A 72089-nucleotide genomic window follows, 5' to 3' on the forward strand; every position below is an offset into this window, starting at 1 on the left:
CAAGTCTCAAGTCTTTGCGCTCAAGTCCGAGTCAAGTCTCAAGTCTTTGCGCTCAAGTCCGAGTCAAGTCTCAAGTCAGGATGGGAAAGTTCAAGTCAAGTCCAAGTCCTAAACTTTGACAAAACGAGTCTTAAACAAGTCCTTATGTGCTTTTCAACAAATGTAATGACATCGATCAACAGAATAATACTTAATGATCAAACTGCTCTTTATTAGTCACATTAATAATTTAATAATCAATTTTCTCTCTGCTGGTAAAGTAACGTGTTTTTCTTCTATTGTAAGAGGGATCAGTAAGGTAAGGCTACCGTGACGGTTTGATTCAGAAGGAGTTTAATGTACAAGATCCCTGATGTTAAGGTAACCAGAATGTTTATTTCCACTGTGTACAGCATGTTATAAGGGACCCACGATCTATCTTTATGCAAGGGATAATGTGCAGCGAGGCGTCTCTATGGGGAAAAGAACACCTGAATCTAGATCCCTCTGCAGGTGGTACTTTAAGTATATTTTGATGCTAATACTTTTGTACTTTTACTTGTAACATTTTGAATGCAGGATCTTTTATTGTAACCGAGTATTCCTACACTCTGGCACTGTTACTCAAGTACAAGATCTGAACTTCTCCCACCTCTGGCAATAAATCCTGAGTGGTTACCAAAAAAAAAACCCTGCTCTGAAGGTTATTTTCATTTTACAAATCCTGCACTCAGCTTTGCTTTCTCCAATATCATTGAAATGCAGCCAGATGCTGCTTCTTTTTTTGGTTTTCGCAAATGTCTTGACTTTTTCCGACGCGCTTGCATTTAAATCGGGCTCCCCGTCTCCCCGTCGCTCTGTGTAGCTGGCCTGTACCACTACACCTGCTGTCTTTGGAGCGTCTGCCCCCCACCCTTCTTTCACATAATGGTATGATCCTAGTGTGTCCTCGCATATGATTGGCCGCATGGTGGCTCAGCAAAATAAAGTCCCGCCCCTGCCTGCATGGATTCTCAGCAAGAGTTGCAGCGGCTGAAGATTCTGCTCTCCCCGACGGGAGTCTGCTCTTCTAGCGGCATCTCGCGATCGGCGTGTTGGAGACCCCTGAATTAAATTATCAAGTCACCTCAAGTCAGAAGGCTCAAGTCCAAGTCAAGTCCCGAGTCATTGGTGTTCAAGTCCAAGTCGAGTCGCAAGTGTGATTTTGTCAAGTCGAGTCCAAAGTCATCAAATTGGTGACTCGAGTCTGACTCGAGTCCAAGTCATGTGACTCGAGTCCACACCTCTGCAAGGAATAGACGATAGGGTTAGAATTTAGGAGCTGTTTTTTTGGAGTATTCGACCGCAACCCAGATGTATCCTTCAAATTGGGGAAAAGAAGGCTGCATTCGTGGGCCGCATTCGGAGGAGTCTCGTCTTTTTTTTTAATTGGGACAGCCTTCTTTCGGCGGAAGTGACGTATGCGGTCTACGAATGCACCCTTCGAAGGATGAAACCCCTGAATTGAGACACGGCCACTGGCTTTTGGCAAAGCAGAAAAAGAACCGAGAGAGATTATTGTTATTACAACGTGACTTCACTATTATTTAACAACTCTTTTTATTGGGTTCTTTTATTTGGGGTTAAATACATTGTCAGAATAAGTGAGACATGGATTTAACTTCTGTTAGACAGCTATCATACTGAATAAATATTTACTGTGAATGCATGCAAAAATGTATGGCATAGAGCTGTCTAACAGAAGTTAATTGATTGATTTGAAACTCATATGGAGCATTTTATAAATTATCAATATCAAAAGTGACCACCAGGCTCACTGGATTATTATTTGAATTTAGAAACGTCTAAACACTGACTAGAATTATAACACAAACGTTACAATAATGGCTATTAAAGTCCCTTCATTTTAATTTGTATAGGAAAAGCTGATCGTACAAACTTCTGCAAACTTGTCAACCGTCTATTCCGTCAAGTACTTCCGGTCTCTCACTGTGCTCTTGGTAAAGTCTCCTGTATGCTGCCACCTACAGGTCAGGAAACCAAAAATCCTCATTTAGCGTCAGGAAAAGCTTAACAATAGAGTGGCAAAGTCACGCCCATCTACTTCCGCCCCATGGGACCTTATTTCGGAAAAATAATGTATTGAAGTCAATGGAGAGAGAAAACTTATCTTTCGATCCCGTTTGAATTGTGCCATGAATTACACATATGATGTTTGTCAATCTTAAAAAATCATTTCCATGTCAAAAAAGTCACAGTTTGTCGTAAAACTGTTGAAATATAAGACTATGAAAAATACGCAACTAGAAAGACTACAAATCCCAGAGTCGCGTAAGTGATGTCACAATTGTTTTCCTCCACTAAGAGATAGCTAAGATCAGCGCCATATAGATATAATCTATCTATATGGCGCTGGCTAACCTGTTAAGCCCGAGAGACCCCGGTACCGTGGCACTGCCGCAACATCTTGCAGGAAACAGTGTATGAGGGCATGTTCATTTAATAAACTATGAATGTTTTATATCCATGTAACGGGAAGAAACTCAGCTAACTGATCTTTTTAATTTTTTTTTCCAAAAAAAAACCCACAATGCTAACACTCAGCCTCTGAATTAGCCACGAGCGGAAAAAATGTAACCTATCTCTGCAACTAAACTCACAATAACTCCCTTATTACTTATCCTAGATACACAGCCAACCACTCGTTTTGGGTGTCCTGGAGACACAGAATCGTTTGGTGCCCACCACAACACTCAGTGATAAACATTTGCGACGCTATAAACGAAAGCGTACATCATAACATGTGGAGCTAGGTAGCTAGAAACGCTAACATGGCTTACCTTGGTCAAAACTGGTCTTCAATGGCATTAAAACGATAAAAAAACGATGCTGCAGTTAATCCATAGGTTAATACAATGTGTCTGTGTACTCTTTGAAATTATTTCTGATAATCCATAAGCAATAAAACTGCTTTTTCGTTTCCAAATGTCAGAGGGAGAGATCGGTCCACTCTGCTGCACATTTACATGCGCGCAGCCCCCACCTTTGCTCTTCACAACGTGTGTGTGTGTGGGGGCCTCCCCCTTCGATTCTATTGGCTCTAACGGTCAGAAAGAGGTGTCAACCATCCAAATTGCGCAAGGGGGACCAGAGATATGGAAAAAAAAACATTTTCATCCAAATCACCTCAGAGGAGGGGTGGTTTTGGCTAAACCTCTCTAAAAATGTCAAATGTCACTTGTTTTGCATCAATCTTGATACAGGGTACTTATTATATGTTGTACTTTGGATTCCTAAAGCTTTTAGTCTACTAACCCATCATCCAGGGGTAGTTTTCACTATCTGTAAAAAAGAATTTTTGGACGGACACTATAATTTACAGTTTTTTACTATGTAAAATCTGAATTTTCTTTAAAATAAAAAACATCTATATTGATTCTGACTTTTCTACATCCAACTCACAGGTTTAATTTAACCCTTTTAGAAGGGAAGATATGGTCATTTGTTCTGGGAATGTCATTTTCGAGCCTGAGACCTGAAAAACAGGCTCAGGGCTTAACAGGCTAAGATAAGATAACTTTAACAAGATGCCTGTGGGCTTAGTACCAGGTTGTTATCATACCAGCAATGGGTCTTGCTCGTTCTTTCGCTTCCCGTCTGAGGAAAGGACCAGGAGTGTCTGGATCAAGCTAGCTAGTAGCTAGCACGTTAGTTAGCATTACAGCCTTGTCATTTGTATTAGCCTTAACATGAAGTAACATTAAGTAACCCAAAATGTTAAACAGTAAGATTAGTAGTCATATTTCGTGAACCCTTTGAAGAGTACTGTCACACCGGTGTGACCATTCTATAATACACAATTTAAGCCCGGGGGAGAAATGCTAACGCTAACGCTAGCAATCTTCTCTACTTCATGCTATCTGCACAAATGGTTGACATTAAACATTACAAAGACCAGGCAGTTCAGAGAGGAAGGCAGGCAGGCAGCTTTACATGACTTTCTTCAGGACGTGTTTCATTGTGGTGATAGATAGTGAGGGTCGTCAATCGCTTTGTTGACAAGACAGTAGTGACGGCCATCTTGGTGACGTGTGTTGTTCTGTGAGACCAGAGATGTAGTTCATTGAGCGTTTCACACAAACAAATGTGTTACTTCACAGTTTTACGACACATTTTTTTTTTTTTTACTTGCAAAATTATCTTTTAAATTGACAAACATCATATGTGTAATTCGTGGCACAATTCAAACGGGATCGAAAGATAATCTTTCTCTCTCCATTGACTTCAATACATAATTTTTCCGAAATAAGGTCCCATGGAGGTCCACCGGAAGGGGAGGGACTTCGCCACTCCATAGAGAGGCGAAGTCCCTCCCTTTTTAACATTAAGTGCGTGATGTCACAGTTAGAGGGTAGGAAATCGTGAAATGTGCCTTCATATTCTTTTTTAAAACTGCCATAATTCCCAAACCCTACATTCCTGTGACATAATTTTTCATGACAAATATAGGAAAACATCTCTTGCTTGAAAAATGACAAATAATTAAGCAAAAATAATTAAACAAAATGCCTCTTGAGGGCATGAAGTGACAAAAACTTTCAACATGTCTCCATTAAAACCCATTGTAATTTCAGGCTGATATTTCCTCACAGCAGCAGCCGCACACCTTTAGTTAAACTGCCAAAAAGGCCACATTATTAACCCGAAAGTACACAAAAATTACACTTCAGATACTCAACTTCCTTGACATGCTTCACATTTTGAAATTTCACAGATATCTGTTATGGTTCTTCCACAAAACGTTCACATGTAAGAGGTTTATCTCTCATTCAGAACAATGCAAACCTTTGATCTCTACAGAGCTCGTTAGCTCAACTATAAACACCTGTGTCATGGAACACGATGATGTCATCACTCCAACTGACATGCTCAGGGGCCTCATTGATAACGCCTTGCGTAGGATTCATGTGGGAAGGTTGCTTACGTAGTACAAAGCAAAAAAATAGGTACAGAAATTTTCCGACATTTTCCGATTCACAAAACATTGCGTACCGGCAAGGGAAGTGCGTACAGCACTTCCTACGCCTGTTTCCCTTTATAAATCACAATCGACTCGAAATGCGGTGCAGCTTTTGTGGGCTTCACGTAACGCCCATATTTGCCTATAAATAGTCAAAGAAACGCCCATTCATTCATTCATTTTGACTGACTGCATGAAGTAGATCGCAGGAAATGACGACAGAACAGCTAAAAAACAAAATCTCACACCGTGTCAGATTTTGGTTATTTTGGGGAGGTCGAGATAAATCATATTGTTTGGTGGATGCAGTTTGAACCAGAGTAGCAGCATGGAGGTCGGATCGTCACCAAAATAAATAAATAAGTGGTCCGAAAAAGGTTAATGACAAAAAAAATACACATAACCTTCCTCAGGCAGTGTGTCAGTGTGTTTGTGCCGGGGACAGGAGACCCCCCCTTGATGAGAAACTCTAAGAAATGATCGGGGAATCCCTCCGGAGTGGAGTCATGACGACTGGATCTGAATTACTTTTTTGTATTTGGTGGTTTGTGTTCCAGCTTTCGATCAGCAACTATATATCCATAATCCACCAGTTAAAGGAAATACAACTAATGTGTTGTGTTAGTATATTAGCTGTACAATTTACCACATATGGTGTTCTTAGTTTCCATACCTCCTATGTTTTACGAGCGACTTATCAAGTCTTGGCAAACGGCATAAAACACGATTATACATGATAGTATATAAAACCATGCTCGTATCTACAACCTATAGAAATGCAAAACGGCGTCAGTTTGACGTAATTCTGTCCTCCTGCTTACCGCATCATTTATGAGAAAACATTTCATAACATTAACACAACATAGGTGGTTTTAAATAACATATCCGTATTTATTTATTTCTCCAAGTTATGTTTTTGTGAGCATCTTAAAATGATTAAACAAACGCCTGTTTGCTTAATCATTTTAAGATTGGCTTTAATCAATGTTTGAAAATGAATTATATGATAAACTAGAGAATGCAATTCCTGAAGAAATTGCTAGTGGGAATGCTTTATGCTGAAAAGCTGACGCTAAACTGCTATGCTGAAATGTAATGTGTAAGAAGAAAGTGAAGAATTTAGATTGAAATGATACATGAACACTGGGGGCTTGAATGTGTGATGAGTGAAGAAAAGAAAGTAAAAAGGCTTGGAAAAGCAGCAGAATATTTGAACTGCAAACTTTTGAACTAACTTGATGGTGAATGATCTGTCGCCATGGCAACGGTATTTGAAGAAACCCCATAATTGACGTAGAACTGTTGAGGGCTGGACCGGTGATATACAAGCGAAGTTTAGGGGACGATCGGACCGTTTCCATTGGACTTACAGCGACATCGTGCTTCATGGCGAGTGGTCTGTCGCCATGGCAACGGCATTTGATGACACCCCATAATACACTTAGATGCGTTGATGGCTGCATCGTTACCAAACCTGTGAAGTTTTGGGCCGTTTGGAACATTTTCACTGAAGTTATGAGAAAACCGTGTTTCATGGCGAGCATTGTGTTGCCTTGGCAACGGCATTTGAAGAAACCCCATAATTGACGTAGAGCTGTTGAGGGCTGGACCGGTGATATACAAGCGAAGTTTGGGGGACGATCGGACCGTTTCCATTGCACTTACAGCGACATCGTGCTTCATGGCGAGTGGTCTGTCGCCATGGCAACGGCATTTGGTGACACCCCATAATACACTTAGATGCGTTGATGGCTGCATCGTTACCAAACCTGTGAAGTGTTGGGCCGTTTGAAGCATTTTCACTGAAGTTATGAGAAAACCGTGTTTCATGGCGAGCATTGTGTTGCCATGGCAACGGCATTTGAAGAAATCTCAAAACTGTCTCGTAGATGTCTTCACGGCTGAACTGTTAGCACACATGTGAATTTTGAGCACTTTTTGAATATTTTCATAGCGCAAATGCGGCGCACCTACAGTGTACACGCGCCACACTGTAGGTGTAGGTGCTCGCGACACAGAGGGCCTCATCATATAACTTTGCGTGGGGGCCACAAGTTGGCCAGGGGCGGCCCTGGTTAACATAAACCCATCGTGGCAGCCTGCTGCAGGGTGGTGACATTCTGCTCATTTAAAGCTCCCATGTCATGCTTTTCTGGTTATTACCCGTCCCCTTGTGTGTTATGAAGGTTTTTATGCATGTAAACGGTGTGCAGAGTCAAAACCCTCAAAGTACACCCCTGTAGCGAGTAAAACTCTAACACAGAAAATACCTCCCCAAAACGCCTCGTTGGAGATACGTCACTGCCCATTTCAGTCTTCCATTTAGTTCCGGGTACGGCATGATGTCATGCGGTACCCGGAATGAAATGGACCAATCCCGAAGAGCTATGGCCACACCCAGCGGCGCTGACCGCACCCTCTGCCAGCCTAACATTTACTGTTGGTAGCTCTGGTTCAGTTCACAATCGATCCAGTCATGCCAATGCCAAGGACCTGTTTCCTGAAAGGTGAGGAGAAATCTGAGCTGTTTGTCCTACCGACGGAAGAACCACGACGAAGTCAGTGGTTGAAATTTATTTTCCTTCAGAGGTTCGAAGAACCGGCATTTCACAGACGAAAGCTTCCAAAACATTGCCCAGGTTGAGGCCGGATATGCACAGCATTTGAAACTGAAGGACGATGCTATTCCTAGTTTGTTTGGACCGTTTGGAGCAGGGGAAGATTCGGGTACACAACCTGTAAGTTTGCATTGTTATTTGTGTATCTACCACGACTGTTTAAATGTGTAAACATGTTTCGGACTGCTAAGCCAGTGCTAACTGTGCTAACTAAGTTGCTAGCGTTTCCATATCAACTCTAATATCAGCAGATGGCCTTACATACATGTATCTCATAGCAGGAGAATGTCTGCATTCACACATGAAATACTCATAGACAGTATACTCCGGGTGATTTGCCGTACGGTCAGTCGCGAAACGTAATTACATTATAGCTGGCGTAGCGTGTATGCTACCGAGCTAAACAACAAGGCTACTAAGAGCTAGACATGAGTTTGCTCGGAAAAACATTTTTTTTATGCCAGCTACAATGAATGTAGCAGACTACCCATATAAGATTGCAATTGTAAACATGTGCTTGATAGCCTAATATGAACCACTATCTGTTGTTCATAGTATAGTATAGTATAGCATATTGAACAACTGAACAACTAGCAAACGTAGATTAGCATTGTAATCCAGCTGGCAAGCTGACGAACATCAAACAACTAAGTTTATTTCACACTTCCAGCAGAGACAACGGGGAAATCCCCTCTCTTTGCCCGCTCACAGACCCCCAAAGGACTGTACATTACAGTTAGCTTTCCTCCGACGCTGATAGCATGTATAGCTAACGAGGCTAGCTATACATGCTAGCGGGAAACATTGTATGACCGAACATAGCAGACTACCCGTATAAGATTGCAATTATAAACACGTTATTGCTAGCCTAATATGAACCACTAGCTTTTGTTCATAGTAGTTTTATTACACTCCATTATAGTTGCCGTTCCTCCGAGCTAACGTTCATATCGTGTTTGCTATCAAGGTAAACAAGAAAGCTAGGTTAGCATATTAGCTGGCAAGCTTCCTGTGTTGATTATATAGAAACATTGTATGACCGAACGTAGCAGACTACCCGTATAAGATTGCAATTATAAACACGTTATTGCTAGCCTAATATGAACCACTAGCTTTTGTTCATAGTAGTTTTATTACACTCCATTATAGTTGCCGTTCCTCCGAGCTAGCGTTCATATCCTGTTAGCTACCAAAGTAAACAAAGCTAGGTTAGCATATTAGCTGGCAAGCTTACTCCACACTCCTACCACAACTACTACTAACGAATCTAAACTAAACTAAGTTTCTCTAATATTTTGTGATTTGCATTTGATTTCGTCCAGCCAGATCCTGCCGGACAATACATGACGGGACTACCACACTGATGCATCGTCCTAAAAAGCCCCAGCTGCGAAAGGCAAGATGCCGACAACGGGGAGGAATTGATGATATACCGTGTATATATGTATATTTATGTTCATTTTGTACATTTCTAAAAATAAAGTTTAATGGAAATACTTAGTAGGCCTATCCTTTCTTCCCTGAATTATTTGCTCCTATAACATATCATTCATATATAGCAAACCATGATTTGATTTCTCATCAAACAGTAGTAGTTTATTACAGGTAAACATAACTTACTCTTTGTTATGACCGGCTCGTAGGCCATAACGGAAAGATAAGGAGACATACACGAGTTTACAAAACCACGGCACATTTATTGTGGTAAATGCAGAGATAGGTGGTCGAGGGGAGAGGATCGCCGAGTTCGTCCTTCTGCAGCCGCTTTGGAGAGAGGCAGGGGCCGCCGTGTGACTCCGGGCAGCTGGGCTTAATAGCACCTCGGCTCCGGCCAGGTGTCCGTGATCGCGCTGATTAGCCTCTTCAGCTCCACCCCATCGTAAGACCTGCAACACACCTGCACAAAGGCCCTGGGGCCGTCACACTCTTCTATAACAACAGTTGTAGGTACAGTTCAGTTAGTTAGCGTATAAAATATACGGCTGTACCGACGCCATTATAAGACTGATGTTCTGAGAGCGAGCCGAAAAAAGCACTGTTAGACATGGGCGGAGCCTCTCTGGTGGTTGACTAATCAGAACAGAGTGGCCGAGCTGACCAATCGGAGCACACTAGGCTCACAGGGAGGGGGGGGCAAGAGCTCCAACGAGTCGTTTAGTGGAGAGAGTGAATACTGCTGAATACACATACTTTACAGAGATGCTGTATGCGAAACCAATGTGAGTTTGGAAAATTGCACAGTATAAATCTATTTTAGTATACCTCAACAATGTAATTATGATCAGTGGAAATGGCCATGACATGGGCCCTTTAAGTAAACAGTATGTTTGGGCCGACAGTTTTTAAATTCCTCTAGCTCACACACGCTTTAATTTCCTTACACCTTTTTCTTCAGAAGGTTTCTTTTCTCCATTGCAAAGTCGACAAAGGTCTGGCCAGGTGCTTTCTAGAGCCCATGAAAGAAACACTGTCGTAGGCCTCAGGCCCTAACCCATATGCCTTTAGGATAGCACCTTAAACCTTGTCATACACAAGAGTATCTTAAACAGGAAGAGAAGAGCAATCCGTCTGAGCCTCCCAGACTAATTTACACTGTTAAAGTATGGCCCACACATCTTCCAGCCAGCAAAGCAACAGCAATGTGTTCAAACACACTAAAGTAGGACTCAACTTCAATCTTGGGAAAGATTGGAACCAGCAGAATGTTAATACTCACATCAAAGCAGCAGCAGCAGAACGTCACAACGGTTGTGTACCAGAAGAGGTAACATCTAAACTTGTCTGCAGCTCTAGCTGACACATTTGGATAGCATGTGTCTGCCTCCAACTTTTGAATTTCCAGCTCCCTGGACCTGAAAATCCTCGCTCCTCCTGCTCCAACTGGAGACGAGCTAACCGCAGCTTGGCATCTAATTTAGAGCCAGTATGAGAGGAGTCACTCAACACAATGGAGGTCATATTTGTTACGTTCCTTTATAATCTAGGAGTAAAAGGGAAGTAACAGATAAAATAACCGGGAGGAAATGAAAAAGAGGAAACTGATTTGCAAACCAATAGATAATGTATTAATGAAATTGAATTAAAACAAAGAGGGCTCACCCAATTTACAAAACAAACTCAAGAGAAAATAAGTAACTTTCTTACAAAAGAAAGGGATAAAGGTAAACAATGTCAAAAGATACAATGGAGCACATCTCCAAGCACTAAAAAAACACAATAACATGTCTCACACTGTGTAGGACTACACATACTGTATAACTGGACTGACATTTTAACTTCCATCCAAACAATACACAAGAATATTTGGAAAACAAAACAATACAGTATCAATTCATAAAAAAAAAAAGAGTTGCCTGATTTCTCTGCACAATGTTGTATACCTTTTTCTATTTATATACATCTCAGTGTCACTTAAATCATATCCTAAAAACTACATTACAAGTAAAAGTCCTGAATTCAAAATGTAATTATGTAAAAGTACAAAAGTATTTAAATTAAAATGTACTTAAAGTACAATAAGAAAAGGTTCTCATTCTGCTCTCTGGCCCATTGCAGAGTAATATAAAGTAAATAAATAAATTAAATCAGCTTAATGTACTACTGTTAAGTAGCGAAAGTACAATTACTAGTTAAGCACAATGGCCTATATTCGAATATTTTATTATTCTAGAATATTATATTATATTTGTATTGCCAACAAATACGTGTCATATCATTTTGGTGTTGTAGTTTCTCAGTGTGGAGCTTTTTTAGAGACTTCAGAAGATATTGGGGACATTTGTATACAGTAGTTGATCCTATCATATATTTTTTATATGTAAAAAGTAAATACTAACTGTGGAGTTAACTCAGAGAGTTAAGAGAGATGGACACGCCACCATCGCCATCAATGGGACTACGGTGGAGAGAGTCAGCAGCTTCAGGTTCCTCGGTGTCCACATCACTGAGGACCTGACATGGACTCATCACACTAACACCATCACCAAAAGAGTTCGACAGCGGCTCTTCTTCCTCCGCAGGCTGAGGAGGTTCAACATGGACTCCAGGATACTCTGCAACTTCTACAGGTGCACCATAGAGAGCATCCTGACCTTCTACAGGTGCACCATAGAGAGGATCCTGACCACCATAGAGAGTATCCTGACCTTCTACAGGTGCACCATAGAGAGGATCCTGACCTTCTACAGGTGCACCATAGAGAGGATCCTGACCTTCTACAGGTGCACCATAGAGAGGATCCTGACCGGCTGCATCACGGCCTGGTACAGCAGTTGCACCACCCTCAACCATAAGACTCTACAGAGTAGGGCTGTGCAATTAATCGTATTTTAATCGCAATTACGATTTTGGCCTGCCACAATTACGAAAACAACATAATCGAAAAAAAACAATTATTTAGCTTTGCTATGTTGTGACAGTGCACTACAACATATTTGATCTAATTAATTTTGGTCTCATTTATTTGTATTTATCATATTTATATATGTTTAGTAGCTTGGGGAAGTGCGCTCCAAAATATTTGTTGATCTTGTTTATTGGTATTTATTATTTTGATATTATGTATATGTATATATATATATATATGTAAATGTATCATTTATTTTATTTATTTTTGTATTGGTTTTTCAGTTGAATTATACGTTCAGGGTAATCAACAGTTAAAAAGATACTGTTCAAATTATTATTTGTATTTGTTTTAAAGTTCAATAAATGGATTTTTTCAAAGTCAATGAATAATCGTATTTAATAATCGTGATATCAATTATTGACCAAAATAATCGTGATTATGATTTATGCCATAATTGCACAGCCCTACTACAGAGGCTGGTGAAAACTGCACAGCACATCACCAGGACGGAGCTGCCATCCATGGAGGACCTCTACACCCAGCGGCTGCCGTCTGACAAGCGGTACCACAGCATCAGGACAAAGACCACCAGACTCAGGGACAGTTTTGTCCCACAGGCCATAATACTGCTTAATTCCTAAGCTTGCACTTGTATTGGTTTATTTTAAATGTGTTTTATGTCTTTTATATATTTATGTTGGATTGTCTGAGGAAGCTGTTGACCCAAGTTTTTTCCTTACACTGTACAGTGTACATGTAGCTGTGTATATGACATCATAACCTTTGAACCTTTGAAAAGTAAGCATTTAACTGTACATTAATACTGTTGATACTTAAAGTACTTTTTGCTAATACTACTAACATACTATGAAGTAGGCTAGTATTAAAAGCAGGTATTTTACATTTCAGTGCAGTAACAGTTTTTTCTCTGTGTTATGCGCCCTATTATACATTTTTAGGGACCTGCATTGATCAATCTCCTTTTTGGAATTTTGTTTTGTTTGCCCCATCTAGATCCCCTGATCTTTACATAGCCCTTTACTGTTTTAGGTCCAATAAGAATGGTTAGTTTTTATTTTCATGCCATGTAATTTGGTAGCAATATCCTAATGTTAATCAAAAACATAATCTCTGGATTTTGTATAGGTGAAGAGTTGTTCATGTGTAGCCCAGGCTTACTAATATTTTGGATCATAGAAATATCAACCATCAAAATAGACTCCTAAAGTTCACCTTTAAGTAGGATGAAGGAACTGGATAGTGCGTTTACATCAAGATCAACCTTACTGAATAGCTTGTCCTGCTGAGTGGAAGCAGTACCTGGAGGCTTCACTGGCCATCCAAAAAGTAAAGAGGGAAATAAAAAAAGAAAACAGCGGATCACATGACCGCCTCCGTTATTTCCTGCAGCAGCAGCCACTTCTCCGCTACTCGCTCCTGCACAGCAGTGGTGTGGCCGCTCTGAACGCACTCTGACGGGAAGAAGAAAACACTCAAAGTGAAGGCCTCTAACGTGTTCACAGCGACGAAGGATATAACACTCATATAACTGTTTTCTAGTCTTAGTTCCAGTTTTTTGTATTTGATAGCCTTGTTCAGAAACAAGAAGGCTCATAATGGCGACAGCTGCGGTGTCTGCCCCTGCTGGCCCCAGCCCCGGGTCGGGGACGGAGCTAGTCCGCGGACAGGCCTTCGACGTCGGGCCTCGGTACAGCAACCTCTCCTACATCGGAGAGGGAGCCTACGGGATGGTGTGGTGAGTGTTTCTCTGTTTACCTTCCTAGCTTTGTTTGCTCTTTTATTTTTACATTATGTAGTTTATGGACGTTTCTCTTTTAGCCCGACTGAACGTTCGCTAACTTACATCTTTTACGTTAAAAACATGACATTTAACTAGCTTTAATATTGTTTGAGCTAGCAGGCAACAGTTTGAAACCGATGTTAGTTTTATAAAGGCAGCGTCTGTCTGGGAGAAAAAACGGGTTAATTCACGGCTGAATTGGCTTGACTTTTTGTCAGTGGTATGATGATTGACTAGAAGTCAATGCAACTTTGGTAAACGTCGAATTCTATATTTTTGGCGTTGGTTAAAAACGAATTATAGATGTTTCTCCATGAAATATAGCGTTTTCCTGGATGTCTTGCATCCTCTACGTGCAGTTTATAAAATGTACACGTTGTCAATAAAATGTACACATGTCAATAATAAATAACAACAGGCATCCAACTCCAATTTAAATTTACAGTCACTTTAATTGACTTTACGGTGGTTTCTCTCTCCCAAATCAGCAATTTTAATACAAAACCACTGAGTAGGCTATACAGGTTTCAGTTGCAATCAATACAGAATATGTACTAGTACTACTCTGACACTGCTATCTAACATTTTCTTAAATTGATTTTCACAATTAAAGAATAACAATCAAAACAAACTAGGCTATATGCATTGCAGAAAGAGGCAGGAAACCCACTGGGCTTATTTGAGGCTCAATAAACCCTGAGCAATGGTTATGACACTGAGAGTGAAACAAATACAAAACTAAAATATGAATACAAGGACAACAATAAATGGGGAAAAGCTGTTAGAAAAAAAAGAAGCATAAATGGTCATTTTACTTCACTTTATAGAAGAAGATTTGTTGGTGATTGGGGAAAGCCACTTTATACTTTGATACCCCTCAATCTGAAGGACCTTTGCAAGTGATTAATATAGTAGCAGGAACATCTGAAGATTGACCTGATAGCTTTACACTTTGTTTAATGCTTTGGGATGGTTTTGTCTATCCCCCAAACTAGCTCTTGTAATACCTTACTTTGGAATGAACAGGTTATCATTCGTAATCAATACAGAATTTATACAAATTCTGACGCTACTAGATGCTATTTCTGTCCATTATATAATAATCACCGTACAATGTCAATTTGGTCTCAACCACAGTATGTTTACATTTACAGCGATTTCAATTGACTTTCTGATGAGTTTCCAATTCATAGTTCAATACTCCGCTATGGTAATTTCCACATGTTCTCTCTGATTTTTGGTGCACATTGTGTTTTGAATTAATTGGTCATATTTGCTTAAAATGTACTAGGGTTTTTTTCTTGTACATCTGTTCCAGTATCTGATGCTGATGGCTGGTTACAAATTAATAGGCAAGACCTAATCTAAAATCAATATTTCCTGCCTAAATGATATTGTACCAGGGGTGTAGTGGAGGAAAAACTCATCAAAACTACATTTATGGACACTTTCTTATTAGATTTTACCCCATTGGTGTAAAAGTCATTGTGTAAATAGTAGTATTCATTCTGTAAAAACTAACATAAATTATGTTAATTTAATTTGAATGGCATTACAGATTGTATTAAGTCAAATTCTACTCTCGTCTTTTAAAAAATACTTGGTGTTTCTTTAGCCTGTGGTAATGTAGTTGACCTCAAATATGCCACTGTACTGTATTACATAATATGTTGTCATTGTGTCAAACAATAGCAGTGTAGTTCTTTCTTTCTTGTGCTGAGAGGAGCGGGGTTTGTTTTATTATCTAGTCAGCCTACACTAGTAGAGCTACAGCAGCATCTTTCTGTTCGCCTAATGGAACAGACCCACCAAAAGCGCTCATCCAGGTTTCTCAGTGTGTTACCCGATCAACAAATCAATGCTACATGTAGCTCAACGCAAGCAGACCATATACAATACAGTTAGCCACTAAAGCCCCTGTGTTGGAATGATTTAGATTTTTGTGTGAAGCTGTAAGCCCCATGCCCCCGGGGGCATGACGCAACATCTTGCAAGAAACAGCGTTTGAGGGCTTCTTAACATTTAATAAACTATGAATGTGTCATAACCACTTAACGGGAAGAAACTCGGCTACAGTATCAGACAATATTAACCATTTTTAGCAAAACGAAACATAAGGGTAATAACAAAGGCTCTGAATTAGCCCTGAGCGAAAAAATGCTAACGCAGTCAGCACAGAACTCAAGGTAAAATACCCTTATTACTTATCAGATCTGCACAAATAAGATATCGATTGGCAAGCTGAGATTCCACAGATTCCAGACATAAGTATCATCACTGGGCGATCAGAACTCGCGACAGGGGAAGCAAACACAGACATCACAACACGTAGCTTCACAGAGGAAACACAGAGATATTCTTACCTTAGCTGTTGTTCTGATCAAAAGTTGTGTTCAATGGCATCAAAACGATAAAAACGCTGCTGAAGGTTAATCCAATGTGTCTGTGTCACTTTGAAATGATTACCGATAATCCATCTTCATATTTACTAGTTTGAGCCTAGGTTTCAGTTTTCAGAGCGTAACCTTTCGACTGCGTGCGCATCACACTCACTCCTCAATGGTAACGTGTGTGTGTATGTGGAACTTCCCCTTCAATTCTATTGGCTCTAACGGTTCAAAAGAGATGTCAATCACCAAAATCGACCAATGGGTTCCAGAGAACCGGCAAATCCACCCAAATGACCCCAAAGGTGGTTTTTCTTTTGCTAAACCTCTCTAAAAATGTCACTTGTTTTGCATCAATCTTGATACAGGGTACTTATTAGGGCTGTGCGATTATGGCAAAAATCATAATCACGATTATTTTGGTCAATAATTGATATCACGATTATTAAATACGATTATTCATTGACTTTGAAAACATCCATTTATTGAACTTTAAAACAAATACAAATAATAATTTGAACAGTATCTTTTTAACTGTTGATTACCCTGAACGTATAATTCAACTGAAAAAAAAAAAAAAGATACATTTATATTTACATTTAAATAAATAATATCAAAAATAATAAATACCAATAAACAAGATCAACAAATATTTTGGAGCGCACTTCAACAAGCTACTAAACATATGTAAATATGATAAATACAAATAAATTAGACTAAAATAAATTAGATCAAATATGTTGTAGTGCACTGTCACAACCAAGCAAAGCAAAATAATTGTTTTTTTCGATTATGTTGTTTTCGTAATTGTGGCAGGCCAAAATCGTAATTGCGATTAAAATACGATTAATTGCACAGCCCTAGTACTTATTATATGTTATAGTTTGGATTCCTAAAGCTTTTAGTCTACTATCCCATCATTCAAGGGTGGTTTTCACTATAAGTAATGTTTTTCTTTTGGACACTATAATTTACATTTTTTTTTACTATGTTTAATCTGAATTTACTTTAAAGTGGACCTATCATGCTATATTTAAATGATATATGGCCATACCTATATAAGGTATATTTATACGTTTCTGTTTTCAAAATACCAAACAGATCATGCATTTTAGCCATGCCTCATTTCGCTCTATTTGCTGTTCTCCAGCCCTGTTTTTGCAGGGGGCTCATTCTGTGAGCTGCAGCTGACCACGCCCCCCTGCAGGAGAGGGGAGCCGCTCTGATCAAGTCAGAAGAGGGGGAGAAAAATAGATCTCCGTCCTCCGTGTTTTATTATAGCCTATTATTATATAGAGTCGTTATTAATTTGTTTTAAAGCTCAATAAATAACAAAGAAGACCTTTGACCGGCACTTTTCTAATTTTGTCCGGAAGATTTAAACTTTAACGGACATCTTGACCAGCGAAACAAACTGAAACTGATGGCCGGCCGTGGCCCAACCCCACATTCCCCTGATAGGTGGAGAGTTGGCCCAATAGCCGTAGCGCCACTTCTGTGACGACATAGAAGTGTTCAAATCTGGATCAGTCTGTATCAGATCCGTTGCAGCCCCTTTTTTTAGAGATTTGGGTATGGAGGAAAATAGAGAGGGTTGTGTTTTCTGACACTTGGTGAGTTCCCTGGAACACCGGGGACACATATTCATGTATAAAAGACGTACAAAAGTGCATTTTGCATGATAGGTCCCCTTTAAAATAAAAAAATTCTATATTGATTCTGACTTTTCTACATCCAACTCACAGGTGTATCATTGCTTTGAGAAAAAAGATTATTAATTTACCCCTTTTAGAAATGAAGTTATGGTCATTTGTTCTGGGAATGTCATTTTCGAGCCTGAGGCCTGAAAAACAGGCTCAGGGCTTAACTGGTTTAAAAGAGACAATAACACATTAGAGTAACTGTCTCTAAACTAGAAGCTGGATGACATACATACCTGTAATTTAGAAAACTGCATTCTCTAACATGTACTTTTGATAAATGCTTAAACACTTATCAAACATTCTGAAGTTGTGGCAGTTGCTTAATCATTTAAGTTACTGTAAAAATGCCTTTTCTCTACATTTAGCAGGACAAAATCTATATTTTTAAGACATCATTTAACTCCATGGTTATCTTTGCACTTGCCAAAGTATTAAAAACGAAATAAAGCAACAACAACAAAAGACCGTATGGAAACGGCAACTGTGATCACCCATTTAGACCATCAGTGCCTATTATTGCAAGTAAATATGGGATGAGACAAAAATGTGTCATCACTGCAATACTTGATGCTGTCTTGAAAAAAAAATGGCTTTAGTCTGTATTCTTTCCAAGGAAACAGCAATTCGGTATATTAGGAATGAGGATCTCAACAAACTACAGGAAACACCCCAAAAACACAATGAATACTGAGTATGAATAAGATGGCTCCTTTTATTATTTTCAAGCATACAAAAACAGGCACGGACAGTTTCGTCAGGCTAGACAAAGGTTTCAAGGAAGTATATTTGACTCTCAATGATACCATATCAGTTACAATAACTTTATGCCCATTTATCTTTTGTGTTCTTAAAAGCCTTCCTTGCTTGTCACGTCGTTGTTGAGACATAATATGCAAAAGCCATTTAATTTAAACAATAATTGTGATCAGATTTACTTTGAGTTTCCAAGGAAGAAACTACATTTGAGTAATGACTTAAATTACCTTTTAAATTGTTACCCTGACCATGACTAAACATTTCACAATATGCAACTGCTGTATAAACAGTTGAGCCTATTGTTCACTCATGTCTCCCAGTTTTTTACTTTGGTGTTTCTATGTTTTTGGTATTGAGTGGGTGATGTGTTAGACTCCACATCTGCTCCTCCAGCAGAGATCAAAGTCATGTTAAGTGGATGGTTTATGATGGTGACTAGTTGGAGCTACTGTGTGTTACACGCCACTGCAGGATTCTACTCGAATTTGGCGGTTGCTAGGTAACATTGGTAAGGACACACAATTAATAAGATGTAAAGTACATGTATCCTGTAAATATAATGTATGATGTCCTTTATTGTTTTATGTTTCATGTGGAACCTATATGCTGCAGGTCTCCCTTGAAAAAGAGATCTATGATCTCAATAGGACCAATCTGGTTAAATAAAGGTTTGAAATGAAATTGTGACTTTAACGACTTACTTTTTACGTTCAGGTTGATAGTAACCAGAATGCAAGCTTTTATTTTGAAATGCGGAAACCACGTTATCAGCAGGCCATCGTGTGCTATCCGAAAATGGCGAAAGTATATTTTCGTTTGGACCTGCAGAACATTTTTGTCAAAACTCTATGTGTGTGTAAAATGCAAATCCACAAACATAGAATAGAGATCCATTTTACATTTGCAAAATATTTTTAATTTTTGTTGAGTTCACAAATGTGTTTTTGCGTTTGTGGAAGGTTCTTTACATTTACAGATTACCCATTAAAACATGCATTGTCATACTATTGAAACAAATACTATTGAAACAAATATACCTCTATTTTGTAGACATACCATGGTTTACTTGCATCCAAAGTGACCTTAAATCAGGAAGTTGTTCTTCATCATGCCTTTTTAATCGCATGTTATTAAGGGCTCCCCGGGAACGCATTTGATAGGCAGTATGAGGCACATGAAAAGTTAGTGAGGCGTTAAAGTTCAAAAACTGTGTGAAAATGGATTAACCAAGCTTTGGTAATTATGCTTCTGAAGATAGGACGTTAAGCGCTACAGATCTGAAAACTCGTTATGTTATAACTTCCTTTGTCAAAAAATGCTGAGTATTTTTGTCAAATTCCCAAAAGGTGTTCCACTGTTCACCAAGCTTTTTGATTAACTATGTTGATTGTTTAGGTAAGGGGTAATCAAGATCCCTCCGCTGCACGTCAGGCTCCATGATCACCCTGTTGGGTGTTCTTTTTTCATTAATGACCGTTACCCGCTTAGTACACACCACATACTAAATAAACAAAAGACTTGACTCCCAATATGAATTTAATCAGAATTGAGTATTCAACTAAGCCGTATAATAATAACATTTCATCTTTTTTTATTTAAAAAGTGACAGTGTACATTAGCTAACATTCAAGCACATGTAAATGTACTCTAGTTTGCCAGTTGGCTAATTTCCATGAGAAGTCCCTTTGCTTGATGTTGTCAGGCTTTTCTGTTTATTTTTCTGAGAAGCTGAAGGGAGAGTGTTCAGTTAGTACAAGTTGTCCAAAGAAAGGTCTGCTTATCAGTATGTTTTGAGTTTGTCAGTATATATGCTGTATTACAAAATCTGGTTGTGTTTGTAATAAGAGAGTGTTCGACTGTGAGGCATGTCGTTTTTTAGAGAAGACCTATTTCTGTTTTCAATAGCCTCTTGTCGACTGTGAGGCTGTTGCTTGTCAGGGCTTTCCAGTGGATGAGGGCTGCAGATTGACGGTGTACAGAGCCTCTTCACACCAGCTTCAGTTTGTGCTTACACAAACTTCACATACTGTATCACCTTCTGTGATGTTGTTCAGAAGCTTAGAATGCTCTGCTTTTTCAACACACCCACATAAACAGTTAGATCATGGGGGAATGCTGTTCAAGTGGCTCCTGTTTTATATATAAGCGCTGGTTGTAGTTGGTCATGTTTGGTCAGTTTAGCAAAATCAGATACCTTATTTATCCCCAAGGGGAAATTCAAGTTTATGCCAATATGTAAGATATTTAACAATGGGATGGCATCTCATTGCTTCTTCCTAGAAATCTTGATTTCTTTGCTCAAAAATTCATGTAAACGCTTATCGCAGTTTGCCCAAAGCCCAATGGGACATGTTCAGATAACTTGTTTTGGCCAACCAACATTCCAAAACCCAAATATTTACAATTTGAAATGATAAAACGGAGAAAACCAGCTGTGTTATGTCCAGTAATAGCTCACCGTGACATTTTAAGGGTATTCATTCTTTGTTTTTGTTGCATTTTATACATAGTTGTTAACAGTATACCTTTTCAGCACAAAAATAAAAAATGTAAAACAAATATTGTTTTGGCCAACATTGACGCACATTTCATGTGTACTTAATATATTTCTAGTAAACATTGAATCATATTTAACTTAAACACTTTTTTTCCCCTCCTGGATCTCAACTCCTTGACCCGCTTGATTCTTGCTGTTGCTGATGCTCTGCTTCATTACACCATGAGCCGTCCTCTTGAAATACCACTGCGGCCGTCTCCATGGCAACCCCTCTGCCTCTGACATCAGTACCACCACTCAATAGCCAATGGGAGAGGAGGGGAGAGAATGAGAGCCTTGACACTCTGAGATCTTGTTGTGCGATTCAGAAGGAGATGTAATTTGGTTGATTACGCCTGCCAAGACGAGCACAGTGACTTCTGGTTCAACAGCGTGTAAAACATTCCACACATTGAAGCTGAGATCCTCGTTCATCATCAGGGCCTGGCAGACACAGTTTGTTACTCTGCTGTTGCATCAACATATTTTGTAGGAAATTGTCTGACTCAAATGAGCACAAACTTGTCTTGCTTGGGGTACAGTATTACGATTTGATTTCTGTGTTGTGGCCTGGGGGGGAGGAAATGAAGGTTATTTTATGCAAAGTCAAATTTGCAGAAGTGGTCAGACAGCTCTGATGTTATCTGTTGGTCTCATTTTTACATCAGAGTACGCTTGCAGAAATTGAAGTTGCATGGAAATCAGCACAGATGACACACAGTATGGGTTTTAAAGTACAGTGAAGCTTTGTAAGCAGCACAGAGCTGAAGGATTACATCGCTGCTCCTAAACTTTGTGCAATGTTAAAGTGCAGGAAATATGTACAACACTTTGCATGTAAAACAAATGTTTTGCATTTTGTACCATGGATCTCAACAAATGCTTTTTAATGGGGAATCAGCAGAGATGTGGTGGATTTTTCTTCAAGGTTGTGAAGAATGTGCATATACATTAATAGTTGTTGCAGTCCTCTCTGGATCTTTTGTTAGTGTCAAGGCTACAAACTTACAATTAGTTTCGGAACTGATTGATTTGGGGATTTTCTTAGTGGTTTTTTGTATTAAATGTAAGGCTTTGTCTGTAATGTGTGATTCATTTGTTTGTTGTATTATTATAATGTTATGATTACGTTTCTGTTGACATTCAGTGTAAGTCAATAAATTGCACTGGGCGTATATGAGGTCTAACACATTAATGTATATCCTTATTCCTAAAATGTTTGTTTTCCTTAACCAGTTGGTCCCATTGCTGCATTTCCTTGCACACTTTTGCCATTTGTCTGTCATTTGCAGCAAAATGTATCGCATGCGTTCGCAAGTCCAACATTTGAAAAATTCACTCAAACTCAATTTGCTGTATGAAAAGACACCTAGCTATTACTTTATTTTGGTTAATGATTCATTTTTTTATAAAGTATATGACACATTTTATGATGTCCATCACCAAGTGTTTCTTTGCGTCACTTGTATTAAACAGGATCTTACAAAAATGTACATTTTCCAGAAGGCAAGGCCATCCTTTTTATCTACAAACAGCCAAGGCCAAATTGTGTGAACTCCTGCAGGCATTCGTCAGTGTAGCCCGCACAACCTCTCAAAACAATGATATCAGTTCTAAGAAAGACTAAACTAAATTGATCTCTGTGCCCAAACCAAATGTACTCTGATTGGTTTAGTTTTTTTTTACTAACAATTCAATGATTTATAGTAAAAAGAGTTTTAATGTCTTCAAATGTCTTGTTTTGTCTAGCAAAGAGTCCAAAACCCCCAAAATGTACTGTACAGTTATAACATTGGTCAAATTTCAAACACATGTTTTTTCTGCACTTTTGCTTGAAATTAGTTACAATGAACTATCAAAAGTATTGCCAATCATCTGATACTGATTATTTTAGTCGTGAGGGAAACGGATACAAACAGTTGTGGTTAATGCACTGGCACTAGCCTTGACACATTACATCATATTAAAATCAAAAGAGAAAGTACATATCTGAGAGGATATTACTGAACACTTGTCATCAATGTAACAAATTGAACAATCTAGATTAATATATGTAGATCTGGACTCTAAAGGCCCTCTATTCCTACAGTCCCAGTCCTTAATGCACCATCAACCTGTTGGTCTGAAGCTCTTTGCTGCAATCTGTCACGATGCCTTTAAAGCCTTTGCATATCGTTGGACTCTGCGAAATCTGTCTGCCTTGTGCATGGCGCATTCATATCTGCACTTCTTGGCTCACGTCACCCTTAAGCATTGTGAGCTTTTCGCCTTCTTCCTTTAACCCCTTGAATGTCGTCATGGTAACAGCCCAATTGCATAACACAGCGGCTGCAGTATAAAGCCTTGTATTCTCATCTCCTTGGAAACAGAGTCCGCCCCCCCCCCTCTCTGCTCCTTCCTGGGCACTAAGCATGCTCAGAGACCCATACAGAAGCAGAGGAAATAGGAAAGGCTCAGAACAGATTCTCATTGCTGTTATATGAATGCAGTCCATTTACTGTTACAGTATATTTACTGGTGCATACAAGACACTGCTGCTCTTATTGTCAACAGAGCATCTTCTATTAAGCCCGCGTCACACTGTCCCGAAATTGACACCAGATGTACACACGATAAAGGAAATGTTCAAATTCGGCTCTGATCGTAACAACATCGGGCCATTCGTGAGGGCATGCTCATGTACTGTGAACTCGCCGGAGCCTCGCAGTGGGGCTACTGCGTGCGGAGCGCATAAAGCAGACTCTACACGCTAACGAAGGATCACTTCTTCAGGGCTGGGAAGGCTACGCAGTACGCAGGCTACTGTCCCGCAGCTGCTGCCTCTCTGTTGGACTCCGGTACTGCACATTACTCACGAGACGTTTAAATATTTTTTTTTGCTTTACGTGAAACATTCGGGGCTTTTCAGAAAACATCCGGGGCTTGAGCCCAAGTAGCCACCCCCTAGCGCCGCCACTGAACACGACTACGTGAAGCCCTCGCAATGCCGTCGTGTAGCCATCGTATTATAGTACAGTGACATCGAGATGGGACCACGGTGTGCAATGTTTCCTTGCAGATCGCTTCTCTGGTTGTTTTATTGCACACAAAATCATGTAAACATATTATGTAAATAACCCAATTTGTGTTCTGTGAAACTGAAAAGGATATTACATTGTTTTTGTTACTTTCGTTGCAGTTGTATGTCTTAAATGTAATTTAGGTTAACTTCCTGTTTTATTTAGATGCTTTTATTTTGAAGGCGAGTTTACGCTGTTGACAGGAAGTTGTTGTTGCTATGGGAACAACATGACGGAGAAAAATTAATATCTTCTACAAATAAAGACGGAGAAAGTAAAGAACAAAGTCTGAAAATATCGGTGACAATTTTTATTATATACAATCTCAAGTTTCCAAAATGTAAAGTCCCATAGTACTTTAACATAATTGTTTTTGTTACTTTCGTTGCAGTTGTATGTCTTAAATGTAATGTCAATGTTGCCTTCGTGTGTGGTTCGGGTGCCATTGTGTGGCCTTCTGTAGGCATCGCACTTGCTTCGGCTGTTGCTTCGGCTGTTGCTTGGCTGTTGACCAAGTTCGGGGCCATCTTCGTGCGAAATTCACAATTCCATATTCGTGTGTCCATCTGGTGTCAATTTCGGGACAGTGTGACGTGGGCTTTAGGATAAGCACAGGGGATAAATTACAAGAATATCCGACACTGACTGGTTGCCGGGTCAGATCACTGTACTGTAGGCACATTTTAGAATACAAGTTTTGCCTTTTAAATTGATCAGATTTTGTCAAAGTCAAAATTTATCAGATTTGGACTTTTCCTGAATATTCTGATCCATCAAATTAGGCGGCAGGTCATGATTGTAGTCGTCCTTGATTGATCTGCCTATCATCAATTTAATTGATTGGTCCATAATAAATCAAATAAAACGTTTTTTAATCAATTTTAATTTCCCAAATCTGAAGTTCACGTAATCCGATTGCTAGTACAGAGTCAATAGATCCTTCATTTTGAAATTGGAATGAATTCAAAAAGTAATCCCATCTGTTTGCAGCAAACAGTTTTTCCTAAAATTGCTTTTCTGAAGGCTTTAATTGAATAGATCGGTTCATAAAAAGTTAATCCACCATCATTTCCCAAATCTGAAGTTCACTAATACTGATTGCTAGTAAAGAGTCAAGAAATAATTAATTTTCGAGTCATAAAAGACTAAGAAAACCAGAAAGTAATCCCATCGGTGTAGCAGCAACCAGTGTTTCTCTTTTCCTAAAATGTAATCTTCTGCTTTTTAACAGTGAGGAATTACAGTCAGCTGTATTAGACAGGGGACACAATCAGCTGGTGGTGGTCTACTCCCCACCAGACTAACATACATCAGTAAAAGTCCTGAACGCCTGAGAGTGCCATTCACAGAATGAAAGTCCACCCTTCAGTGACATGACTCAGAAGGTCTACATTCGCCGTACCCAAAGGCGAGCATATTAATACTACAAACTCAACCTCAGTGTACTTTGTACTTCCTCAAAAAGCTCCTTCTGTTACACGCCTTAACAAACTTACAAGGAACTGAAGGGCTTGCCTCAGTAAACATGATGAAATGTACTGTGAACTAAGATAGTGTTCTCTCTCCACTTTGCACAGCCACTGATTTTTCTTTCCCATGAAAGCACTGCAAGCTTTTTGCACCCTATTTAGACAACATATTTATAGTGTTTCTATATTTATAAAAGGATTTTCTTTTAACCTATCATATATTAGGTTACATCTATTTAAAAACCTAATTAGGCATGCATTTGATCTTTACTTCAATGTATGCAAAACAAATGTGCTTTTCATTTATTGATACAGTTGTATATGGCATAGGGTTGTAAAGACATTGTGCTTTTTAGTTTATGTCATGCAGACAAAACAGTGTGCCTTGTCAAAAACAATTGGTAGAGCCTACTGTATACCATTGACTGCTCTACACAAATTCTGTAGATGTTTTCGTGCCATAGCGTTTTTGCCCTGAATCATATTTTAGCTGTAGCTCCCCGCTGCTTTGTACGTGAGGGTATCTGCAGTTACATGGAGCACGCACACACACACACACACACACACACACACACACACACACACACACACACACACACACACACACACACACACACACACACACACACACACACACACACACACACACACACACACACACACACACACACACACACACACACACACATTCCTCTCTCACAAGTTGAAGGGAAGGTCACTAATATTTCTCTCACAGAAGGTTGGCACACTTGTGTTTACATTTGAGTCCCTACAACCCCCATCACTATAGCAACTACTTTTCTTATTTTGTCATACTATGTGGGTGTTTTTCAGTCATGCCTGTCATTTGTAATGTGTAGGAATAAAATAACTATTGGCTGAAAATGTAAAAGATGAAACCTGGAGGCACAGCTTTTTTTGGACAATCTCATTTTTTGTATTGCTCCAAATGGCAGCAGCTTGTTTGACAGCAGATGACTTAGAAATCAATTAAATCTTAGACGCTGGAAGCGGTAATTAGCATTTCTTGGCAGTAGGTGGTGAGTTTTGGTGTGTCAGTTCCTGTTCACTGACAATGTCTAGCCAGATTGTGCAACCGACACAAGACTATAATATAAACTGTCATTCTTTAGGAGTTTATAACAAATGGTCTTGTATTCTTTAATTGCATTTAAACCTCCATGTGCTGTTTTGATCTTAAATCCACTCATTTATCGTAACACCTACAGTGAATATGCAAGCAATAGTCAGAGAACTTAAAAGTAACAACCAAACATATTCATTTTCGCTTTTTGTATTGAATTTATTACAGTAATGAAATGGCATGCAAGACGTAGTTTCAAACCTGTGTGGGAATTCAGAAAATCTCTACGCTGAGTAAATGTGGGAAAGTTTGTATAGCCATTAAGCCCGAAAAAAGAAACTGAAATGTAACAGTGGACATGTCTGTACCTGGAGTTGTGTGGAGGAGGTGTTTCACCGTGGGCACGGCCAACATTTTAGAGTGGAATATAGCAATTGTTCTGCCGATTGTAAACACACAGTCATTTGTATACATGTAAAACTTAGCTTAAAATCATTAGTTTGGAAAGCTGTGTTTTGTACGACAATATCATCACTCTCAAACTCTTAAAACACACACACATACACACACGCCCATCCTCAGCAGAGTGGGAAGAGGGAAATCCAATATCCCGAAAGAACTTAGTGATCATTGAACAGGTTAATACATGTTGATGCAATTAAGTCAATGTTAAGCGTCATCCTTAAGCTGCTAAAAGTTAGATTTTACCCAAATGTTCTCCCCCCTAATGGCAAATGGCATGCTGGGATGTCTTTCTTGTTTGCACCGTATCAATCACAGGAGTTTTCAAGTTCTGTACTGTACTTTTTCTTGATTTTATTCTAGTTTCCTCAGAAAAATGGCAGTGCATACATTATTATTATTTGAGATATATTTCAAACTCGGAGAAGTCTGTGAACCAGTCTGCTTTGATCTATGAATTCATGTCCATGACTCTCACAGTATCAGCTATCTGCACGCAGAGAGCTGTGTCTTTTACGCAGCGCCTTCACTGTGTTTACCTTCAGAACAGCTGAATAGAGATCGAGGCTGCTACGTTTTAGCCACACACACACACACACACACACACACACACACACACACACACACACACACACACACACACACACCGAACTGCCCGATTATTATTCCTCCTATTACTCGTTTTATGAAGGAGATGTCCGGTCACCAGGGCGCATGATGTGTAAATAACCCAATTTGTGTTCTGTGACACTGAAAAGGATATGACATTGTTTGTGTTACTTTCGTTGCAGTTGTATATGTCTTAAATGTAATTTAGGTTAACTTCCTCTTATTTAGATGCTTTTATTTTGAAGGCGAGTTTATGCTGTTGACAGGAAGTTGTTGTTGCTATGGAAACGTGAAATGCTACATGATGTGTGTGTGTTTGTGCTCTGCTCGGCTCAGCTCTGTGTGGGTGTGTGTGTTCGGTGTATGTGTGTGTCCGACACCGGCATTTGTTTTCAAATGACCATGAACAGTAATTTACACACATCTGGCTAACTCCATATGTGTATTCCCAAGTGAAAGAAGTTAGTTTAATCTTAATCTCGATGTAGGCTAGTGCTAAGTGCTGTCGGAGTGCACCGGAACGAACGCCACTATCATAATATCTTCTGAAAACATCTCGTGCGAACGAGAAAGTATGTCGTGCGCACAAATTAATAAAGCGTGGCCTCGTTTTATTTAAATTGAGGCCACGAATTACATCTCGTGCGCACAAATTAATAAAGCGTGGCCTCGTTTTATTTATTTTTCTCTCTATGAACCCTCCAGGGCTCCGTAGAATCTGGCTTTATTGTGATATCTGCAGGACTAAGGCATTGCATGCATGTAGACTTCCTATATCATTTCCTGTATATGTTCTGCTTTTCTTTATTGAAAATACAGATGGCAATATTGTGAAATAGAGCCCAGTTGTTCTTACCACTCTTTAAGATGAATTGTCAAATCACAGACACTACTGAGAGCGATTATTGGAAAAGATTATCTGCAATTAATTCACTTTTAATCAATACTTTGTAATATTGTTTCCTCTACGTCCATGCAGTTAAGATTCAAAGTCAGTGCTCAGCCTTTCTGGTACTTAAAATTAAATTAAAATCCTCAAATGTATATCTTGAACATTTCCAAAGAATAGAAAGTGGTTCATAGAAAGTACAATATACTAAAAATTAAATCATTTAATAAAATTTAAAAAATGCTTTTTGCTTAATTACTCAGTCAATGGATTCCTCAGTAGGATTAAGTGAACAATTATGCACTACTAGATGTTATCTCATGCTTGATAGTTTAGTATAATTCAAAATATTTTTTTGTAAAGCACTGATTTATTTTGTATTTCCACAATGTTTTACCATGGACTGCATTTAAACATGTAATGGTGCTCATGGTCCATTCTACAATAAAAACCTTTTTATTGTCTGATTTGCACAACACATCATACTCTGCACTTTTGTAGTATAGTCATAAACGGAGTCGGAAACCACAATGAGGTGAGCTTATTCGATCAAGCTATTCATCTGGCATAGATCTGCGGTGTGCAGAGTGGCTTTATCCTGTGCAATGTCCTGTTTGGTAGCTAAGCAGAGATGGTCTCTAAACTCCACTGGGCTGTGTCATCGTGGTAAACTCTCAGGTTTCAATACTTAAGTAGCTCAAATGTAGATCAACACTTTCTGTGTTTGGCAATTTTGTTCCACTCCTACATTACTGATTGTACTTGAATTTAACAGATGCAGCAGCCTCATTGTTTTCTGCTCCACACTATCAGAGGTTTAAGCGGCAACATTAAAAGCTTTCCACTGACAAACAACAGGAAGGAAGCAGCGTTAGTCCCAGAGGTGGTGTCTACACAGCAAGAAGGGATGTGAAGTTTTATGTTCTTTCATGTCAGTGGATCATTTATTCCTTACTGCAGTTTGGACTTACCAGGCAGTTGCTCACATCGCAGCTCTGTGTGGTATCCTAACCATATAGAAAGTGGATGTATTGGCATTTATTGCTGCTATCAATCTTTTCTGTAGCAATGCTATTGGATATATGTAAGATGCACTTTGGCTAAACAAAAATCTGTTCAAAAGCACAAAACAGGAAGTTAAAGGTGGAGACACATGGGTGAAAATAAGTTTGGTAATGCTGGGTCTTTTGTAATGGCTCCTTTAGTATTCTTCTACTTAAAAATGATTGTCTAATGTGGGTTCTTTTTCTTTCTTTTTTTATCCAGCTCTGCCTATGAACGAGACAACAAGATACGTGTGGCCATTAAGAAGATCAGCCCTTTTGAGCACCAGACCTACTGCCAACGCACCCTGAGAGAGATCAAAATCCTTCTGCGCTTCAAACATGAAAACATCATCAGCATCAACGACATCATCCGCACACCTACCATTGACCAGATGAAGGACGTGTATCCTTTTACTTACACTTCTCATGGTTTGAATGTGTTTTGTTATTAATGTGCAGTTTAATTCAAAAGCTTAGACACTACTTGGTCCTAAACGGCAGCATTTGTGCTTGAATAAACGTTTTCTGTTGCACTTTATTACATAATAGCCACCTGTCGCCATATATTTGGCAGAGACACTCATCACTATAGCCCGGCAGCAATAGAAGCTGCATAGTTACTGTTTTATAATGCAAACACTGTGTAGTTGTACACTCTGCCTTACGTAAAGAAATGGATTTGACCAATCCCTGCATCTAACCAGCTCACTTATTGTTGCTTGCCAGATAAGATGAGAATTCACCAAAACAAAACCATTTTAAACTTGGCTTCAGTACATTCTAACTATACTAGCACGGCTCATTTACCCACCATGGGTAATTTTAGATTTGACTGAGTTGAGAGGTTGCCCACAAAACTATGCAAGTCAGCAGTTTGGCTTTTTTTAGTTGCACTGCCAGCCTGCAGGAACAACAAAAAAAGGATAATTGTCAAGCTACATGATGCAAAGCATTTCATTTTCTGTGCAATGCTTACAACATCCAATTTCAGTGTGGTGGTAAAACCTCCATTTTGTTGAGATACTAGGGCTGGGCAGTACAAATAAACTGTCGAACTCCAGAGGTAAGGAGCTGTCTGTATGAAGGAATTGATTTATCGTTTTATTCATGTTGATATGACCATTTCTTTTTATCATAATGTCACTTTTTGTCACTTTACAGTTGATTGCCCAACGCTGAAACCTTGAGATGTTATTTTGCATGACTATGTGGAAATTATAAAACAAATTGCCCAGGTTTAAAATGAGAAGTTCTTTAACCTGGAATTGTGCAGATACATTGTCCAGGATCTCATGGAGACCGACCTGTACAAGCTCCTTAAGACTCAGCACCTGAGCAACGACCACATCTGCTACTTCCTCTACCAGATCCTGAGAGGGCTGAAGTACATCCACTCTGCCAACGTCCTGCACCGTGACCTGAAGCCCTCCAACCTTCTGCTCAACACCACCTGTGATCTCAAGGTAGTTGCTCAAAGACAAATGAACAGGAATCAAACTGAATGGGCTGATTTGAAAGCCTGTTTTAAGTCCCTGATTATACATATGTTGTTTCATATTTAATGCCAAAACTTACCAATTAAAGTCATATCATCCCAAACTTAATTTTGTCAGCGTGAAAAACCCTCTTATGGGAAAAATATAATGCTCACTATCAGGTTCATATTTGTATTTTTGATTTTGTTTACATGCTTTTAAGGTTAATAAAATGCAGTGTTTTAGAGCATGTCTTCTTAAGCCCCAATCCCAGAAAAGCACAGTCTGCTCTTATTGGTCAGTGTTTCCTGGCAATTTACATCGGCACTGTGTTCTCTGCACTAACGATGTCACAATACTAAAGTTATGAGTTTAATTTGATACCTGCCTATATCTTGATACCAAACTAATACCATTACCAACACCTCTAACATCCCAAACAATTATTTAATAATAAATGACATAACGTGTCACTTTTTGTATTTGTTCAAAAAAAGAGCAATCTAAGTTTATTGTTGTCATATCATATTTTTTTCATGCATATGAACATATTAATATAAGATAGAGTTCACATCTCAGCAGTCTCCACCTCCAGATGTCACACTGTGTAGGTTTAATCCTTGCAGAGATACGTGCAAGCAGGACATTATGTCGAGTTGCCTCTTGGCCACAGGTTAAGAGTTATTTTAGTGCCCTCTGGGAAGCAGTGGCGCTGTTTATTTGTCAAGGGCTTGGGAAGGGTGAGAACGGAAATGATTTAGACCAGGGGTAGCCAACACGGGGCCCGCGGGCACTTGGTCGCCCGCAGGGGCAACGTGAGTCGCCCGCGGGGCATGTTCTAAAAATAGCTCGCCAAGCAAATCCAAAATGTATAAAATACACAAAACAAAAAAGGAAATGTAAAAGAATCTACCCTATGCATAAACGAAACCTCAATCATAGCGAACTCTATCTACTTACTACAACTCTATATCTATCTAACACCCCTCCTCCCCCCACCCCCACAATGAATATCGACCAATCACGTTCTTGCTTGATTTGCGGGACCAGCGTTGCAGTCGGGAAGAAAAGCAATGTGGCACCTCCCTGCTGATTTTCCTTCTGGCAGAATCTACACAACACATCAGCCCCGTTGAGCAGCCTAGTCGTGCCAGCCTATACAACACATGGGGGGCAGAGTTTTACTGTGTGTGTTGCAACTTGCATATATATTTATTGCACTTGACGCACACACACGCATGGCGTAATTTCCACCTGTGACAGGGGGGAAATGTCCCCCGCTCTTTTCGAAATCCCGTTTGTGTCCCCCCACTTTACAAATATGTTTATTATAATTTTTTAACGCAAGCCGTCATCGCCACGGAGGAGCACACAGCCTCAGTGAGCGAGCGAGACAGAGGGAGAGAGAGAGAGCGAGAGAGCTAGGAAGGGAGGCAGGGAGGGAGAGAGAGAGAGAGAGGGGGAGAGAGAGCGAGCGAGAGAGCTAGGGAGGGAGAGAGGGAGAGAGAGCGAGCGAGAGAGCTAGAGAGAGCACACCTTTATCTATTTAATATAGATAAAGTAAGAAATCATTCCAATGTGTATAGGACAGTAAAAAAAACAAAAAACAGTTTGAAAGGGGAGTGATTAGTAAAATAAGCATAAAGAAAAAGAAAGAATGCTAACTAGGTAACATAAGATAAGAATAAACCAGTTTAAATGATTTGTTATTGGTTGTGATCATATTCTAAAGATGTTTGGATTATTGAAAAGTATACAGCTCTCTTTCATCTGAGTGATGAGAGCTGTTTCCATCAATTCATGTTGTGCTCAAAGTGCTCCAGATTGATGCATTTCACTTCAACATTTAAAAATAATCTTCCCGGGGGTGCATGCCCCCGGACCCCCCTAGAGGAGGTGAGGACCCCCCTAGAGGAGGTGAGGACCCCCCCTAGAGGAGGTGAGGACCCCCCTAGAGGAGGTGAGGACCCCCCCTAGAGGAGGTGAGGACCCCCCTAGAGGAGGTGAGGACCCCCCCTAGAGGAGGTGAGGTCCCCCCCTAGAGGAGGTGAGGACCCCCCTAGAGGATGTGAGGTCCACCCCCAAATAAAGCAGGTTAAAATAATTAAATTGCATACATGTTCTTTTAGTAAACACTGAAAACGGGTCCCACAGACCCAAACAGCACACAAAGGTTAAAGGTCAGCATATCATAATGTTAAAATGTGCTAAATATATACACTGCAAAAAAAAGAAAGAAAGAGGAGTAAAAGTAGCCCCCGACTTGTTTTATTTTTTGAAAGTAGCCCTCACCCTAAAAAAGGTTGGTGACCCCTGATTTAGACTATATTGCGCCTCCAATGACGTGGACAAGGTTGAAATAATAGAGTTTAGATGTGTCATGGTTCAGACCACACTATCTCTGTTATTATTGTATTACCTTCTTAAGAATATGTGCACTTTAGTGCTATACAGTATTTCACCCTGAGAGTCTGCTTTGCTGATAAGCAATGACAACAAGAGCACTTACAAATATTAGTACAATATGTACCCCTCTTAAGTACAAAACAACAATTCATCCGAAAATGTCAGTTTTGAGTTGTTACGAATTGACATCCATTTTATTTGTATCTTGTATCTGCTAATGCTTCATTCTTTCCCTGTCTTGTCACTCATTGTTTCTGCAGATCTGTGACTTTGGTTTGGCACGTGTGGCTGATCCTGACCACGATCACACTGGGTTCCTAACAGAGTATGTAGCCACTCGTTGGTACAGAGCACCTGAGATCATGCTCAACTCCAAGGTGAGTTTCTTAGCCTGCCGATAAAATGTTAACTGTCAAGGATTAAAAGTTGAGTGAATGTTTTGGGTTTTTGCTTTGCACCTGAAAATAGGATCTGTGAAACCCAAATCCCTACTTTTAAGTTTCTAAAGTGAAGAGGAGGCGATTCAACTTTTGTTGCATTATGTCTGATTGGTTCTTTGAAAATCATTCAACTTGATGAATGATTCAACTTGAAAAACTGCGCATATTTTTTTTCGGGAAAATATTCAGACTCAACTGGACAAGAAAGGTCGGGCTGTTTTTCTAGATAAAAAAAGAAGAAAAGCTTTTGATGCAGTATACAATAAGGTTCAAATTAAAAAGTTATCCGTATAAGTAAAATGCTCATCAAATGTAATGTAATAGATAAAATCATACCTCACAGACAGACACAAACAATGTGTCGGTCTAGAAAATGACACCTCACAAATGTTGTTGTTAATGATGTTGGTGTACCTCAAGGTTTAACTCTGTTATTTAGTTTGTATGACCTTCCTAAGATTGTCCACCTGTCAGCTCTAAGCTGATGATAGGGTCATATATCTAAAACAGGGGTGCCCAATACGTCGATCGACCGGTCGATCGCAAAGGTAGTGTGGGTAGATCTCATGGCATTGAAAAAGAAAAGTTAGCCTATCATCCATCCTTACTACGGCATTTGCCACTTGATTGATGTACAGGTAAGCCAGTCTGAGATCTCATCTTTTCTAACACGCAGTTCACCACGCATGAGCGGTCAACCGCGCCAGCTGCAAATCACCGGCGAGCTGATTACCTAGTTAGCCTTCCAATTTATACAATTCTACTAAAGAAAGGGTATAAAATTGACGTAATGACCAACAATGTACTGAGTTGTATTGTGCCATACGGGTTCATGCAGTTATGCAAGCTACACCAACATAAGGTATACTCAGCAGTGTTTCCCATACATCGATTCATTTGTGGCGGGCCGCCACAATTAAATATCGTCCTCCAATAGAATCAAATTCTGTGGGAAACACTGCTCAGTGTATATATATAAATAAATATATGTTTAGCATTTTTAATGTAGGTACATCATTTTGACTTGGTCATTTTAAAAGTAGCTCCCAAGCTGAAAACGTGTGGGCACCCCTGATCTAAAACATTAGGGGTGTTGAAATTAATCGTTTCTACGATGCATCGCGATGCGGACGTGGACGATTCTGCATCGATGCAGTGACAGAACATAATCGATTATAGCGTAGTAACGTTGCTTCCTGATTTTCCGGCCGCGACTTTACAATAACGTTTTTTTTTTCTGTCACTTTAATATAAAATCGGTCGGTGACGCAGAGATCAGGGAACAGACGTGACAGCGGCACAGCGGCACCAAACACGGAGCAGTCTGCTTTATCCACCAACACAAGAACACCAGTCCAGAACCAACAGCAGAAGGACCCGCTCTGAATCACTCGTGTCGCTGCGGCTCAGACACACATGGATTTATGTTTTAAAAAATACTCTCGTTAGCACCATGTCAGGTTTTTGGTGGATTTAATTAAGTCTTGGATTGCAGAGTAGGAATGTCCTCTTGCTATTTTCAGACGATATATACGTGTGTAAAGTTTGTGAAGGCAGGAGGAAAGCTTCCGCGATCACCGTCTCCTCTCTGTTCCTCCAAACCCCGCCCCCTCCCTGAAAATAATGAGTGACAGGCTGATAGTGACCCGATAGAAACTTTATTATTCACTTAATCACTGATTGAGATATGATGAAGCTAACTTAATCTCATACATTCATGGGATTTATGTAACAGTAAGACAGAGAATGTAAGTGTGCACCCACATGCACTATTTTTGTTTTTATATGCTATTGTAAATACTCCTGTTGTCTGCTGTGTTCAGACTCAAGTCATGTGTGTGATGCCACATTCAGGACATTCAGTGTCTTTTTTTTAACAGAAGACCGTTGCTAGACGCTGCAGCTAGACTGCAGAAGTATTAGTTTTTTGTTTTTGAGGATGGAACAATTTCACACACAGATACAGGGAGGCTAGACCTATACAATTAATTAATTTTGGTTTATAATTTAATGTCAAGACATTTATGTTATTGATTTCTGAAGCACTTTCTAAATAATAAAAAGAGAGTTCATATGTATTTACTGCATGTATTCATTGATGAAAAAGAAGCCATGTGCAGTAATATAGAAAATTGAGGATGCAACGCATTGGTATGAATCGTGATGCATCGTGATATTGAATCGAATCAAATCGTTGACAGGATAATCGTAATTGAATCGTGAGAGCAGTGAAGATGCACAGCCCTATAAAACATGCTGTCATGTGCAGCAATCATGCTTCAATTGTGCTTATATGATTAGATTAATGTGATTCTGTCTGTGCTTATGTGCTCTTGTATGTTTTATTTTAATGCAATGAGCCTCCAAGGGACTGCAGATTGAAATTAGCCTTCATGGCTAAATCTGGCATATTTTACAGTCCACCAATAAATGCTATTTTAACTTTAAATATATGTTAGTCATTACATTTTTCTCTCACTCTCAGGGCTACACTAAGTCCATAGACATCTGGTCAGTGGGCTGCATTCTGGCCGAGATGTTGTCCAACAGGCCAATCTTTCCTGGGAAGCACTACTTGGATCAGCTCAACCATATTTTGGGTAATTATTGTTTTTATTTCCAGTGTTTTTAGGATAAGTGTTTCAACGTTGTTGTTTTAAAATGTCTACGAACCCAGCAGAACTTCTCTGGGTTATCATTTTAGTTCTAATATTGTCAGTACATTTTAGGTTAACGATGCTTGGCTATTGACAGCAGTTTGAGACAGTAATCCACGCCTTTGTCACCACTCGGCTGGATTACTGTAACTCTCTCTACATGGGGGTCAGTGGGTCCTCCCTCGCTCGTCTGCAGCGGGTGCAAAATGCCGCAGCAAGGCTTTTAACTGGCACACGGAAATATGACCACATTTCCCCCATTTTGGCTTCGCTCCACTGGCTACCAATACATTTTAGGATTCATTTCAAAATCCTTTTGTTTACTTTTAAATCCCTAAATGGCATGACCCCACCATATCTTTCTGAGCTGCTACACCCCTACACGCCCAACCGCCCTCTCAGGTCAGCAGATCAACTGCTCCTGAATGTGCCCAGAACCAAGTCAAAGCTCAGAGGGGGCCGTTGCTTCTCTGTAATCGCTTCTTAAAACCCACCTCTTCTCCTTAGTGTATTAACATCTTTTAGAGCGTTGCTTTTATTGCTTTTAAATTGTCTATTGTTTTTACTTGTACTTGTTTTATGGTGTGTGAGCTGAGCTGTGTTACTTTTTGTATCTTTTGTTTTGTTTATTTGCCTGTACAGCACTTTGGTCTGGAGGTTTAAAGTGCTATATAAATAAAGCTGTATTGTATTGTATTGTATTGGTCAGGGGAAAAGAACCTGAATTAGCAGCCCTAGTCTGAATAGTTCACACTTATAGCGCAGTTCCACTACAGCGCGGAGCTCGCTTTAAGCGTGCCGTGTCGTGCCGTGCCCGTTTTTGGTTGCGCTTCCACTAGGCCTAGTTCCGGCCCGGCCCGGCCCGGGGCCACTTTTCCACGTCTTTTCTGGCCCGAGAAAATTGTGGTTCTATCGAGGCCAACAAACAGGGCTGAGTCGGGCTGAGTATGCTAAACTAGAGAGAGGAGCGCTGGCAAGGGGGCTACAACTACAACAAGATGGACATATTTGACCGTGATTTAATTGTAATACACGTTTCAAAATGATGCCGAAGTAACAACATACTGATACCGGTTAGTAAAAACCATGAATTAATGCTTTGTCAAGTGTGCAGACAGACGGCAGGGGAAAAACCTTTTAAAATGCGTGTGTTCTAAATGGAGATTGGCTAAGCTAACGCAGTATATGCTCCGACCGTCCACACTCACAACAACGGCCTATACAGACATAAATAAAGCAGCGACTGTATTCACCATGACACAGGCAGTCTGTGGTGTGTACTTGTTTAACTTTTGTCGAGTTTCTGAACATATATAAGGAGCTGTGAGCTCTGAGTGCTAACAGCTAACGGCTGTGTTGTGTTTCTGGAGTTCTCATTGAAGATGACGTCACGGCTCCGCCTACACTGCGTTACTATAGTAACTACCCCAGTTCCTAAACTGTAATGGAAGCGCAGCATGAAGTGAGTCGGCCCTGTTAAGGCCAAGCCGTACCGAGCCGTACCGAGTGTGGCCGAGGCCGACCGTGTAGTGGAAATGTGCCATTAGTTAGTACCAATAGCTTCCTGGTGCCACTCCATAGATTTTGTAGCTGTTAATATTCAATAATTTAGCTGTACTTTTTGGTACTAGACCACATATTGCTTGTCCCATCTGTCCTTTTGTGTTTCCTTCAGACTGTTAAGTACTCAAAACTTTAAGCAAGGGCTGTTTTCATGTAGCAGTTTAACTGAGATTTGTGAACTGAAACAAATGTTCTAAAATCTTCTTTGTTCTTCAGGAATCCTGGGCTCTCCCTCTCAGGAGGATCTCAACTGCATCATCAACATTAAGGCCAGGAACTATCTTTTGTCGCTGCCTTTACGCTGCAAAGTGCCGTGGAACCGCCTCTTCCCCAACGCTGATCCCAAAGGTGAGAGCCAGGGTAAACTTGTAATCGCTTAAAGCGTTGCCTCTGATCATGGAATTACTAGAATTGTATTATAATTAAGAAAAAAACATTTACCCACTACTAGCACAGCAGTCCGGCAAAACAAGTGGCAACGTTTGGAGATGGGAAACTAGAGGCATTGATTGTGGTTTCAAGGTACAAAACTACAATATATGTAGATTATTGAGATTTTAAACATGCAGAAGCTGAAGAAATAAACTCTCAGGGAGCTCAGAATTGAGTTAAAATAGCTATACTTTTTAAATGAGTGAAAGTAAGTCTCTTAGTTATATACTTGGTAATAATATGGTAACCATTTAGGGCTTAATGGTGCCCTCTAGTGGGCTAGCATTGTTGTTTCAGATGAGATAAACCTTTATTAATACCAGAGGGGAAAAGTTATTTTTTGATATGGGGGTCAGCCTTTGTTGTTTGGCGCCTTGGTCACAGAGGAGTGTCCGAGGTTTAGGGACCTCTTCCTGCTCCCCTAGTGATCCTCCACTGGTTCTTTGGTCTTGCTAATGTTCATCTGGAGGTGCCTGTTTTTACACCACCCTACAAAGCTCTCCACCAGGAGAACTGAATCAAGCGTTCTCCTCTTTGTGCTGCAGCTCTGGACCTGTTGGACAAGATGTTGACCTTTAACCCTCACAAGAGGATCGAGGTGGAGGAGGCCCTGGCGCACCCTTACCTGGAGCAGTATTACGACCCAACAGATGAGGTGAGAAAGTCGTCAGTTTGTGCTATATAGGACTATTGGAATGAGGACACTTAATCTTGTGTTTACCACAATGTAAGTTTCTTGGCGTCTGTATCACCCTGTCCTCTCCGCCTCCCTGTGTAGCCTGTTGCCGAGGCCCCATTCAAGTTTGACACGGAGCTGGATGACCTACCCAAAGAGACACTGAAGGATCTCATCTTTCAAGAAACTGCACGTTTCCAGCTCGCATTTAAGTCCTAACATCTCAAACAGGTGAGTCTACATCCCATGCAATCAAGTGTATAACCTGAAAACGTACATAAAGAGAGAGGGGCAGTGTGTAAAACTACAGGTGCATTACACAATTGCAATTAGCTACATTAAAGTCAACTTTTAAAAGTGTGACACTCCTCGCCTCTGCTTTAAAAAGGTAGCACAGTTGAGGGTCCATCAGGAAAACTATTTTAAACACTAATACTGCAGGTGAGTGCTGTTACAGCTTTAACAACTACTGATTTAATATGTGTTTCATTTCAACACTCAAGTGCTAATGTGAGGATCTTGCATTACAGTATAATATAGATTTAAATGTTGCTTTTAAGTGTAAAATGTAAGTTTTCATGAAGATAACGGCACTTTAAAAGTACACCATTAAGTATAATAGATGTTTTTCTGCTTCTAATTCAGTATTTGTCTTTTGGAGTCAGAACATTTAATAACCCTCAGGTAACTACGGACATTTTTAAGGAAACAAAAATGATGGAGAATTGATTCGGAAGCATTAGAGATGTTTATGGCATTTAATGTGCACTCGCAAAAATATCAAAAATGTTCCAATTTAGCTATATTACCATACATTGTGGCCTTTTTTAATGTAAAAAAAAAAAAAGGTAAAAGTATTTTTAAATAAAATTTCACTTGAGCAAAAGCGATAGGAGATGCCCACCCATTCTCTGCTAACCAGCAGCTGCTCCCTGACAGGCCTCTTTTTGTGATAATAACCATCCTTGCTGCCTTTTACAGCATATCATTCACCGTGTGTCAGCGTATGTAATTACTGTGTTTCCTGTGCAGCAATTCGATGCATAACAAAAGTCTACTGAAAAGCAATAGAGTGTGACATCTCCTTAATTAGAGCAGCACAAAGCTGCTCTGCAAAGGCAACAGTTTGATTGTTTGTGCAACTTTAAAATGTATTTTCAAACCCAATGCTCTTATGTCAGTATCTGTAATATGTTCTTGGATCTCAAATGCTGAAATATTACATTGCCCCTTAATGGGATCAAAGTAGAAGCAAAAGGTGATTTGACAATCATTTCAAATATAAAATACCTGTAAATGGTTTATTAAAGAAATGGAATATTCTTGCTGGCAAGAACACCTTCTTCATAGTTGAGGGTTGCGACTCTAAAAGGTTCAGAAGCAAGGCCCAGTATCATTTTTAATACGCAGAGGCAATACAAAAATGAAACAGGAAACAACACCAGCAACTGCTATTGCAACCATTTAAAATAAATACAATTGGAAACAGAAATACCAGATGGGAAATGTATATATTTAATAATGTTCTCTCATGCTTTGCTTCCGCTTACTACGCTGCTACTTAGTACGCTGCTACTTAGTACATATTGATTTATAAATGACCGTATTGCTTCCCCTAAAACAAAACATAACTTCAAGTGACGCCAGCACTGATCAAGGTTTTCTGCTCCCAAACTTTCATGTTCACTTTTCTTTCCAGAGCCCATACCATGTTCCCTATACGGTTTAATTCCTGTCTGTCTTCCTCTGTGGAGTTCTCTGTCCTACAGCTCTCTAAGTCATATCACTTCTTTCCTTCCTTCTATCTTGTTCCTCCTCTCTTTTTCTTTTCTTCACTGGGGACAGTTTATCCATCTTGAATCCAAAGTATAAAAATCAATATCCAAAAGATATTTCACAGGCTTTCCTGACCATGGAGTTTATTTTGCCATCGCTGACATTCAATCCGGATATTGATATGACTGCACATGGCCCCTTTATCAGATGTCCTAGGCAGTGGTCTTCTGTCCAAAAAGAGCAGACTGCTGAGTGTCTAATTTGAACAATCAGAATTGAGTATTGAACTAAGCCCTATAATAATATCCGTTAACAAATCTAACCAGTTTTTTTTTTCTCCTCCCAGATGTTTCTGTGGACTGGCTCCTGCGTGGCCACCTCCTCACCTCCACACTGTTGCTGTGATTGGTTTATTTTTTCTGGGTTTTATTTTTCCTCTCCTGTCGTCCACATCACCCACCCCCTTGGGTCTCACTCGTCAAGTCCACTCTGCTCAGGAATGGCGTCAGGAATCAACCAATCAATCATTCTCTTCTCTCTCTTCTCTCTATTCTCTCTCTCTCTCTCTCTGTCTCTGGGGTGAGGGGCAATGTGGAGGTTTACATCACAGCTTACAGTTTTGGGGGTGATTTTGTGTTTTAAGCCAAGATAAACAATTGTTTTTGTGTGTCTCAAAGGTGTTTGGCTCTGGCTATACCTTTCCAAGACCTTTGTATGTGCAGTGGAATGAGCGTGATACACAAGCTGTTGTGTTTATTTGGTGCGACTGTCCTGATGGTCACTCTGCGTTCATTGCAAGAACAAACAGTATATCACTTCTAAGAATCATTCAGCATAAAAAAGGGGTCTTTTGAATTTTCTAACCTTTGTTACAAGGGATACATTGATCTCTATCTTTGTCTCTCTTTATCTTTTTGCTGAATTAAATCAACTGATTTATGCAATGAAATAACATAATCAGCGACTTAACAGGCCAAAAGCCATGACTTGGTGTTGATGAGGATCTATATTTTAATAAAGACCTATTTTAATCCTCAACACTCACTAGGCCCAAATGCAAATATATATACATAAAAATATAGCCCAAAGAGTCTTAAGATATGTTAAGAGTGAGGATCGAAGGTGAATCAGATGCATTTATAACCAATTATGTTTTCCTTTTTTAATTATTTTTTCATCAAACACGAACAAAAAATGCCCATCTTCATTTCTCATTGGCTTTGATACAATTTCAGGGTTGTGTATAAATGCACAAATTACAAGTGCATTGAAAGATTTTCACCATCAATTTCTGCCTTAGCCACGAGCAACCTAAAGGAAATGTCTGTTTATATCATAAGAGTCTGTATGTACAGTATGATGTTTTTCACATGGGAGAACATTTTCCGCGCTCAGACAACAACGCAGTTATCACAGAACTTGTTTTTGTCTGGAGGAAATGTTGTCGTGCCTCGTCTTTCTATCTGTTACATGTTTTCTTTTCTCTTCATCTCCATTCTGTTAATTCCTCTCTCGCAAGCCTTGTTAGAATAATACTGTGCCCTTTGCATGACTGTTATAAGCTCTGTAAACAAAGACAACGATGTAAAGTGCCACACCAGCCAAGGGACAGCGCCCGGCTCTTTCTGTTCCACCTTTTGTGGTATGTCACACTTTTCAATCACATGGTGCTTTTTGTCCGGTATCCTTTTTTAGCTGTGTTTATGTAACTTCCATTTACAGGTTATAGACTCCTCGTTTCTAGCCAAACTCCATCCTGCATGCTGAGGTGTCTTGTTGTGGTTGCAAAATAGGAGAATAACCATATTACTGTATTTATGCCAACCACACAAAAAACACAAAACAAGTTTCCCAAATGGGACAAATGGGATCCAGGCATGGTACAGTTGAAAGAAATACTCAAACATAACAGATCGGGTTTTCCCATTTAGTCTGTTGTGACTTTTTTTGCGTTGAATTGCACATTTTCAGGCTGATAACAGTTGGCAGTGTCAGTAACTACTGACAAACGCATTTCAGCCAAAAAAAACAGCAGAAGTCAAGGCCACATTTTTCTGTTTTTGTCAGTTACCGCTGATTAAAGACTGTTGAATATAAAGATTTTTTATTTTAAGCAAAGGATCAAAGTCTAAATATATGTGGCGAAAAACAACCAACCATGTCATTTAATCTGAGTAGCACTGCAGCGTCAAGCATATATACTAGTTTCATGGTACACCTAGCCATTTGTCTGCTTACAGTACTGCAGCTTCAAAAGAAAAAAACATTTAGTGCTGTGTAAGTGACTTAATGAATGAAACAAAGAAGTATTAATCACGACACTAAAACGTCTCAAAGTAGATTGAAGTTCAAATCGACTGAAAGGATTCTTCAGGAATGCTGGCACTTAAAGTAAGACATTAGAGAGTTAATTATAAAATAAGACAATTTCATAGCTCTGCTTCAGCATTGTCATATATCATTTGTGAAGTATAAAGGTCTCATACATTTCAGAAAGATTGAGTCGTACAAATATTTCTCTAAGGGCAGAGCTGCTCTGGTTGAAATAAATCCGTTTTTTCTTTTAATTGTTCCGGCTCAATAATAATAGACTGAAATTGAGAAGGGGCTTAGTGTGGAGGCTCTGCTGAAATGCACTCAAGCCATAACTGGTCTTCAGACCACATCCAGCAGGGATGTCACGCTGTACCGACACACCGTATAGTACACCTCTACATCACTGCAGCCAGGGGGTTTTCAGAGGTTGTTAAGAAGTGACACTTCAGATTATCTGTAATTATCAAAAGCAAGATGGCTCGCATGCTGACATAACAGATGTGTTACTTGAAATTGTTATTATTTCCAGGTTTACTGCAAAGAACTATATAGTATGGCCATAATTACAAGTAAATAGGAGACGGGGTTAAATAGAGTTACAACAAACTATTATTTTCACCTGCCGATCCGACTATTTATTAATATGATTGGTCAAAAAAGAATGTCAGATAATCTTTCCCTGATATTGTTTTTTTCTTTAACGGAAAATGTTTAGTATTTTACCCTAAAATACAACCCTTGATCAGAACCTTTAAAGATTAAAGTCATCAGCTGGTGCTTGAATCCCTGTAGTGCTAAATTGGTCCACATAATTGCGACAATACCACAACCTAGTCTTTAAGGCAGAACGAAGGTTAGATTCAAAATTGTGCAATATTTGTAAGTTTACAGTTATTAACAAATGACATCCTGTTGAGGAAATTCCTCTGAACACATGAAACTCATCTGAAAAAAACTGTCTATAACTTTATTTTTATTTTTGTGTCCTATAATAAGTGCACAATTATACAGGGAGCTTTTAAGAAAATATTAGGATACACCAGACCTGCAAAATAGAGTGTTACCAGAACATATCATACAACTTAAGTATTACAAAAAAAAGATCAGTTTACTCTTTGCTCACACACAAACAAAAAATGTGTTTCCATCGACAGATTTAACCAATCTGAAGACGTTAATAAAAAAAATACCAAAACTCCATTGCAGAAATGACAGTTTTTGCACTCTCAAACTTCCCCTGTACACTCACTGAACACACCGTCTGCCACAGGATGATTCATGCACTTCTACAGTAGTTGGGAGTAGGACTTTTAATCCGAGGTGCCTGCTGGGACTTGACTTGCCTGTAGATAGTCTTTAGTTTTTAGATTCTTTTTTGGGGGGGGGGTTCAATTAGAACATAAAGGGCACTGGAAACCTTACTGGGACTAGTTGTATAAAAAAGCTTCTGCTGAGTTCTTCGTGCAACCTGTCTGTGTGTGCCTTTTTTGATAGTCTTGATATCCAAGATTTGATGTGCAGCTTTTGTTCAGTCGGGAATCCGTTTGTAATCGCAGTATACGCTCTTAAAAATGAACAATCAAGTCTGAGGGTGGGAGGGGTCGCGGGGGTTATCCTTCTCTTCAGTTTTGTAATTTTTTTTAAAAGATGTGTGATTTGTGATTGTATTGAAAATGCTAAAAAGCAAACATTTCAATTATTATGTGTTACCCTTTTATTTTCCTTTTTTTTGGGGGGGGGGAGTTTTGTGCGGATATTTTTTTATGTAAAATGAATGTTATGTTTCTATCAGACACTAATCTTGTTTGAGTTGTCTCCAGTAGAACCTCTTCACTGTATGTTTTGAAAATCAGTATAAACCTTTAATTGTGTAGTTAACATTTCTGAAAGAGAAAAAGTAAGATCCTTGGTTGTATTTTAAAGGTCCCTCTATGACCTGCCATAGACAATGTTTGAATTGATCGGTCAGTTTTATTTTGCTGTCGTGTGAAGGATCTGACTTGTACGAAGCATTTCTTTGCTATTATTAAAGACTGACTGCCACTTTGAAAACCCTGTCGTTTAATGTTTGTTATTTTAGCACATTGACATTTAGATAGAGGATCAGTATAAACACTATATTCCAAAAACATAATTTCAAAATGGAAGCAGACAATCATTCATTACAACATTAAAAAGTAATGTTTCTTGAGGGGTATGGTATAGAATTGGAAAAGTGTTTATTTTAGGTCACCTTTTATGCAAAATCCACTTTTGTCTTTTATACATACATATTGGTCCCCTCTGTGTAAAGAGATTCTGAAAGTTTCAGGAAAAAAGCTTCTCTCTCTTTTTCTCCCAATCCATTTATATAAAAACCTGTCTGAAAATGAGCTGATCAGATTTTGTCCACTTTGTGATGTGACAAGGTTGTGTAACCATTAGCCAATAACCAACCAAGGTAACCCCACCCCCCCACCTTATCACCTGAATCTCCTCCTAGAGAGCACCATTGTGTTCTTTTTAACCAATCATCATTTAGAAGGGCGTGGCCACCAGCAGCTCTTTGGCATCTAAAGTAACAGACAGAGAATCAGCACTTTTGAAACAGGGCTGAAACAGAGGGGGTTATGGGATGCTACAATGCATGATCTGTTTGGTATTTCGAGCCAAACACTTCAGAGACATGTTTTGTATATAACTGAGAACTATAATATATTGTTGAAAAAAAGTATAATAGGGAACCTTTAAAGTAACATTTTTCATGTGCACACAAAGCGTGCTGTTGGCAAAAGAGAGTAAAACAGACAGATATGACCGCTCAACAATGTGATCCTTTATATAGTCAATTACTTGAGAGGAAAAGCTTGGGAATACTTGTAAACAGTGACAAGAAATCTATTTGCACATAATCAATTCCATCATGGTTTTAAAATAATACTGTTTGTCTTGTGAGAAACAAAACAAACACCATTGCTTTGCCAAAAGTAATATTTTTAACCATAAAGAGCAAGCCTACCAAACGCACACAACTTCAAAAACATAATTGATTTGGGTTAAAGGTGGGCAGTGGCGTTTTTATAAGTACAAAAGTGGTGGGGCACAAAAAACTTAGATGTCTATATATAAGCTTCTGCAGTGACGTGCAGTGAGGTTCATGGCTGGTGAGGCACTGGCACTGACTCTTCAGGTTTACAAATATTATATTTTGACCTAAACCAAAATATAATATTATTTTCAAAAGCTTTTTTTGTCTGATGCTTCGATTAATTTTAAACAGACAGTTCAACAAAAGGATACCCAAAAAATGTAATTTTATCATTTAAATATTGAATTGTTCTCTCTTAGTAAGATCCCATTTTCAATAAAATTGCGGTCTTACCTTGACTTGAAGATGAAGTCCATTTGCCTATCCTTCTGGACAAAAATGTCTATAACTTTTTTGTAAAAGTCCTCCTTATCTTCTTGTAGTTTCAAAAGTCTATCATAAATCTAATCGATAGATTTATGATAAAAAAATTATAAAAGTAGGGTAGACATGTGGATATTATCCGGCTGAACAAAACGTGCATTTATCTAACAGGTACGTTTCCCACAGATCTTATTTCGAGCTATTTTCTAAAATCCTACAGTATGTAGAAACCTCATTGCTTTTTTGCAGCTTACTTCCTGGTTTTAGGACGCGTCACTGCAGCTCTCTCGTCTCCTCTTCACACAGCACACTTTTCGCGGTACACGTACTTACAGCCAATCAGCTCTGAATGATGTGAGATGACGTATGGTGGGGATGGCAGCTCTGTGCCCCTTTGGTCTTTTTTTTTTTTGCCACACACATTACATTGAAAAATACTCTGAGCATGCGCAGTGTAGTTTTTACAGTCACCGTTCACTTTGACAGTGAGTGGGTGGGGCATGGTCAGGTTTTGTCCCACATGGGTCAAAACGGCACTGTAGACACTAATTAGAAGAACACAGACTAAAACAGCAATGTACAGACGAATCAGATGATTAAACATGACCTTAAAATATATTTTATATATTTTTGTATTTCTTTTTTTGCATCTCTTTGCATTTTTTGTAATCATTGTGTAATACTTTCTGCTGACACTAGGTGGGGCTGTGCCCCACCTGCCCCTAATGACCAGTCGCCACTGAAGGTGGGGTATGTAATTTATTTCAGAAACACTTTTTGTTATATTCCATGGAATGCTCTTAACATCCCGATAGCAATGAATATATTAAATGCTTTGACAATAAATACATAAAAACATTTCATCTGTGGAAGCCGTATTACTGTAAAAAGCACGACCACGGTACTATACCCAATATACAAGCTGTTAATAAACTTTTCAATCAATCAATCAAACCAATCATTTTAGCCGGCCCGGCTAAAGTAACTGGATGGCCTACCTGCCTGTCAGCCTTCCATCTGTGCACAAACTTATCTCGTGCCCTCATTGGTCATGTGCGCGTTCGTGTGTGTTGGAGGAGGGGCTCTGTAAGGAAGTTGTGTATTTTCAAATTCTAGCGCACTCGAGCTGGTTTCTCCAAAATTACCTACCCTACCTTTAATGTTTATGAATGCGGCGAGGACAGCTTCTTACAGCTCATGATTACAAAGGAAACTGTTACATATCGAAGAACTGCCATGCTTTGAGATGTTTGCAAGTTTCTTTATACACCACAGATGCAGGTAATATATTTAGGCGATACGCTGGTGTTCTAACCACTTTTTTCCAGAAGTTTAAGCGATACTGCTCAGATCTATCCTTATTACTCTAAATATATGTTTTTTTGTTAAACTTCCTATAGTCTCAAGATATCAATCAGAATCAGAAACGGGTTTATTGCCAGGTAGGTTCACACGTACGAGGAATTTGACTTGATGTCATGGTGCATACATACAAATTTAAAACAAAAAATGTAAAAAGTACACAGATAGTGAACTATATTAAGAGCACTGTAATACAAATATAGTAAGATAGCAATAAAATAAAGCAGTAATTTACATCGAAATAGAATGCAATCAATTATAGAATATAAAATATGTGCAGTAAGCAATATTTAAACATTGTGTGAATGAATGTAATGCATATGAGTCTGCGTAGCCAAATATACCATTCATCTCAGTATTAAAGTCTACTCCTCATAGAAATGTGGCTCCACCCAGTTGATTAGAGCTTTTAGAAGCCATGAATCATCGCTGTCATGTAATGATGCAATTTCAATCATTTAAAGCAGGGGTGTCAAACTCAAATACACAGTGGGCCAAAATTAAAAAATCGGTACTAGTCGAGGGCCGGACTGGTTCAATGTTTATTGCAAAACTTATTGAAATTAACTTATTGCACATATTAAACCTGGAACTAACAAAGCTTAAATTATTGCATTTAAAAACAACATTAAACATTAAATAATTAGTTGCATTCATTTCTTATGGCTCTATCTGCAGCTTTTCCGGAGTCATTAATTATGATTACATTTTTCCACAGGCCAACAACAGCTTCAAAAAAACAATTTCCCTCAAAGAAAAAAACAAACATGCCCTGTTGTCTCAAGAAACAAAGTGCAAAAGGAAACATCCATTTAAACTCAGTTTGCTGCTCTGTGATGCTAGCTCAAGCCAGATACTTGGCATCTCATCTTGGGTGCAAGTTCATCAATGTTTGGGGTCAGGCTCTGAGCTGAGGAAACCCTCAGGATTGAGAGAAGGTGTGCGTGCAATATACCGGCGGGCCAGATCTAATAGTAATTAAAAATTATCCTGCGGGCTGACATTAAATCCACCAAGGGCCTGATTTGGGCCCCGGGCCTTGAGTTTGACACATGTGATTTAAACGAAAGTATTTTTAATTGTGTATCTATTTAGTTTTGGATCGAAATAAGATCCAGTGAAAATGTGATCAATTAAGTTCAATTTCAAGTAACCCTAGCCCTAAGAATTATGAATGACTGGTATTGGATGTCTATTTTGTCAATTGTGTAACTTCTACTTTTATCTTTCATATTTGATGCATGCTTCTTAATCAATAATCTATCTTTTGGCAACAAAATATGAAAATAGTAGTATAGATGTGTAACTATGGCACAACAAGTCTTAATGTTAATTAAGATGTTACTATCTCACTCATAGTAGTGTGATGTAGTAGAATGCCACAGTGTCCTCTAGGGGGCGCTGTTGTACCAGCTATAACATATACTGCAGTCTGTCCTTTGTCCATTCAGCAGTGTGATTCATAAAATAATGTCATTCCTTTATGTTGCCTGCAAAACATTAAAAGGTTCAGTTTTCAATAAATTGTTGACACAGTTGGGTAATCCTCTGTCTTTAAAAAAGAATAACAAATAATTAACCTGCTAAATCTACAAACATGAATACCAATGTGTGCCATTTGCTTTACAAACGCTTTATAAAAAACTAAAATAAATACAGTTAAATAAGAAAGTTAAGGAAATGCAATCAAGAATACATAATAATATATTTGTGAGCAGTAGGCTATTCTGAAAATAAGATTGTAACCCTGACAATTATGTATCATACATCTACAGTACAAATGTATATTTAAAAAGAATCAACTGTATTGATTTAAGCAGCGTCATATCGATAGAATTCTATTATATGGCTCTGGATTTAAGGGGTTTGTTTACTTGCCCTTCTTGACCACGTGCTTTTAATGCGGCCACGCATGCGCGCAGTGGGAAACTGGCTTTTGTCACGCATGTCGGTGGCGCGCACAACCAAAACAAACCTAGCCACGCGAGCGCGCTGTCGAGCGTCTGTCCTTGCGTTGATTGGCTGTGGGTGTGTAGCCCCGCCCTCATTCTCAACGGATTAGTCCGATTGCAAAAACCAAGGATCTCATATTTGAAAACTTGAAGAGGTTCTGCAAAAAAGAAACGCCACTAAATATGACTGGAGTTGTGTTCTGCTCACTTCGCTGGGAGGTTTGGAATCGGGCCGAACTCGAGATTCTCCCTCTCGCTGATTGGTGGCTATTTGTAGAAGCGGCTGTGTAGCTAGGCTGCTGATGCCTTCACGTACCTCTACAAAGATAAGATATTTTAGAGATGAAGACGTGCTTTCAGTTGTTTTGGTCGGAAGTAACAGCTGAAAGGCACCCAGCAGCTGGAGTGTTTAACCTTTAAGAGGCTATAAGATACATGATGAGTAAAAGTGTAATACTGAAGCACACGATAATAACAGGTTATCAGCTGTTGACATGGCATACATGATTTCTCCTCCTATCGTTTTAACAAAAAACCATGAAATATCCACGTAGGCCTATAGTTGTGACAAAGTATGTTCGAAAGTTTACAAACCCCCCTTTAAGCCTGAAATACACGTGTACAGTTAACACTATAAATATCTAATGAAATCATACTCCAAACTGTAGTCTACTTTGGCTGATTCGTTCTTTGTCCCATGCTGAATGTTTCATCATAGGCCTACTTGCTATAAATAACCCAGACTTGACAACAACTAAAAGATCCCAATGAAAAAGGATCTACTCCATCCACTATGAGAGAAACCCAGATGTGTTAAAGCCCTCATCAACAGGTAGGCCTATGTAGAATGTTCCCTTGTTGTTGGTACCAACAGGAATTCTGACGTTTTTTAAAACCATATTTTTAAGTGTGTTCTGTGTTCGTTGCTGATTTTTATCTTCGTTGAATTCCTGTGATGTGGTGAATGGCTACAAACCAAATGTGCTTTGGGATGATTCTTATGTTGGATATGTTCAGACCTATGGTTCAGACATGTTCCATATTTTTGTTTTGTGCGCACCATTCCAAACTCTCCTATGTCCCGCAGCACATAAACGCAGCACCGGTAGATGAAATGAAACAGCCCTTATTCTGCACTTTAGATATTTGTTTTAGACTGAAACCACCACACCAAATGAATCCCCATCCTAGTATAAACACTTTAAACCCGAGCAGACAGTCTTCTTTGAAATATCCGGTGTCGTGAATGTGTCTCTGCATTATTCAGAGCGCGCTGCGCATCACGGAGCTAATTAGGATTTCAGTATAAATAAGGCCGCAGACGGGACAGCTCGGCTTGTCCTGCCGCTGATGTCGGAGAAGCTATATAGAGGTTAAACCCCTTCAAAGAGCTGCAAGCTGCTCCAACATGCACACACTCTGACCCGCCTCACGGATGGGACTATACTCGAACCGGACCTACAGAGAAATCCCGAGTTGTTCACGGTTCAACGCAAAACTATTTGGCACAAGAGCGCAGTGAAGATCCATCGATGTTTTTGCAGACTTTCTACTGGCACGTTGCGCAAACTACACAGACTCCCAATAGCTATATGTGACCGTGAAGGTGTCATTATCATTTTTACATGTTTTGTAATAATATCCTGCAGCTCCAGCGGAGGAAGCGACTCCTTCACCGGGTTGTTTTGGTTTCCAAGAGGGGGAAGGAGAAGTGTTTTGGGGGTGAGTGCCGCGCCAGTGACCTGCTCGAGGACACGCGTGCGTTTGTCACAATAATGACTGTAATACCTGTTGTTATATCACATCAGACACTTTAAACTGTGTCTATTGGTAGTGACTTTCTATCTGTTATATATTTTATGTTTGTTTCCTGTTGCACAAGGGGATTTATAGCCTGCTGTTTATGTATTTGTGTTGTAGGCTACAGCTTAAATTAATCGCAGGATTAGGTTTCTTGTGTGTTGTGATGCATGTACATGTAGGGCTAATAAACTATTCACTGCAGGAAAACCATTTTAACATTCTGGTAACAAGCACATTTGCACAATACTCTCTGTAAACTCTAAGAGTGGTATTTTTGTCGTTTTTTTTATGTATTCCTGCTCCTCTAGGATGACAGTTCAGCATGATTTAAAACGGTGGGTCTAAAATAACCCACTTTATTATACTGCCTGCTGCCAATGTCTCTTTTATTTAATGAGACACGTTTTGCAATTTGATCCTCGAGTTGGGCTACATCATCCTTGCAGCGGATGATGATTTCTGGCTATTATCACCATCATCATATCCCTGGATGCAGATCTCGGTCAGTTTTGGGGGGGCTTATGATGCCACGTGAACAGGCGACAAAAACACAGTAAAAGGGATGGATTTCATAACGCTCATGCGCGCACCATGAGGGAAGCTGCAGTGTGCCATGTTGTTTACATGCGATGCGTCCATATGGTAAAGCAACTATTTTAGGGAGTATTGCAACACAACATAGTCAACATATTATTCATTAATGAATGGCAGTATGAAATGAGAGTCAATTATGAGTTATGGCTGTAGTCTCGAAGCGGACGCGCGTGCTCGCCGTCAGGACAGCAAGGGTAGGACGAGGGCAGGCTTCTGTTAGGGAGAAAAGAACCGGATTGCTGTTTCATTTTAGTTATTTTATTCGTTTAATGTCATTCTTAAAGCATTTAGGCATTATTTCAGATGTGGATCTGTTCAATGTCAGGTCAGGATGATACAGTAGCCTACTGAGACAAACAGTGCAGCAGGAGGAGGAGGTGGTGTTGTTGTGTGTGCCAGGCTGCTGTTTTGTTCTTCAATTTGTAAACGAAAAATGAGAGCGTCAGCTATGTCTCAATGGTCTAAATATATAGCCTGGCAGAGGCATCTATTGATCTATTTATAAACTTAACCTGTAGTGTGTGTGTGTGTGTGTGTGTGTGTGTGTGTGTGTGTGTGTGTGTGTGTGTGTGTGTGTGTGTGTGTGTGTGTGTGTGTGTGTGTGTGTGTGTGTGTGTGTGTGTGTGTGTGTGTGTGTGTGTGTGTGTGTGTGTGTGTGTGTGTGTGTGTGTGTGTGTGTGTGTGTGTGTGTGTGTGTGTGTGTGTGTGTGTGTGTGTGTGTGTGTTCAGTTTGCATGTTTTTCAGGTTGTATGTTTTTCATTTTTTGACATCCTTATAAAACATTGCAGGATCCCATCTGTTCAAGGATTTGAGCCCACTCTGCTACTTGATCAGTCCACATGGGATTAATACAGAAATAGCAATTGCTCATTTAAATGAACGTAAATAAACAAAATGTGGCTTTCCCATAAATAATACAAAGAGCTTTAGGTGGTCCCTGACCATTACAAACCACCATGATATGTTTTTGCTATAGAGAAAGAAGTCAGATTTATATTCTAATCTTGTATTTATTTACACATCCGGGTAGCTTCGCACTCCCTCCTCCTCTCGGTTAGTCTCGTTCATGCCGCATGGGAAATATGCACTTCAGCTATGTCAAATCATAATAATAAAAACGTTCAGTGCTTTTGACACAACATTTTAATGATTTAGTTGAGTGAATCCCTCTGACACATCAACACTTAGCATGTGATGCTTTTGACTAAATGTTGTAAAGCAGTAAACATTGGTGTCAACTACCTAATGCTTCTTAAACATCCAAAATATAGTATCTTGACTTGACCTCAACTAAAAACGTTTTCATGGAAAAAAATAACCTTTATTAACCTTAATAACTAAATAACGATACATATGTCATAAGAAACTCTTTATAGAATAGGCTAGAAATAGTCAAAAACAATAAAAGGTACATCATGAAAACAACATACACCATACATACATAGTAACTAACTGTATTGACACAAAAATAATGTCACAGATAAACACACAAATAAAGTTCAAGGTGTATTTATTTGTAATTTTACAACCTAATGAAATATAAACTCTAGCTCATTCACACTACACACAAGTATACACATATATAAATGACATTGTTATTGTAATAAAGCAATGTTTGTGTACATATGTTAGGAAGTTGCAATACATTTTAATAGAAGATTTGCACTAAGTTGAAAATGCTTAAAAACACATTCAATAGGATATTCATTCCTAATACAACATTAGATTAACTCCAGACAAAAAAACAAAAGACTAAAAACATGTATTACCACCTAAATGCTAATATCACCTTGGTTCCCATCTTTCCCACGGGAGCCTGAAGCTTGCGCAACCACCCATTGGTCAGCCCTCTCTGTCAGTCAAAGCTCCATCTCCCTCCCACGTGGTGACGTTTTCTTACCAAAGTAACGAGCCAGTCCATTACGCACACAAAAGACACAACAAAAGCCCGTTTTGGGAAAAATGAGATCCGTCAGCACCTAAAGGACACAACAATAAGTTCGCATCTGGCAGCATCACACATGGACCACAGCCCGGGACGGCGACAATGATTTATTCAACTTAAAAAAACAACAACAAACTGAAAAAAAACCTCTGTCTTTCTTCGGCAAGCAGTTTTCCACTCAGCTGCTTTCTGCTCCGAACCGACCCAGGTGGTGAGTACCGCATCAGGTTCATGTCTACCGCAAAGCCTGGTTCTGGTGTCGTGCTGGATTCACAGACACTGTTGCACTAGAGCTCGCGATGCTGCTCTTTGTTGGGGATAAACACATTTTAGAAAAGGGGGGGCTGCACGAGCCTGCCGTGAAATAATTAACTTATATGGAATATAATAATGTTGGTATAATTACATGTCGGGATAAATGTGCTGTTTTCTGAGGGGAAGATAGAGTGGTGTGTTGAGCGAGTCTTTGTCTGGACACTTCTTCCTGTTAATGGTTACCAGACACGCAGTGTGCTCTTTGTTTTCACCTCGCTCAGTTTGTATATCAGCCGTTCCTGCTGTGTTACCTGTCGACTCGACTTACATTACCCCTAAAATACTCTTTTGATTTACCCCAATAAAGAAAACATCGTTGAAATCCCAAATGTTGAGCTGGCGGGCTACCATGTGACGAGGAAGCCTGTAACAAAAGAATCACTAATTCTCGTGTCAGGAAAATGTTTTGTAGGATTCAAGGCATCTTTAAACGTTTTTTCAGCTATAATGTTCAAAGAAGCATACAGTAAATTATAAAGTAAGACCATAAAAAGTTAACACAAATAAGACCACGGGCTGACAGATGCACTGAAGTGAGCAACTTGGCTTTACAGGGACCAAAACAAACAAAGAAGTGTGTGTGTGTGTGTGTGTGTGTGTGTGTGTGTGTGTGTGTGTGTGTGTGTGTGTGTGTGTGTGTGTGTGTGTGTGTGTGTGTGTGTGTGTGTGTGTGTGTGTGTGTGTGTGTGTGTGTGTGTGTGTGTGTGTGTGTGTGTGTGTGTGTGTGTGTGTGTGTGTGTGTGTGTGTGTGTGTGTGTGTGTGTGTGTGTGTGTGTGTGTGTGTGTGTGTAATTCAGAAGGGGATTGGGTCCTGTTCATTCAGGGATTATGCCCTGGCACCTGTGCAGATTATACAGTACATGAATGTAAATATGTCTCGTCTGGGGGCCACGGGGTCAGTCTGACAGATTTCCTCCTGTCTTGGGCAGTCCAAGTTGTGTAAATATGTTTGTGTTTGCAGGGCAGCCATGCTTCAGGTCAGGGCTGCTTCCTGTTGCGTTGCGGAAGCTCTTTGTTTTCTGTCTGGCTGCTGTTCTGTGTCTCAGTGCTGTTGTTCTTCCTGTTGCAGTTTATTGAGCTCCACTGGAAACTTCTGCATTGAAGCCTGTTGTGTTTTCACTGTCAGGATGCTGCAGGGTGATTGTTGTCGTCTACTCAAAGACAATAGGTAGTTTTCCCATATTTTATACACTTGCCATTTTTTGGACAATGTTTAGCCTTTTCTTTTTTTAAATAAGTAAAAATACTCTTTTACAGAAGTACCAGGTAACAATTGTGTGCATTGTAACCAATTGGATGCAATCAAGTTCTGTACTGAATTGCAATTTTGAAAAACGTGTACTTTCCCTTGAGCATTTTCATAATATGATGTCATGTCATACTCAACAAGGTGCTGGAAACATCCCTCAGAGATTTTGGTCCATATTGACATGATGGCATCACACAGTTGCTGCAGATTTGTCCGCTGCACATCCATGATGCAAATCCCTCGTTCCACCACATCCCCAGGGTGCTCTATTGGATTTAGTTCTGGTGACTGTGGATGCCATTTGAGTAAAGTGAGCTCATTGTCATGTTCTAGAAACCAGTTTGAGATGATGTCACAGCAGAAATTGAGACTCATCAGACCAGGCAACATTTTTCCAATCTTCTATTGTCCGTGCAAATTGTAGCCTCAGTTTCCTGTTCTTAGCTGACAGGAGGGGCACCGGTGTGGTCTTCTGCTGCTGTAGCCCATCTGCTTCAATGTTCAGCGTGTTGTGCGCTCAGAGATGCTCTTCTGCATACCTTGGTTGTATCGAGTGGTTATTTGAGTTACTGTTGCCTTTCTATCATCTTGAACCAGTCTTGCCATTCTCCTCTGACCTCTGGCATCAACAAGTTAGTATACAAATGAATGCATGACTTAATACAGAGTTGTTGGCAGTGGGATGATGTTAAGGAATCCCATTTAGCCACTTGTTAGCCAGGCCTATTTCAAGACCCATAAAAGCTTCCAAATTAAAAGTGGGTAAATTAACTAACGTATTTTATGTCGTAAAAGAATATGTTAAAATGTTGTGTTAGACACTGAGCTTGTATGAGGTTTTAGGAATAATTCCTGCAGCACTTTTTATGTTATCTTTTGTTTATAGCTTCTTCTGCTGCCCCCAAGAGGCCAACTATTTAATAATGCAGCGTTATCAATCAGTTAATCAAATTGTATTTTTATGACTCGCATGCTACAGGTCGGCACTAAAGCAGGGGCACATTTTTTCAAATTAAATATGATCCAGTTTCACCAAAATCAAACTCGTGCCATAAATATCAGAGCAGAATCAACATGATTTTAAAGCTATTATTTGATGATAACATAGATACAAGACACGACAGCCTACATCTCCAAACACATATTTTCAGGGACAACACTTTCCTTGACAGCTGAGGTTTTATAACCCTCTAAACAACGGACACAAACAAGCAAATCTATTAATAATGATAAGTCAATAAACAAGATAAATGATAAGGGTCTTAAAGGGTGGAATCAAGGAAGCAGTGTGTACATATTAAAGGAGGGAGAGAAAATATATTATTTGAATATGAATAGGTTGGATAAAACCTAATGTGTCTAACGATTTTAATGTTGGTTTAAAAGTTGTATTTCTTTTTTCTTTTTTCGACAGTAAATCATGTTGTGTGTTGAAATACAGTATTTCTTTGTACGCCTGAATAGATGTTATTGTAAACCTGACTCCCCTGCAGGCATGCTAAACTCATCTCAGCCATGACAACATGGTGAAGCTTCTATAACAGTATTTTCTGTTATGCTGTATTTTTCTGTGTGCTTTTTGTCTCCCCTGTTTTGTTGTGTATGCTTTTATTTTGATCAAATCATGTTCCATTTGTATACAACTTGGATCACATTTTTTATCATTTGTGTTTCTGTAAGTGATGACAATTGTATCGAGTAAAGGAATTGCTGGAATATATTAGGGTACTTTAGATGTTTTTATTAATAACAAAATATATCACCCAAAAATATTATTATTGATATATTATAATATTAAGCAACTAAGCAATATACAAATTCATTAAAACATCATATAAGTGAGGCCATTAAATCATCAATAATTATAATCCAGTGATATGTATATGATTCTGAAATGTGTACTTCTCATAGTATATTATGTATGTTCTTGTGCTTGTTTCTTCACTGCAGAGTTGGAACTTTCACTGGAGTAGAGGACCTGAACACTTCTGCAGAGATCGGGGAACGAGGACACTAAAGAGGAGTCCGGCGGGGCCAGAAACACGAGCAGATGATCCGACAGTCCGTAAACAAACCCAGAGGTTAGCCAAACTCATTTGTAAAGGACTACAAAGGCAAACAGTAAAGTTATAACTCCAATTATTTGGGTTGGACATCAGTTACACTTTCCAGACTGTCCTCCTGGTTCAACTTGACAAACTGCACTCGCTGCTGTAGTCTGCACGTAGTTTAACAAACCAAAAGATTTCTGACTTTGTTGAACAGTACAATCTGTTCATGATAATTTATAGAAATGATAGCCCAAACTACAAATATAAAATTAATAAAAACATGTATTCTGGTTGATTAGAAAACCTAGCACATGTCAATTGATAGCTTGATGCTACCAAAACAAGTACCATAAGTAACGTCTTGTTAAACTGATGTCTCAATGTACTGTTTCCTATGTAATTATCAACAGTTCAAGGACATATTTGTTATTATATTGCATGCCATAATAATTGTGAATAAACATGATAATAGAAATTCTAAAATTGTACTTTAAATAGATACAGTGATTCACAGATCCCAATAATAATATAATAATAAAACACAACGTTGAAGTGAATGAAGTTGTCTTGCTTTACAGAGATTTTGTGAAAAACATGCTTTTCCTGTCATGCAAACAAACAAAAAAACCTGATGCTCCTGATGTAGACTTTAAATAAAAAATAGATTGTGATCAAGTGAAACGTGTTCTGTGGCTTTACACAAACAATGGTTGGTTTGGCGTGTCATAATATTAGGTTGCATCATCGCACAGCCCTGTTGGTAGACAACAACATGCGGGTGTGATCACATACTAGATCAAATGCTTGCTTCTGAGGAACAAGCAGAGTTTCATATTGGGAAGGCAATACAAGTAATGAGCTCTAAAAATAGAAGGTATGGGACTCGTCTCTCACCACATTTTCTTTTCCGTTTGGCCCTGCAGGTTTGATTTTCTCCTGTGGTGTTTGTGTGGAGCGTGCCACACACCCACTCCACAACAACGACGGCTCTGGCTTGCATCTTCCAGTGCTTCTTCTGTCCGCAAGTCCAGCAGAGCTGCAACTCTTCCAGTGCCAGCCCGGACACCAGCGAGGAGCCCTGCCCCACTGACATGGTGAAGATGACCAAGTCAAAGACCTTCCAGGCTTACCTGCCTAGCTGCCACCGCACCTACAGCTGCATCCACTGCCGGGCGCACCTGGCCAACCACGACGAGCTCATCTCCAAGGTACAGCTGCTTCACTCTGCTGCTTCACTCTGCTGCTTCACCCTGAGACATTTCATATGACAACCAACGGCTCCCTCTGTATCTGTATATAGAAATAACAAAGGCTAAAAAAACTGCAGAATTGTTTTTAATATTAACAAAAAGAAATGCACTATATTAATCAAAAAAAGAATGAACAGTTAATCAAAAGTGATATTTTGTATAATATTTTGGAACAACAATATTTTAAGACTAAAAAACTTGTATTATAGGTACTTCAATATAACTTGAATTTAAGATTGGAACTGGGCAACAAAATAAAAAGTTTAAATAAAAAATCCCCCTTTGTAATCACCAGCTTTTTAGTAAGTTGGTTCAATTACGTATTTTTCTTTCAGTAATGTTTAGTGGTTAAAAAATCACATAGATTTTTTATTTGATAACATCATTTGATAACTTATAATAAATGTTATAACAAGTTACTCCCCAACCCTGGTAGCACGTACTCTACACCTCTCTTATATATTATTACATATGGATTGAACTTGCTCAGCACTATCAAGGGTATGTAGCTAGCTAAATGACAGTTAACTTTGACAGACAAGCAAGTTAGCAGTTAGCTCCCCGGCTACATTACAGTGGTGCGCCTATAGCCCACAATTCATCACCTAATCCAACTTCCATCACAAAATACACACACATCCCAGTTTCCTGTTTACACACGCAACAGTAATGGAGCTACTTTCATTCTATTTTTATTTTAGCTCAGTTTTGGTCTCCACCAACTCCTGAAAATGATATCTGTCTCTGCTAAACAGTTCGTTGTGTTTAGGATTAAGTTATATGTATGTGTTTGCTGTTTGGTGATTAGTGGGAAGTGTGCAGTGGGTTTGTCTAAGGTTGTTCTTTAAGAACTTGCGTTCCGGGAAACAAGTTTAATAAGAAAGAAACCTTGTTGTAAAATAGCCGTAAAACCAAAACAATGAGCTTAAAGAGGCTACAAGGGCAATTAGAGATGAGAGACTTTCTATGGGTTTGTTTGTTATGGCCAACATTGTTGGGTGATCAAATGTTAATATCAAACATTTGATCAATGCAGCTTTAAAAAAGTGGTAGGAGGAGAATGCGAAACGTAAGCAACATTTAGCACTTAAATGTGTCAGGTTGGGGTCTCTTTAGTCGGCTTTTGGATGACATAATGAGCCATGAAGATGAAGTCCTTGTGAAAGTTTGGAAATAAATAAGTCTGTCCTAGGCTTTATATATACAGTCTATGGTCCTAGGCTTAACTGTGACATCTCAGCAGTGATTGAGTTTTTGTCCTCTGGTATTAGTTGGGGCAAATGTCACTTTGGGTTTGACAGCATTGTAATTGTATTATACGCCCACACTCACCCACCTTATTGCATCTTCAAAGCCTGGTCTTGCATCTGGGATTTATTTCTGTCGATAGATTCTCAGAGGCTTTGATGACAGCCGCTCCTGGTTTTATTTTTGTAGTCAATTTCTGTGGTCAGATTTTTTACTTACTGCTTTGGCTATTTTTGTTTCTGTAGCTGTATTTGATTACAATAATTAAAGGGAAAATGTGAAAGTGTTGCTGCTGTGACTCGCTTAGACCTCGGAGGTTTTACTTTCAGAAATAGGAGATTTGCTTCACTGCCAAAGTGTTTCATATGCAAGTTCTCACTGTCCATTGTGCTGTTTTTTAATTGCTTACAAATGAGAAACCCAAAGGGATTTGACTGTTGATTAATTCAAGGGTTTTTTAAAGTTGTGACAGAAAAACATCTGCAAGTGATAGTTTGAATTTAAAAGAGATCTTCTTAAACTTATATTGAAGTAATATGTAGCAGGAACATATTTTTGATTTATTGTGAGCAAAACATAATGCTTCATGTCCCATTTAGAAAGTCTCAAGTGCAATATGATTGTGCGTAGACTTGGTTCAGACTTTAAGAACATTTTGTTTTTATGCAGGGCTGAGATGGAGGAAGTAAGCTGACTCTTTTAAATTGACCTTAACGTCTATGTACTGTACTTCCTTTTCTTCTCCAGTAGATAAAACATTTACTATGGCCCACAAATATAAGCATTCACGACAAACCCCCCTAAAAAGTGATAGATGTGTCAGGGCTTTGCTTTAGCTGGAATGCCTGTTCAACCTTGTATAGACCTCTGAAATCTTTTCCTATGAAGTCAAACTATAGTGTAAAAGTAATTGAATTTTAGGGTCTTTGAGAGTTATTTTTCTAAGCGGCCACATTCTCATTAATAGCGGAAAAAGTTTAATTAATTTCTATTATCAAACTCTCTCAATCCAATTTTTCGGAATGAAATCGGCTTGAAAGTGAAGTCCAACTTTTAAAAACATGTTTCCCTGTGATCACCAAGCTGGCCCCTTCATAACGTTAATACATCTTCATAAAACCCTGCAAGTATAAAGTGCATAAGATAAACTCAGAAGTGAAGCTTTGGTGTTTTTTTAACAAATGCCTGCACAATAGTTTCTACATTGTGGAATTGCTCAACTTGATATATTAAAAACTAGATTCAAATCACATTATTTTTAATTACTTTTTCTTATTTGAAATGTAATGTATTAGCTTAAATGTGGTATTATGAGACTGAAACTGTATTGATCCTCACCGAAAATTCATCAATATTTACAATTTTCCTTCAATTATACAACCACGTTTTATGCATTTATTAAAGTTTAAATTGAAATAAAAATGATACAAATACATTTTCTGGTGAAACACCCAAATTCCTCCATGATAAACTATTGATAGGTTTGCACTCGCCTCCAAATAAATCCTCCCACATCCTGTCCTCAATAAATATCAATCCTTGCAGAGACACAGACAGACACAGAAATCACATGTTACAGTCAGATTACACATGCTTTAGATTCAGACAATTTGCCCAAAATGAAATTGTCCTGCCTGGTATGCTCATTTATCCGCCCACAGAAAGTGACAAATCTGGGCCTTACTGAAAATGAAACAATATCCTCTGGTTCTTTCGCTGTGAGGCCAACAGTATCAATTTGTTACAGGATTTCTGGGTATTGAAGTCCACGTTGTCCAAACAGTTTTTACATTTGGAGCCACAGAGTGCTGCTTTAATGCAGTGTGTGAATGGACAGCCGGGGAGCAAAGAGTGAGTGAAGTTTATCAGATGAAGCCGAGTGTCAGGGACTGAAGCGATGACCTTTGTGTGTAATAACAAGATGCTGACAGTGTGCTCTCCCTGCGTCGCACTCTCACCTCGCACTAAGCTGATTATTCAAATGGCAAAGATGGTCAATCTGCACGTCGCCATCTCCATGTCACAATCCATTCGCCTCCTGCAGCTCAGAGACTTGGAAGCTCACAGCCTGTTAGTGCAAGCAGGAAGAAGAACTTGGGAAACAGCCCTGCCCCCAGACTGCTGTTGGTCCTTACAGCGGGATCACAGAGGGTCATTTTGGAGGTCTGAATGTCGTAAATAATGCCAATGAGTCTTTGGCCCAAGAAAGTGACTATCCTCGCTGATATGCCCCTAATTTAACCTCCCGGAGGCACAACAGCTAAATAGAATAATTGTCACGCAGCAGATTTATGATGAAGTGAGGTTTAATTGTGCGGGAAGTTATATTGTTACTGCAGCAACTTTGAACTGGATGCAGAAAAGAACAAAGTTAAATAAGGAGTTTTTGGCATTAAACCAAAAATAATGCAGATTAATCGTGAAAGATATAAAAGGAGGCTGTTATTATATCTTTTTTTATTCACAGCCTCTTGTTTGCAATCCGTAAGTTCATTGGTTTTGAAAAGATACATATAGCCAGAAAGGAAACGCCACCATTAATATATGGATTTACTCACAATGAGGAGGAAACAACAAAAGGGGACGCATGATGAATTAATGTATAATAATTATAAAATACTTTATGGCTATAGAGAACGTAACCCAAAAAAAAAAGCTAACTAATAGGAACTATTTTCCTAGCAATAAATCCTGTGCAATGTATTTCATGAATTAATTAAATTCATAAAATATCAGAAGATAGTGAAAGGCAGGATACAGTTTATAAAACTTTGAATATTCATATATTTCAGATATCTTTGCTGAAAAATAACAAAATAAGGATCGATCATCAAAACATTTCTGTCAATCAACAGCCATTAAACCACGTCTGCCACATGTAGTTGAAAGACAGAAAACGCCACAACCTAAAACACTTTCTTATGGTCCGAACTGACGGCAGCTTTCTAAGTGACAGCGAGATATTTCTGCACTCAGGCGTCGGTGCTGCTGAGGTCACCGTGGGAGAGGTTGAAGGTGATAAAGGGTGATGAGTTTGTGTGTCTGCTTTTATTAGAGTCTCGCCACATTGTCCCCAGAGTTGACAGCGGAGCGGGAATGCAGGAAAACTGGAAGCACCACAGAGCCTCCAACTGCAATGAACTGCACAGTAGTCAGGGAGTTCCCCATTGTAGTTGCTTTTTACATCATCATAAATGAAACTCCTTTTGTGTTGTAGTTCATTTTGAGACTTTGGTTGGTCCCCTGCTATCTGTAGGGATAAGAGACACTCTTGCATCAGGCTAGACAGGCTAGCGTTTGTTCTAAAGGGTCTTAAGTTGTTATGATGCACGGCTGCAGTTAAACAGTTCAGCTGTCTTCAAAACCCTGTAAGAAAAAAAAGAATAATAATTATTTCTAGAGCAGCAACGATAAGTCGACTAATCTATATCTTGTTCGCCCCAAAAATTAATCATTGGCAACTTTTTGTAACTATATATAGTTAAAGTAATTTCAATAATGGATAAATTAGTTCGGAAGGCTACCTCTGCCAACGTCAGAACAAAATATATATAATAATAATAATGATTATAAATTGTATTTATCAAGCACTTTTCAGGTGCTCTGAAGACGCTTTACAGAGGAATAAGATAAAAAGTCAAATTTAGACACGGCATTAATCACACATTAAAAACCTGTCCAAAAAGGTGATTCTTGGTCAGTGTTTTGAAGGTGGGGAGGTCGGTGCAGTGTCTGATGTGATGTGGGAGGGAGTTCCATGCCAATGCTCTGTCACCCCAGGTTTAATAATTAAAAAAGTTATATATAAAACAACAGAAACCATGTATTTAATTAGGCCTTTGTTTCAACATGTACTGTAGTCATAGAAAAGATCTGTGTGAATTCTCATGCTTTGCTACATGTAGCAGTGAAGCGTCTGAATCCGGGCTTCACTTAGCTTTGCTATTGTAACTGTTTATCTGCTTTGTTGGCAAATGCCTCACCCCAGTGCACTGTTGGATGTTGTCTCACTGTGCTACGACTGTGCAAACCCTTGTTTAACTGCAGTTCAGCACACCAGTTTGAATACTTTTTATCTCAGATATTATAGGGACGCATACTGTACACGTTTTGGAAACACGTGTTCAATCCACTTTGTTGTTTGGACTTTTTCATTCAACACATTTGTGGGTTACGAGGCCCGTAATAGTGAAAAAACCCAGACAAATCAGTTTCCCAGAAGTCATGGGATTATTAACAAGAAGATTGAAAATTACATTAAATGCCAATCCTATATTTATTTATTTGATTGCACTCTCTCAGTAGAGTTGGCATCAGTTTGAAAGTGGATAAATATCTGTCTTTTTTCATATACATTTTATATTCTGTAAAAAAAAAGAAGCAGAATCGGGAATTCAATTAGTTGAAGCTTAAAAAAACGTTTTATTCTTTTACAATATACTACATCAAATCACATGCAGCTATTGGAACTAAAGCTGAAAACAGGTTGATGACGCACAGAAAATAATTTTGGCTATTTTTCATTTAAGCAACCGTTTTGATATCTTATTAATTAATATATTATGGAAAGCTGCATTTGGGTATTTTTTCTGACATGTTATGGACCAAATTGTATTTTATTAATTAAGGAAATAATAAGCATATTGATTGATAAATAAAATGGTTGTTCAGTGACATAAAAGCTTCTCTGAATCCATAACTCAGAGGCAACTGCTGTGAGGAGTAAACTGGGCCAAAACCATTAGATGACTCTTGGCATGTGATACAATTAGTCTGAACAATCCACTTTCACAATAAGTGGATTGAATTAAGGGATCTGACTTGGATTTGACTTGTTTTCTTCTCCTGTTGGATTCCCACTGTAAACATGTGTATCACTGGTATAGAGTAGTAGTCTGATGTAATGCGTAATAGTGGAACATAATCCGCTGCATACAACATCACATTTTAAATATAGAAAAAAATGTAATATGTGCTTGTTACAAGTTTCCATATCATGAATATGCAGTTGCACATTTTTTATTTTCTATGACAGACGGTACACAACCAAATATATGCAATTTAAAATGATATAACACAAAGAAAGCAGAAAAAACTCCTATTTGAGAAGCTGTAAATGGAGAATATTTGCTTCATGTTTGCTTGATAAATAACCTGAATGCTAAATGACAATTTCCAAGTTCCAATTTTTTTTGAATCATTTTAATTTCTGATTTTGCATGTATTCTCCATATAATAATATAAGTTATTAAATAAAAAGAGTTCTTAATAATATCTGGATATTGATTGTGACCACACTGTCCACAGATCTCTTAATAGGCTCTGCCACACCTCGTTGTGTGTTTAGCGAGGCAACATCCCCGGTCCTCAGCATCAGCCCTTCCAAGCCGATTATGTTACTTAGGAGTAGATGACACCGTGGTCCGGGGTTTTCCACGACACGCTGCCAAGCGCAGGGCGTCCTGGCCATGTTTGATTTTTATCTCATTTGAAATTTGTGAATATCTAGTTCCATGTGTCCTGGTAACTTTCTTTCACTTTGCATGCCAGGAAGTGGAGAAATAAGAACTTAGTTACCACCCTAACAACAGTGGCATGTGTTGGAGGAGCTCTGCAGGTTTTGGCACATTTGTCTCCAGTTGCAGTTTTAGTTCTGTAAATCTCCTGAGCTAGGTATACAAATCTGTTTCTCCTCCCCGAGCTTATGTCTTCGAGGCATGCCAGCCGGCGAGCAAAGATGCAGACGGAGCAGCCTGAAATAGAGGATTAACCTGAGCATACAGGCTAGAAGGAAGAATGGCAAGCAGCGCCCCTTCTCTCTTCCACTAGACTCAATATGGGAAGCTTCTGAAAATGAATGGATGCAAACCAGCAGCCAACATACTTGGCTTTTTGATCAAGCTAATTTCATTATCAATAAATGTGTCATTATTTTCTTCATTACGTAGTTTTTTAGGGAGCCGGGAGTTGCCTTAGTGAGGAATATAAATGAATGAATACATTTATGGATAAATAAATAAATAAAGGCCATGATTTATGTTTGGTGCCCACAAGATTTAATTTGTGGCCTTAATTTAATTAAACCCTTGGCACATATTGGTTAATTCATGTGCTCAATATAAGTGTGTACAGTGAGCCAGCCTCAGACCAGCCTTGGCTTTGCATCCTGCTGGCAATACAGTCAACTCTGAGTATCATATTTAATTGCCATTTTCTCGCAATAATCCATAAAAGCATGTGTTGTCACATGTCTTGATAACTTATGCACAAGCTTAATTAAGGAGTTATTATCCACGGCTACACAACAAAGGACAAGTGCAATAAGCACGTAGCTGCAACCAATTATATGGCCTAATTATACTATTAACTCTAAGGTAGTAGCATCTTGGCTTAAACTAATCAAATATCCCCATTCTGCAGGTTTATTTTTCCCAAGAAAACGTTATTTCTCAAATGTCAGTTATGAAAAACAAGGTTAGCTAATGTAATGCACCGTAGGACTTGGAAATAAAAGCTAAATCACTTCTGTAAGCTAGTTAGCCAGGCATGCTAACTTAAGAGCTTACAAACACGCAGAAAATAATGAGTTCTTTGCAATTTTGGTTGTGAAAATACACCACCTTTCTTTCACTATTTTTAACAGAGTATCACTCACTTCAACCCCCTCCGCTATGACTATACAATAATGAGCTAACAGTCAACTCGACGAAGCTTGTTTTAGCATAAAACCAACATATTCGACATAATCACACTCTTGGCTTTATTTTATTTGTTGACTTCTGACGCTGTCAACCTCAGAAACCTTTTCGAAATCAGTCTTGGCTTGTTTTTTTTTATCAGATGTTGGTTACATCCAACAGCAGATAGGAGCACTATCCTGAAATCAGATCGCAGTGTGAGCGACAGTTTGAGAGCCGAGGCCTGCGGTGTGAGCGTGGCCCTGGAGAGTGACGGCGCAGCCTGAATACTGAAGAGGAGGCTGAGAGTTGTATTCAGCATCATGGCTTCGCCCCCCCCATCAGGCTGATTGAAGCCCCTCTAATGGATTGATCACACTTTTCGTTTCTTGACATTAACAGACACTATTCATTTAATTAATTAATTTATTTTCACATTTTCCAGCTGCCAAATATCTGATGCTTTACATTTATGTGCTGTCACAGAACAGACAAGTTGTTACTATTCCCCTTCTCTTGTTTTAATGTTCAAGGCTAGCAAGGTTTTATTAAACATAGAAGCTGCACTAGTAGTAGGTGTCCAGGGATAACTGTCAGTCGTCACCACTCAAGTTCAGAATGAAAGTATTGGGTAGTATAAAATAACATTTGGCACTTTGTCCAATGTTTTTGTTAAATGCACAAACAGATTAGGCTTCACTTTGTGTTTAGTGCCATTAAGCTAATGTCAAATGGGACATATATATTTTTTCTTTTTTAAATACTTGTGCAATTTAGTATCTACAGTGCCTACCAACCATAAAAGTTGTTGTGTAGCTAATGACAAACAATTATTGACCATTAAAATATAAATAGAATATTTGTTAGTGGTATAATTAAAATGTTGGGGTAATGTATGACTTGTGAGCAAGTCGGCAGTTATTAATTTCAATTATAATAACTGATAATCAATGAAAATGTTAGCATGAAGCCACTGGCTTCCTTCAGTTTTTCTCTAGTAAATAATATCTATATACTCTTGCTCAGTACGTCTGTTAATTAGTTATGGCCAAGGAGCCATTCAAAAAGCTCAAATATAACAAAATAAATAAAAGCATTGCATAACAAAGTTTAAGATAGTTTAATCCTTTAAAAAACAACCTTAAATTGAATCTCAAATAGAGCTTTGGGGTTTTAACAGGATGCATTTAAGTTTAGGCTGAACCCTCACCTAGCACAGCCTGGCATCTGTTGGGACAGATGGTTCAAGTCAACTCAGCAGGCTTGTTAATAGCTTTAAGTTCATCTTTATTTCACTTGGACCGTAATAAAAATCATGTTTTCTTTATTTTGGTGAAATCTGATTTTGTGTTCCTATTAGAGAACTCACTGCAGTCGAAGCATGTTAGCCTCTGCTGGCTTGGATTTGTATTTTGTGTGTTGGGCTGAAGGGTTGGATTTCTCTGTGCGAGGTATTGTTTCCCTCAGTCCCGCGTGGTCAAGAGGATTCAGGGATTTTGAGATTTGCTTTGAAGAATTCATTTTTTGGGAACAAGCGGTTTTAAAACAAATGCAATTGAAGCAGCTTAAGGAAAACGAGCTCTGTAACTGCACTCCTGTTTGCTCATGGTTTATTAAGCAAGACTCTTACATTTTGGAACCAGTCCTTGCCTGATCCTGTTGGGCCAGCTAATAGGATTGTTGGGAGTCTTAGTGCAGCACCAAAAGCTGTCTGGCTTCTATCTCCATTAAAAAAACATGATCCAAATATTTCCTTTTTTTTACTGTTCTTGTAAGAATTTGCTTTTAGATTCTAAATGGGCTATGTAAGAAGCATACTCCTGCCTCCTGGTTTTTTTTGTAGCCCAGTAAAGCTTGCAGCAGCTCTGGTAGAGAGACAAAAACACTGGCAAAGTAAAAATAGACTGTGGGAAACAGATAAGGGCAGCGAGAGACGGAGCCGTCCCTTTTGGCCAGTGGTTAAGTTGATGTCGGAGCCACAGTGAGACGCAGATATGACACACAGCTCTTGTCACATGTAGTAACCCCTCCTTCCCCTCTGTGGATATAAACACTGCGGAGAGGACTTGTTGTTGGCTCCACGGGGGCCGACCTAGTTCCCTCTGGCAGCTAAGGTCACATGTCTTGTGGCTGTGGACTGTGTGTGTGTGCAGACTTCACTTCAAACAGGAACAATGAACTTGGGGGATGTAACAGTAAGAGCTCAACACCTACAGTGAGCAAAGACGGGGGGCAGAGTAAACAAATAAATAATTTGTATCATTCAGTTCCAAGACAAACTATCTGAAATCAAGTTATCCAACACTCGGGCAGCTGAGAATCGTCCCCTGAGCGTCAGTGGTGGTGGTGGTGTCTGTGGTCAGAGGAGGCAGCTGGCGCTCCTATTAGAGGTATTAGCTCAGTGCCCTCAACCACAGACCTATCTGCCGCACTCATTTGCAATGGAAAGAAGCAAAGCCGATTGGGGCCTGTCTGCCGGCCAAGGATGTCGGGGTTATAGGAAGAGAAGCCTCTGTCGTCACCCACTGTGCAGGCTTTACAGCTCCCTGTTTACATGAATATACAGTAACGTCATGTGTGTGTGCTCAACCGCGTGCAGGCTGCAGGATATTTATAAAGATAGACTTTGTTTAACCTCCTATATTCATCGGGGGTGTGTGATTGATTTGTGTTGAGTACAGTTTCTTTTTTATCATATGCATGTGAGAGAGGTAATTCCTCAGGGTTAGTCCAGTCACAATTATTACATTGTGAACTTATCATACAATAGCTGCCTTTTTACTGACCTTGATATTGCCTGTTCTGCACATGCATGTTTGTTTACATTTTTAGCTTAAATACAGCCAGAATAAACAGCGGTTTCCCCCACGTTTAAGGCATTGCTCAGAATTGAGAATGTTTGCCCAAGATTACATAGGCTTAAGAATCAAAGTGTTTTGATCTTTGAAAGGCAGTATTTGCAGAATTACGCTAGTTTATTATCATATCAGTGGCAAAAAATGGTCCTAAAATGACTAATATTGTTTATTAAGTATTTCTGAGACACTTGCTGTCGCACGGATAATTAAGTTTAGATTTTTTTGGATAGATTTTAGGTGTGTCGCTTGGCTCTGTCATAAATGCCAGCCTCTTATACTTTTGGTCATTTTGTGGCAGGTTTTCAAAAAGATAGGTAGAATGGTACAGTCTTTCACCAACTATACATTGTTCTGCTTTGTTGGGAGTCTTCTGCAGACCTCTCCTCTCCACTTTGTATTGCATTATGCAGAAACTTGTTTTACTTTAACTTCCCAGAATAGGCACAACCAACACCTGGAGGAATGCAGGGTTGTCATGAAGCCTAAAATGCTGCAACCAAAATCTGAAGGAGAAGTCTGCAAGAAAGCCTAAATGGATTTAAACAATGCAGGTTTCATAATATTTAAAGGTCCCATGTCATGCTTTTCCCGTTATTACCCGTCCCCTTGTGTGTTATGAAGGTTTTTCTGCATGTAAACGGTCTGCAGAGTCACAAACCCTCAAAGTACACCCTGTAGCGAGTAAAACTCTAACACAGAAAAGACCTGTCTATGCTGCCCCAAAATGCCTTGTTGGAGATTTCTCATTTTCCATTGTTTGCTTCCTGGGTTCTGTGACGTGTGAACACCCAAATCAACCACAAATGACCGGATTGGCCCAAATGGACCAATCCGTGGAGCACCTCACACACCAGGATCCCTTGGCTAACTAACAGGGAGTCCCCATTGACTTGCATAGAGCTCCCTGAACGCTGGTAATAGACGAGTTGGGATCGCGGAGAAATGCTCTCCGCAGACCCATTCTCACAGCGTTATAAACCTTTTTCTTACTCAATATCAAGCCACACTTATTGTTTTTACTTCGGCTGTGAGTGTTTGTGTGTGCTCAGGATGAGTTTCGCTGTGTTTCGCTGTATTGCCGACCCGGAAACCTGTCCGCTCCTCGCAGCAGTTTGCAGCAGTTCGCAGCAGCTGCGAGCAGCAACGAGCCTTGCAACGTCCCGACCAATCAGAGCACACTGGGCTCACAGGGAGGGGGGGGGGCAGGAGCTCCAACAAGCCGTTTAGGACAGAGATTGAATACCTGGTGAATACACATACTTTACAGAGATGCTGTATGAGAAACCAATGTGAGTTTGGAAAATTGCACAATGTAAATCTATTCTAGTAGACCTCAACAATGGAAATATGATCAGTAGAAATGGCCATGACATGGGACCTTTAAAGGTTTTACTGCTTTAAGGCTGAAGTACTTGGCAGCATAAAGGAAATGTGTCTGAAGGCGTTTGTGTGGCTTTATCTTTGCTACCTATAGGAACTTGGACGTGTTTTTTCGAACCCTCCTCGCTGGAAAAGTTGTTGAAATGTGCACAGTGACTTTTTCACACCTTGCTCTCTTTCTCTGCTAAGACATTTACATGTATCTTTGTTCCAGCCTCACGATAAAGTAAATGCATGAACAGGTCTGTAGTGCCTCAAGGAGACGCACACTGAGTTTTGGTGAGAAAACTGAGTGCAAATAGAACAGTGTTTGTTGAGAAAAAGTCTCCACAGGGGACCTTTAACATGATGCAATTCCTCAGAAATATAGGCAAACAGATTTCAGCATGTACTCATTTGGGGTTGGCAGGGATTTAAAAAATGATTCAATCAGGACTCGTAATGGGCTGTTTGTGTGTGCAGTAATATCCTATTAACTGTATCTCGCTAAACATTATTGTCAAAGC

The 72089-nt window shown here is 39.2% G+C and overlaps 2 protein-coding genes across 3 annotated transcripts in view; both read left to right on the forward strand.

The window, feature by feature from the left end:
- The first annotated feature begins 13390 nt into the window (after window positions 1-13390).
- Window positions 13391-45559, forward strand: mapk1 (mitogen-activated protein kinase 1). Its single transcript, XM_034117930.1, has 9 exons — window positions 13391-13721; window positions 29987-30169; window positions 31040-31229; window positions 33908-34024; window positions 36573-36687; window positions 38524-38655; window positions 39285-39394; window positions 39518-39646; window positions 41538-45559. The coding sequence occupies exons 1-8, from the start codon at window positions 13582-13584 to the stop codon at window positions 39632-39634; spliced, it is 1104 nt and encodes a 367-aa protein (XP_033973821.1). The 5' UTR covers window positions 13391-13581; the 3' UTR covers window positions 39635-39646; window positions 41538-45559.
- A 5949-nt stretch (window positions 45560-51508) lies between these two features.
- Window positions 51509-72089, forward strand: part of LOC117472754 (protein yippee-like 1) — a 28195-nt gene continuing 7614 nt past the window's right edge. Inside the window, exons 1-3 of one of the 2 annotated variants that reach the window (XM_034118132.1) lie at window positions 51509-51934; window positions 58070-58200; window positions 59094-59378. In XM_034118132.1, the coding sequence (XP_033974023.1) occupies window positions 59262-59378 (117 nt within the window). In that variant the 5' untranslated portion in view covers window positions 51509-51934; window positions 58070-58200; window positions 59094-59261. Of the gene's footprint in view, window positions 51935-54375; window positions 54767-58069; window positions 58201-59093; window positions 59379-72089 lie in introns of those variants that run through there. The other variant, XM_034118131.1, reaches the window with a different exon arrangement.

Source organism: Trematomus bernacchii, unplaced genomic scaffold (genome assembly GCF_902827165.1).
Source record: "Trematomus bernacchii unplaced genomic scaffold, fTreBer1.1, whole genome shotgun sequence".
NCBI classification, from domain to species: domain Eukaryota; kingdom Metazoa; phylum Chordata; class Actinopteri; order Perciformes; family Nototheniidae; genus Trematomus; species Trematomus bernacchii.

Excerpts from the sequence above, each read along its gene's own strand:
- mapk1 (XM_034117930.1), top strand. The coding sequence starts at position 13,582 with ATGGCGACAGCTGCGGTGTCTGCCCCTGCTGGCCCCAGCCCCGGGTCG. Across the intron at positions 13,722-29,986 it reads GGAGCCTACGGGATGGTGTG|CTCTGCCTATGAACGAGACA; the intron begins GTGAGTGTTTCT and ends TTTTTTATCCAG. Across the intron at positions 34,025-36,572 it reads AGATCATGCTCAACTCCAAG|GGCTACACTAAGTCCATAGA; the intron begins GTGAGTTTCTTA and ends TCTCACTCTCAG.